Source organism: Castanea sativa, chromosome 4 (genome assembly GCF_040712315.1).
Source record: "Castanea sativa cultivar Marrone di Chiusa Pesio chromosome 4, ASM4071231v1".
Classification (NCBI taxonomy): Eukaryota; Viridiplantae; Streptophyta; class Magnoliopsida; order Fagales; family Fagaceae; genus Castanea; species Castanea sativa.
Genome location: NC_134016.1, coordinates 30,496,828 through 30,558,353, shown reverse-complemented (window position 1 = coordinate 30,558,353; position 61,526 = coordinate 30,496,828). Strand labels below are relative to the sequence as shown.

The following is a 61,526-nucleotide window of genomic DNA, read 5'->3' as shown; positions in this document are numbered from 1 at the left end:
CCTACACCTGTTGGCAATACTCTCGGCACAGCCCGGCGAACTCCTTAGTTAGCTGGTTTTCTGTCGCCACCACCCCTTCCTTGTAAGCAATCTTCTTCGCGGCCTCCATGGAGTCCTTGAGGGTACGAGCCTCGTCCTTCATCCTAGCAAGCTCCTTCTTCAGGTCGGAGTTTTCCTGTTGAGTTTTGGATAAGTCTTCATCCTTTTAACAAAGAAGCTTGCGTTGCCCCTCCACTTGGGTCCTCATTGTCTTCAGGCTGGCCTCGGCACCGTCCTTTTCCCTCTTCAGCTCCGCCAGCTATGTGATTAGCTTCTCATTCTAGGCAAGAGCTTGGCCTAAGGACTTTTCGGTCTCCTGCCTAAGCTCCAGTTCAAGTCCAGCCTTCTTTCGAGAATCTTCCACCCACTTCTCGGCAGCAAAGACTTCCTGGATGGCCTGTGGTGAAATATCAAAATGGGTGCACTATTAGTAACGCAAGTCTCAAGTACATAAGAATGTTTCTTACGATAAGGTGTAATGAAAGGATAAGGTGAGGATAAGACTTAGATACTCATCAGGGCCAAGTCCTTTTTTAGCGAAAGGAACAGATGCGGCTGGTTTATCTTGTCCAGGGCGTTTATGTCCTTGGGCAGAAGAAGGGGACGTTCTAAGGCATTGGCCAGGTGGAGAGCATGGCCTTGCTGGAACGCCCTGATACTAGACTGGCAGGAGATTGGTGTCCCATCTAGTTTAAGCTCGGGAGATCAGTTAACTGGTGCATGGCGTACCTCGGCAAGGTCCCTGTTCTCCCCACTTTCTACTGAAGAGGCACGTCCCTTGCCTTTGCTAGGTTTTTGTTGTTGTTGTTGCTTCAGCTTCTTTTGCCTCTCCACATCTGCCTCCTCGGCCTCACTCTTCCTCTTCTTCTTAGGCTCTGGAACAGAAGGCTTAGGATCGGAGGGAGGAGGGGGTGGGGGTAAGGACGAAGGGACCTACGACCCACCCGTTCCCTTTTTGGAGACTCTAGCGCCCCTTTTATGCATTAAGTGCCGTAAAGCATCCATATCTTCTTCTTCGGAGCTGGAATCAAGTTGTACAATCACCAGACCTTGTATGCCCGAAGTTTCAGTGAGTGCGCATTCCTCGTTCGAGAGGATAACGAGTTGCTCCTCTTGGGGACTCTCGGCTTCCACGAGTTGAAATTGGTCTATCTCCTTGTCCAACGATTGTTGCGAGGACGCTTGCTCTTCTCGAATGGTGGTTGTCTAGGAGTGGGCCGAGAGAGGAATCGTTGCGATAGGGCGAGTGTACAGGATGATGGTGGGATCGTCTGGGAGTTCGTGGTTGGAAAGGAAGCTGGGCCGTGCCACGTCTATCCTTCTGTGTCGTTTGTCTCCTACGATGATCGCGTTGTCGATTTCTTGGAAGTCTACTGATATAGGGTCGTATCCTAGTATCAGGTGGGCAGCTCTCACTTGTAGGTCTTCACTCACGAAGACTTCAGAGCGAAGGACATGGTTCAGGTCGGCAACGTTGCAGAGGCTGAGACGTAGGCGTACATGTTGTTTATCTGTGAAAAGAAACATCCGAGAAGAAGAACATGGTCAGACTAGTGATAAACATTAAGATAAAAAGTAATAATGTGCAATAAAGATTAAAAACGGTAAAGGCAACGGGACTGAATCAGGGGTTAGGAAATCTAATTCCTAAAGAGTCACACCTGGCTCTCCCCATTCGACTGGGCAGTGAGAACCGTCAGACCAGTTCCCTGAGGCGATGAGATAGTCGTCTTTCATGCCTTTGTTGGATTTGGGAAGACAGGAAATCAGCCTAACAATGCTAGACCTTGATTTAATGTAATATCCTATATTTTTAAATTTATGGCACTCATACATATAGACAATATCGTGCCATGTGAGGTTCAGACCCATTTGCTCGTTCAGAGCATCGACACAACCTAAGACTCTAAATATGTTTAGTGTGCATTGGTCTGGGCATAACCTATGGTTGCGAAGGTATTCACTGGTCACGTTTTTCATGGGGAGAGTCATCCCACCTTCTATGAAGGCGATCATGGGAATGAGGACTTCTCCCTCTCTCCTAGCATTACCTACGGCTTCTACTGGGCAGTATCTTAAGCCTATGTCATTAGGAATTTGGTATTTGGCCCTAAAACCCTCCATACCAGCGTCGGTATCAACTAGACACTTAAATCTACCCATTTGGTGGGAACTAAAATGAAAGTTTAAGGAAGGAAAGAGGTTTAAATGGTGGCCGAGGACAGAAGCCGAGAAGGAATGAATAAAGAAGAGTGAAAACTTACGGGAGTTGGCTATGTGATTCTTCACAAACTTCTGGAGAGAAAAGGTAATGATTGACACTTAGATGCGATTGATTTCTGAAAGAATGAATGAAGGTACAGGTTCCCAAGCGTTTTGACGTGCGGGAGGTGGCCTCGAAATTGAAATTCTCCCGCTCAAATTTTCAGAGCCAATCTGGGCCGTTGGATGCGTATCCCATCGTTGAACGTGGGGAACAGGATGTAACTTGCGGTCATAAATGCGTACATTTCAGGTTTCGAAGCGTCAGAGGCATTTTCAGGGAACGAAAGGACCCATACACGCGTGGCGGTTTACAAAGCGTGTGGAAGGTATGCTGGTCGGTTCAAAACTCTATTTCTCTCCTCGGATGGGAGGGAAAAATAAAGTTTTGAGGGGCTATTGTGGGGGGTAAAAGCTATTGAATAAACGTTTGGGATTTAGGCCTGATCGGTTGGTACCAGTCTGTTTTGATCAGGGCCTCTAGGCCCACAAGTCAACTCGCATTGTAGTAGTCCGAGGAGTTGTCCGAGGAGGAGTTTCCCCTCGGGCAGGTCCAGTAATGACCCTGGGACTTGCTAAATGGGTTAGAGGCAGAATTTTGGAAGAACTGATGAGTAAGAGGGTGATCCAAGCACCCTTTAGAAGCAGGGACATGCGAGAAATATCTAAGGAAAAAGTTGCTACCACCACATTAAAGGTCCTGCATCTACCTCCCTAGCCGCATTAATGGGGAAATGACCTCTGAACAGTAGAATTCAGCCTTCCTACTATTATTTGAAGACTTCAAGAAGGTGGTGGATCGGACAAGTATCCAAAGGGAAGATTTGTATGACACGTGGATGAACCAGTAAAGAAGAAGCAGTATATAAGGAGACGAGCGAGGAAAGAGAGGGGGATCTGAACTTTCTGCTGAGAAAAATAGGAACTAAGAATTGTAAACTTTGGCATAGAAGAAGAATATTTATACTAAGCGTCCTCGGCTTACGTCCGAGGAGGTCTCTTTGTCATATTCGTTTATCATTTGCACAGATTGTGGGACTCTAGCCTATTAATCAAACTTCCAACATCCCAAACCTAGATTTCAAATCCATACTCTACAAATTTCATTGTATAAGGCTTATTGGGCCTGAGCCCAACTTTAGTTTTTGGATCCGGGTACAATTGTGCACTTACAGTTGCAACTGGTAAAATCAATGCCAAGGTCACTAATGAGTAAACCAATTGATATAAAATATCATTTTTCATTTCTACCATCTTTTCATCAAGTTGTCCAACTTCTTTAAATGCTAAAAACTCTTTAGTGGACCGCATGTCATGGATGTATGTCTTAAGTTTTTTTTTTTTTTTTTGGGTAGAAGGATGTATTTCTCAAGTTGGTTATCCAAAATAATAAGTTGAATTGATGAAAAATCACATAGATAAAACTAAGCAACCAGAATCAATTTCTCCTTGTTGAATGCTGAAAAAAAGTTATCTGAGTTCAAACATGCAACACAAATTAACAACCCAGAATTTTCAAAATGACTATTAAGTTCTTGATGCTGCATATCTATAATAGTATAAAAAAGCTCCACATGATAATGATGTGAATTTTTTATGTTTTGAGTTTTTCGTCAGGATAGAGTTTGATTTAAATCATCCATATTAGGGACAATAATATTATTTTTCGCACAAAATGCAAAAACCTCTTCAAGCAAAGAGTTTCACCCATCATCTCTCATGACCTATAAACATTATTTTGAAATGTTAACCAACTTCATAGCATTCACAATATTTTGATCTTTTTGTTGTAATGCCTTTGACAATTCATTACTTAATTATGCCAAGCATGTCTTTCATCAAATGTAAATCAAACTCAAATTCAAATATTTGGAGTAAACCAATTAAGATATTTCTCTTTAACCCTACAACTTTTATCATATGGGCAAATGTTAACAAGAACCATGCGGTGCTTGTTAAGGTTAAAATAATGCAAGTCCTACTTAATAAAAAATTTAAGAAATAGTATAAAGCTAATCCTAAAACATATAAAGCTGACAAAATACTGATATAAAGACATAATTTCGACACAAAATACCAAAATTCTGGCATAAAATTTGGTCTTAACAAGCACCTTAGAGCACTAGCATTGAGGGGTGTAAATGTTTGCACCACTAGTTGCTATTTTACAACTCAAGACACCCAAAATCCACTCTATCTAGGTCTATAAACTTTTATTAAAATAAAAAAATTTGCAATTTATGAACAGTAAGGTTGCATATGCAACCTTTTGTAAAGAAAAAAATTATTATTTTTAATCTTGCAGTTGTGTGAGAAAAGAAAAGGAGAGTGGGAGGAAAAAGATAGAAAATTATAGTTTTTATTATTTTATTAGGTAGTTTATATTATTGTATTAGGTTGTATGTAAAAATAAAAACTAAGATATAAGATGAGTTGTAAAATAAGTTAGTAAAATGAATAAAATAGTATTTGAGGACACAAAATAGTTTTTTTTTTTTTTTTTGCATTCCCAAATGTTAATGCTCTTTCTATGTCCGTTAACATAACCCTATGATGTAAATAATAATGTTGTTTACTATAAAAAATTTGATTAATATATGGCATATATTAACCATTTATTTTATGAAATTTTTTATAAAAAATTTAAAAAAATTGTCAAATTAGGTGGTTACTTTTTTATTTTTCTATAAAAAAAATTCTAAAATATTTTAATAACGTATGCCTGAAAAAAAAGAAACTATAATGTCAACAACCAACCACCGTTTCTCAAAAAACGAAAACTCTGAGGTGAAAGATCGCAACCCGCAATAAATGAGTGCAGTTGTAAAGAAAGAACAAGCTAAAATAAAATAATTGTTAAAGTCAAAAGACTTGTATTGTAGTGTTTGTGTCCAATACTTTTGTGCATAGGAGGACAAAAGTATTAGACACGTTGCTATTTTTTTGAAGAATATTAGACACGTTGCTTTATAGAGTACCATTTGATTGAATAATACACCTTTCTCGTTTCTGCAGAATTGTTTCCAAACACATCTGATAGAATTTGGCTGCAGTGAAAGGATCAGGAGTCGCAAAAAAAAATTTAATTTGACACATCAAAAAAATTACTTTATTATTTTAATACACTATTTTACAATTTAGTGAATATCATATCTTTTATTTTTAAATTCTATACATTAAAATAATATTTACAAATATTAAAATAATATTAAAAAAACCAACAATATATAAAAATACAAAATAAAAAAACCCACCACTCCCACTGTCCTACAACCCACCATCAAAGATACCAAAACCATCACATTAAACACCATACAACCACCCAACAAATCACACCACCATTGCCGAATGCACCATTAAATCACACCACCACAACAATCCATAACCCAAAACTGCTACCACAACCATAGCACCACCGCCCACAACCACAAACACAACACATTGGAACCCATCTCAAATCTCACACCCACAACTCGATTAAGAGAAATCCGAAGGTGGGAGGTCAAAAGATGCAAGAAGGTTGTTGGCGTGGCATGAGGGACGATGTTGTGGAGGTCGACTATGGCTCTAGACGTGGCATGGCGAGATCGGCAGCGAGAGCTGTAGAGGACGACTATGGCTTTAGGCGAATATGGCAGGCAGAGAGAAAAAAAATCCAGATGTGAGAGAGAAAAAATCTATGGTTTCACTTTCTTAAATCACTCATTTTAGCCGAGGGAACTTTGAAGTTTGAAGGCATCCAATTAAATAAAATTATATTCAAAAGGTATTTATGTTTGGGACTTTTTTTTTTTTTTTTTAAATTACTTAAATAAAAGCTCAATACAAATCTGAAAAAGAAAAACTCTTTACTATCTTACATTCTTCTTTCAATTAGTTCCAGTGTTGTGTAATGATAAATAATGAGAATGATTATTCACCCAATAAATAAATTAAAAAAATTGAGGGAAGGGAGTATAAAAAAAATAAAAAATAAAAAATAAAAAGACAATTAGAGGAAGATATCACCCAGTAGAGAATGGAATTGACCAAATTTCGACGAAAATCCAAACTTGGAATTGTAAATTGGAGCGAGGAAAAAAAACCCAAAAGATTATTCACAAAATGTGAATCAAAATCCAAGCAAAAAGTTGGGGAAAAAAGACCAGAAAGATAGAAGAAGAAATACATCGGATTTAAGCCAAAATACAATGGTGGTAATAGGCTTTGTATTATTGAGTCTTTTCTTCTTCTTCTATTTTTTCTTTTTTTTTTTTTCTTGAAAAGGGATTATTAGGTCGTTAATTGAGAAGTATGAAGCCAAATATTTGATTCCTTCATATTTTTTTCCACATGTTTAATAGTAGCCACACGGGACTAAAGGAAGTTTATTCATTTTATCTTATTTTGCAGGAGTTTAGAGGTGATGCAAGGCACAATTAATTTATAGGAGAGTACTGGAGCTTAATTTTTAGAAGGAAATTAGCTTGGTTATCGTGACATTTGATAGTTAACATTTTTTTTATGAGAGAGATAAATAGTTATGCTCTTGAAGTCAAATAAGTAGTTTATATGGCTTGGAGATGCAAATATGCAGTAGTTAATGGCACCCAATGAACATGATTGGTTGCAGTTTATCTATTATTGCTGATGTCTATAGGAATTTGGATTGACCTAATCATATATATTTTGTTTTGAAATTTAGCATTGTACACTTCATTTTCTAGATTGTTGATAATTTAAAATCTGGATTCAACCTTTCTTCTATAGTGAGTAAATATGAGTTTGCTTTTACGCGTATAGTGAAAAGATTTATGTGCCTGTAATTAAGGCTTCGTTTGTTTCGATGTAAAATATTTTCACCCAACAAACACAACACTCATCACACACCTAGGTATTTTTGTAATTGAAAAATGTAGTAATCCCTAATTATAATGGATGTAAATCATTAACTTTTACCCAAAAAAATAGAAGAACCTCTGAGTGTAAGCGCGTGCTAAGAGGCTGGTAGAATTTAAGAGCTTGCTTGGTTTAAGAGTGAGTCATATTCCACCACTCATCAGAGCATTCAAAGTGTGAAATAGACAAGTGCAAAAGCATATAACATTATATGAGTAGAGGAGGTAAAAAATATTATATGACATTTATAGATGCCTACTCTAGATATAGAAGAGTCTACCTTTTAAGTAGTAAAGATGAAGCTGAAAACATGTTCATAAAATTGAAGATAGAAGTTGAAAATTATAAAAATAAGAAAATTAAAAGGCTTAGGTATGATAGAGGAGGAGAATGTGGTTCAACTTTGTTTTAAAAATTTTGTGAAGAAATGGTATTATTCATGAAGTCACTGTACCCCATATACTTGAACAAAATGGAATAGTTGAGGGGAAAAATAGAACCCTAAATGATATGATGAATGTCATGCTCAACATGTGTGGGGAGGCTATTCTTTTTGCATGTCATGTATCAAACATGGTCCCACATAAAAAGATTAGAAAAGCTCCATATCAACTGTAGGAAGGACGTGCACCAAACTTAGGGTACTTTAAGGTGTGGGGTTGTTTGGCAAAGGTTGGAATCCTTGAACCACATAAAGACAAGATACGTCCTAAAACCAAGGATAGTTTCTTCATAGAATATGCACAAAATAATCCTACCTATAGGTGCTTAGTTTTAGAGACTAACACCATAGTGGAGACTAAGGATGCTGATTTCTTTGAGCATATTTTTCCTATGAAGAGAATGAGACTCACTAATGAGTCCTCATGAATCATACCCCAAGTGAGATCAAATTCAAACTTAGATGAAAGCCACTCAACACAAGAGTTAAGACATAGTAAAATACCTAAAAATGGAACCAACTTTGGGCTTGCCTTTTGTTAGGATTAGTGCCCTTAAATCCTATTGTATGATGCTATGTATGATATTATATATGACATTGTGTATGACTTAATATTGTGATTAATAAAGTTGTTTTATTATTATCTAAAATAATGGTAACATGAATATTTGGACATTATCATATAATCCATGAGATGCATAGTATATGATTTAGTCACAGAAGATATAAGTCATAAGTTCTTTGTAAACTTAAAATTTATAGTTCGTAGTCGGTGATGAAATTGAGCATTTTATCTGCGAAGACTATAACGTATCAACTAAAATGATTTGTCTTGATCATGGAAGTGGGGACTTCTAGTTGATATGTTGATATGTTTTAAGAGTTAAGACATATTGAACTGGATTGCTATGAGATTTATTATTCTCCTAATGACTGTCAAATGAATAATAAATCTCACGAATTCTATTTGCATGAATTCTTAATCTTGAGAGAATAATGAACCTAATCATAAGATGTAGGTTACTTTGATATATTATGAGTGAAATCTAAAGTTACGATCAAAACCTCAGTATGTTGGGCAGCCACATTTAGTGTTGATGGAACATATATTCTCAAGATGGAATTCATAATCTTTTAACGAAGATATAAAATATTCCCTTGAGATAAGTTTAATGGGTTTGGTTATTCAGAGTATTAGGCCTAACCACTTTAGTAAGGAATTACTAAAAAATATATATATATATATATATATATATATATATATATATATATATATATTTATGAAATTGAATTTCATAAATATATGATGAATAACTTAAAAGATTAAACCGGGTACTCAAGGATTAAGATGTAGTAATCTTCAAAGTGGCAGTCTACATTTATAACTTTGTATTATTACGAATATTTTACGAAGGAGTTGTATGTATAATAAAGTCTTGGGAGAAACATACAGAATTTTTTATGAAAAAATGAAAAAAAGAGAGACATCATTATGAAATGGTGTGTATGTGTGAGTGAAGCCACTCGATTATTCTCCCTTGGAAACTGATTAAGAGACCACACTTCTTAGGCGTAAAGTGGAATTGGAGTGAAGATTAAAAGTGTTCCCAAATACTTTCGATCTTTTATTTTAAATTTCATCACACCAAAGTACGCTATCTTGTTATTAAATTCTGAAATTTGCATAATGCATGTTATCAATCATGAATGAAATAGATCTATGTTTGTTGCTTCTGCTGTGCGTTTTGTATGAGATACAAAACCAGATTTCCCAACAACTTTATCACTGCTTTTCTCATTGAAGACAACCCAAAAACTTATCAAGAGGCCATGAAATCAGTAGATACAACCTTTTGGAAGGATGCAATCCATCGTGAGTTAGAATCAATTATGGCTAACCATACATGGGAATTAGTTGAACTCCCTAGAGGATGCAAGACCATTGGTTGCAAATGGGTGTTTAAAAAGAAATTAAAAGCAGATGGGTCCATAGACAAATTCAAAGCTAGACTAGTGGCAAAAGGGTACACTAAAAAAGAAGGGATAGATTACTTTGACACTTATTCACCTGTGACAAGATTAACTACAATTAGGATTCTGATTGTTATGGCCTCAATACATAAATTTATTGTTCACCAAATGGATGTCAAAACAACATTTTTAAATGGTGATTTAGATGAAGAAATTTACATGGACCAACCAGAGGGTTTTGTGCTTCAAGGATAAGAAAGTAAAGTGTGTAAACTTAGAAAATCATTATATGGTTTGAAACAAGCTCCTAAACAATGGCATGAAAAATTTGATAACACTTTAATTTCTAGTGGATTTGTTGTGAACGAATCTGATATATGTGTGTATAATAAATTCTCTAGTGATAGTGGTGTTATCATATGCCTATATGTGGATGACATGTTAATTTTAGTGTTGACAAAAATTGTTAACCTATGTTTAACAATAATTATTAGATTATGTTTAAAAAATATTGTCAAATTATTTTTATAAGAATTGTTAAATTATGTTTAACAAGAATTGTCAAATTAGTCAAATTCATTGGACATAATTTCACTCATAAGCTTTTTGGCGTATGAGTTTTACTAATGTGAGTAGTGCACATTCAAGATAATGTATCTCTTAATTACAATCCCTTGTTTTAAGGGAAAACCCTTTGATTCCAACCACGTCATCTTTACATATAAGTTCATTTATTTTCATGTTTAAGGGGATATGTGTTTTTATTTATTTGTGGCTGCACCTAATAATTTATTTAGGTTGTCTACGTACCCTTGACGGGGCTCAAGCTAATTCGTAGTTCTTAATTTTAGGTTTTAGATTTAAAATCTTCAAATTGATTTTGCCCAATTTAAATCATGGATATTTAATTCAAATACTTTGTGTTTAATTAAGCATTGACTTAATTTTGCTTTTGGGTGAGATAATTGGTTTTAATTTCAAGAATAAGTCAAGGACCATGTTCTTTGGGAAATTGAATCAAGGATTCTCTCTTTGAGAAGTTGAATGTTCAAGCAATTTTCCCTTTTCTTTCATTTGCTTTCTTGTAGGAATTTTGATGATATTTGGATTGAGGTTCCCAAATTTAATTAAGGGAAAGAAAACTCCTTTGAAGCAATTTTATTTTTTATGAACATGTTTTAGGAATTGAGAATTGGAAAATTTTCTCAAATCAAGTTTTATAGTTATTTTATTTTGTGAATTATTAACTCCAATCTTGATTAAGAAATTAGGAGTCCCCAAAAAATTAATCATGTTAGAATTTAAAATAATTTTAGGAATCAGGGACTTCATTGAAATGTGGTGGAGTCGAGGACTCCATTAGTTTGGTAGAGTCAAGGACTCTATTAAAATATGATAGAGACAAAGAATCCATTAGTTTGGTAGAGTCAAGGACTCCAATAATTGGGTAGAGTCAAAGACTCCATTAAAATATGGTAGAGTCAAGGACTCCATTAAAATTTGGTAGAGTTAAGGACTCCATTAAAATTTGGTAGAGTCAAGGACTCCATTAAAATGGTAGAATCAAGGATTCCATAAAGTTGGTAGAATCAAGGATTCCAAGTAATTGGGTAGAGTCAAGGACTCTAGTAGAGAAAACACTGAACCAAAATTTAAGAGAATTTTTATTTGGTAATTTTCAAATAGGATTTACGAGTTAGAGACTCGTATCTAAAACTTCATGTATGGAGTTAGGAACTCCTCATGAAACCCAACCCTATTTGTTTTACCAAACAAAAATTCAAATTTGAAGAAGAGAGAGAGAGGTGGAGATTTTATCAATCCCTTTCTTTTATAAATCTCCACCTAATGTTGTGTGTTCCTCCTTTGCTTGTTGCTCTCTATCTCTGTCTGTGTCTCTCTTTTTTTTTTTTTTTTTTTTTTCTCTATGTTTTGTTGTGTGCGTGCTTCTCTCCTTTTTTGTGCGTGTTCCTCTCTAATTTATAGAGGAACTAAGAAGCAGTTTTCCCCTATTTTTTCTCTTGACTAATCAGTTCATGGAGTGATTTGTGTCAGTTTTTCTTTTGCAATTCCTAATTCATGTTCAGTCGTGCCCCTCTATTTCAACTTTTCAGGTAGTTGGCAGCTATTCCACTTCTTTTGAGGTGTGGGGTTTTATAGATATTTTGTTTTAATATATATATATATATATATATATATATATATATATATATATATATATATTTTCTTTTGGACCCATGTGATGTCAATTCCCTCATTTTTAGGTGATGTGTTGCAAGTGCAACTAACCATTTCCCTTTCTACGTTCCTTTCCTTGCATCTTTGATTTTTTTTTTTTTTTTTTTGCTGAATAAGAGCATCCACATCAGTGGATGCAAAATCATGTAAAATGAAAAAATAGATCATTTTTACACATTTTTCCTAAAAAATGCTATACATCAGTGCTTCTAAAAACATGTAAAATTGTGAAAATTCATGAACGAGCTACAGTAACCGTGTAAATACACACGACTACTGTAGCTCGTCTATTTATTATTTTAATCCTTTCCCGTTCGCTCCTTTTTTTCTCTTTCTCCTCCGGGCTCAACAATCTCAACAAACTCAGGAACATCCACAGACAAATTAAAAGAGATACACTTGCTCAAAAAAAAAAAAACACACACACACACAGAGATACAAACACACCCACACACAAACAAACCTACACGGACAAACAACAAAGAGACAGATCGGTGCTTGATCGGAGCTGGGTCTTGCCTGATTGGAGATCGGAGCTGGGATCGGTGGTGCTGGGGATCGGAGATCGCGGCTGGGCTCGGTGGTGCATGGATCGGAGATCGGTGCTGTAGATCGAAGATCGGAGCTGGAAAATGGGTAGAGAGATGGGTAGAGAGAGAGAGAGAGAGAGAGAGAGAGAGAGAGAGAGAGAGCGAAAGAGAAATGAAGAGAAGGAGAGAGAGAGAGACATGAATCAGAAATGAAGAGAAGGAGAGAGTAAGAGAGAAATTAATCAGAATTGAAGAGAGGCGCGCGTATAGGTAGTTGGAGAGAAATAATAAAAAAAAAGTGAGGAAATTATTATTTAATTAATAGAGGTGGTAGGATAGATGAACTGATGTGGGTGATTTGTAAAAATGAATGTGTAAAATTTTAAAAGGAGGTTTTTTGTGTAAAATAGACGGAATTTTTACACGAGCTGATGTGGTTGCTCTAAGGCAAACCTCCCATCTTTGATTGTGGTGGTATGTGTGGCCAGAGATATTTTATTTAACCACACGTCTCACCCTTCAACATCTTATCATTTTTTTAAGAGGACGTATATTTTTGTCCCCCATAAACTTTTTCAAAACTTTTATATTCTTTCATAAATGTTGCTTGAACATTTTTTATGTAACCACGTTTTGCTTTTAAATTTCATAATTCAACAATGCCCCCCGAGTGTCATGTGAGAACGATGACGATTCTTGCGTGACACTCGTATATTGATTTTTGTTTTTGTTTGATTTTCTTTGGTGTGGTTTGGAATCTCCTTCTTTTTGAATTTGAAGTCCCAAGTGGCATGTTGATTTGGCTTCGACATCTTTTGCCTTGAATTTTTTTTCTTTGTTTGAACATTGATTTGCACTTTATACTTATGTAAATTTTCTTGTGTGCATAAGATTGATCACTAATTTAGTGGGAAATGGTTTTTTTTTTTTTTTTTTTGTTGAGATGCGACTGAACTTAGTAAATAATACCAAGCTACCTATGTACCTGAAAGGGGATCAAGTCATCACGTAGTTCAAAGGGGTTTTTCAAAAGGGAGAATTGTTTTTTTGAAGATGTGACTGAACTCAGTAAATAATACCAAGTTGCCTACGTACCTGAAAAATGATCAAGTCATCACGTAGTTCAGGAAGGGGAACTTTTTTTGAAGATGTGACTGAACTTAGTAAATGATACTAAGTTGCCTACGTTCCTGAAAGGGGATCAAGTCATCACGTAGTTCAAAGGAGCAGAGTTTTTTTTTTTTTTTTTTGTGCCCTAACTTTTGCCTAGGTTGCCTTATAAAAATGTGTTCAACCTAACGGAATTATACTATATATAACTAGGGTTTTAACCTTATTTTCTAAAAACCCCCTTTAGTAATATTAACTATAAAAGTTGACCCCATAAACAAATTTACTTAAATACCCCTCCTTTTAATTTTTAATTTTTTTTTTTTTGGGTATTACAATTAGAATAGTCAAATATTTGAGGTTTCAATTCTAAGATTTGAAGGGCAGGTAACTGCTGACTGGCGAGATTGGGCTGACAATATGATGGGATAATTTTTTGTTGAATTTAGCGACGCAATTATTGTACCGATCCTGAGTCTAATTTACTAGTTTTTATTTATAATGAAACGTACATTAGCCATTTTCCAGTTCCCACTTTCACAAGAGTTCATAAATTATAATCCCCCAATTCCAAACACCTCTTCAGTCCCATACCTTTCCTCAACTCAATTCCCTAAATGTCTCCATTGACATTAGCTATTTTCCTTCTACTATCCATCTGGACATTCATACACATCCTATCTCGGCCGAAGGACCCCAAAAATGAGCCTAAACTCCCACCGGGCCCTCGTTCCTTACCAATCATCGGTAACCTTCACATGCTTGGTAGTCTCCCACACCGTGCCCTCCATAGCTTAGCCAAAAAATATGGACCCATCATGTCATTACGGCTTGGTCATGTACCAACTATTGTGGTCTCGTCTCCCCAAGCTGCCGAGCTATTTTTAAAGACCCATGACACTATTTTTGCTAGCCGACCTAAACTCCAAGTCTCTGAGTACTTGTCTTATGGTACCAAGGGCATGGCTTTCACCGAGTATGGTTCATATTGGCGCAACATTAGGAAACTATGTACGTTGCAACTTCTTACTGTTTCAAAAGTAGATTCATTTGCACCTGTGAGGAAGGCGGAGGTAGGATCACTGGTGCAGTCACTGAAAAAAGCCGCGGCGGCACACGAGGTCGTGGACCTTAGTGGGAAAGTGTGCGAACTTAACGAGGAAACTACGTGTAGAATGATATTTGGACCAAGTAGTGATGGTAGATTGGACTTGAAAACGCTTATTGAGGAGGTCTTGAGCTTGGCGGGGGCTTTCAATCTAGCTGATTACGTGCCTTACCTTGGGGCACTTGATCTACAGGTATGTAAGTTTCTATCGATTCAACTTTATCCGAGTCTTATTAAATCTTTATGATTAGCTGAAGTGACCACGGTATTTGGAGGAGGATTATGAAGTTTGGCTTGATTTGCTAAATCCAAAATCCGATTCAACTTTGCCCTCTTCCATATATAGCCAAATCCAAAATCCGATTGGTTTATTATTTATTTATTTTGTTGGAAAACTTAAAAGGATGTGTTTAGCAAATAATTTTAGAATTTTTTCTTTATAGAAAAATGCAACTGAGTCTTTTGACCATGATATATATATATATATATATATATATATATATATATATATATATATATATATATAAAAGTGATATAAAACCTTTTCTAAAATAATCAATTAATAGGAATATTTAAAAAAAAAAACTTATTTAGAAATACTTAAATATCTCTCCCCCAGATCCTGCATCTTGAACCCACTCCCTTGATGATAAATTTTTCTATTTAAACTTTATGGTTGTGATAAAAGAAAAATAAGACATGTTTAAATCTAAGATTTCAAATCTCCGTACGTAAAATCTTTGCATAACACGGCGACCTTGAAAATCACATGCCCAATATAATTCCCTTTTATTATTTCTAGTATTATATTGTTTTGTACCTTTCTCAACAATTCTTTTACTCTTTTTTTTTTCCTTCTTGCATTAATTCCTTACGCTTCGATAAGTAATAAACTAATCTTATCTCCTACCGCCCTATTCCAATTCGACAAGACTACAATATTTGCAATTCACAAATTTGGACTTCAATGCCACGCATATTTATGGAGTAAACAATACATTCACGCATGCTTTGTCACAATTGTTCTATTATTATTTTTTTTGATGAAACAATTGTTCTATTTGACATAATGTGCTTAGTAGTTTGTTATTATAATATAAACTCACAATTTTTTCTTTATTATCCAGTTTATCAAGTAGAAAGGTTGTGAAAAACTTAATAGTACTAACATTATTGTGGAGTAAATTATAATTCTTAGAAGGAAAATAAAAAGAAAAAAATAAGAAAAGAAATGATTATTCTAATTTCAAGCTACTAAATCATAAGATGATCATTACGTTTTCTTGCGTATTTTATATTTGAAAAATGATAGATCATAACTATATGTACAATTTTTTGCACAATTTTCTACGTGACAAACGGTGAGTAATGAAGAAAAAATAATTATTTCATGTCAATCTATACTTCTATCACTCACAATTCACTAAATGACATGTTGCGACAAAAATGATGTAGATAGTTGTAGTCTTTGCATTGTTCTTTATATTTCTACTTCTATTATTGTTTTAAAATGTGGTTGTATTCTTTCTAGAACACAACGCTATGAACGTTGCCTATGTAATGGCTAAAAGGATATAATCATCCACGTGATAATTAAAGCCTGGAACCTAATTAATTTTTTTTTTTATAAAAAAATTAGAAGCGTGAAACCTAATTGGTTGGAGACTTTATGGTTGGGTGAGGTGTCACCTAATTAAATTTATGAGTGATAAAGCATGAAACCTAATTAATATGGGTGGGTGAGGTGTCACCTACCTATTGGTGGAGTGGATTTATTGTTGATAAGGTTTGTGGGTTTAATATTACTTTTGTACTTCGTGAGTATGTGGGTTTAATTTTTTTAAACAGTACTTTTTTTTTTCAAAATTGATTTTATTAGATTTTAGGTAAAATTTATATACTGTACATTAGACTTTCCAATTGAATTCACACTTGGTTTCATTAATTAATAAAAAAAGCATATAGTTTTATCTTTACCAAGAAAAATTAAATTCAATACAAAAATAGAGATAGACTCCAAGATGGTTGTTTTATTAGTAGTTGCCATTTAAAAAAAAAAATTATGTGGTATAATATAAACTTGATTATTGGTATGCATTTGATCTTTTTTTTTTTTTTTTTTTGCATTATCATTTTGTACTCTGTCATGATGAAAAATTAAATAATTAATTACTATTATAAATAATTAAGACACTAATAAAAATAATAACTAAGACAAACTATAATATTAATATTAATATTATTATTAATAAGAAGGTGAAACCATAATTATGAAAGAATTACCTAATATATAGTTTGTCTTTTTTGGTAAATTACACCTCAAATTGTAATTTTGATAAATGCATTTTTAATAACTTTTACCAAACGTTATGCTTTTTAAAAAGTCCAATTTCATACTGTATTTAATAAAATCACCATTTTTTCAAAACGCACAATTTCAAAAAGTCACTTTGATGCTTCATGCTTCTAACACAGAAATAAAAAACTCAAGTCCTCTCCCCAATTATTGAATTATTAAAAAAAGATATAACTGAGCATAATGACTAAGATTGCATTTTGCATGAATTACGTGGATCTGGTTTTACCATTTTCATGTTCATGCTCATGCTGGTTTCCCTTTGTAATGAATAATTCTTCATTTTTAAAAAATTTCAATACAAAAATTCAATTAAGGAATTGATGTGACAATTTGGTTACGTCTAGTATTGAGTAACTGATGTAGCACCATTTACATGGATGTATAGTTACCACATCAATTTGATAGGTATATTTTAAGTAAAATTTGCAAAATGGTACTGTTAGCATTGTGATTTTCAAGCTATTTATTTCTATCAGGGATTGACACGACGCATGAAGAAATGTAGCAAGGCTTTGGACATAGTCTTGGAGAATATCATTGAGGAGCATGAAAAAATTCCTAGTAGTGGTCAACAAGTTCGTGAAACAGACTTTATAGACACGCTGCTTTCTTTGATGAACCAACCCATGAATCCTCATGATGAGCAAGTATACGTTATTGATCGAACAAATATCAAGGCTATCATACTAGACATGATTTCGGGTGCATATGACACTTCAGCTGCTGTGATTGAGTGGACCTTTTCTGAACTCTTGAGGTATCCACGAGTGATGAAACATGTACAGGAGGAGCTAGAACGTGTAGTTGGAATGAATCGGATGGTGGAGGAGACTGATTTGGCAAAATTACCATACTTGGATATGGTGGTGAAGGAAAGCTTGAGACTTCATCCTGTTGGACCATTACTAATCCCACATGAATCCATGGAGGACATTGAGGTCAATGGACATTATGTCCCCAAGAAATCACGAATAATAATAAATTTTTGGGCTATTGGACGAGATCCTTGTGTGTGGTCTGATAATAATGTGGAAGAATTTTACCCTGAAAGGTTCATAAATAGTAATATAGACCTCAAAGGACATGACTTCCAGCTTATTCCATTTGGTTCTGGTCGCAGAGGGTGCCCTGGAATGCATCTAGGCCTTACAACTGTTAAATATGTTCTAGCTCAATTACTACATTGCTTTCACTGGGTGCTACCTAGTGGCATGTTGCCTAATGACTTGGACATGAGTGAGAAGTTTGGGCTATCAATGCGACGAGCCAAGCACTTGTCTGCCATGCCAACTTATCGCCTACTTGGTTAAATTTATAAGAGAACTATGATATAATCTTTAAGAAGGTTTTACATATTCAGATTTGTTGTGCACTTGGTTTCGTTGTTCCATATGAATAGCTGAAAAAATTGTGGCACCAAATAAACTCAAGTTACCTTGAACTATATCTTAACTTGCCTAGTTTTGGATTCAAATTTATTTTGTGTTCACAAAAATAGAATATTATAGGTTGGGAACTTTTGCAAAATATTTTATTTTTATAAATAGAGTTGGTAAATTGTTACAATATTTGGTAACGTGTGCTTTCCTAAAAATTGTAGCTTCAAAACATTCCTTCTTTGAAATCATATCTTCAATATTGATGCTGAAATTATGTCTTCAAGAGATGTCTTCAACGTAACACAGTTTCAACATTACGGTTAAAATTGTGTAAAAAAAAGAAAAAAAGAAAAAAGAAAAACACTCGCAAGTTACCATGCTCGTATTAGTTTTAGCGGTTAGCAATGTTACACTTACACCACACAAAGCCCAACATGTTGGAGTGTAATTTCAGTCATAATGACCTCTAGAATTAATTAGGTTCAACCTAATTAGAATTAATTTTTAAAACTATGGAGATGATTATCTATTATTGGAATGATGGAAAAATAGTTTTCTAAATAAAGAAATTCTACACTATCTCTTAGGATCATCCCTTGTTTACTTGTCCACAATCATTTACCATTTAAAACAATGAGAATTAAGCTTTGTGTTGATTTTTAATTAATCATTCAAGTACCAATCAAAATTAACCAAGTTTAGTGCCATGCATGCTTATTGTAGTACCATCCTTGATCAAACCCTTAATTTTAATTCAGGAAAAAACTATTATGCCCTTAAATTCTAGACCTATTATGATTTGATTTTAACTTTACGTAAATTTAATTTGGAAATTTCAAAAAATGCAAAATGACTATTTTATTCTAGAAATTAAATTGCTCAAAAATGAAATTTTAACAGTTGCCAAAGTAGCATCTCTAACTTTATATAATTTATGTAATATGGCTAAAAGAGTTCTCAACAACGCTGATTGACCCAAAATTATTGTGATGGAATACTATAAGAAAACTATCAAAACAAGTATCTTTAAATTACACACGAAATCATACATTTATGTTCTTAATTTGTTCCATAGTTGTTTTACTATCATATTAATAACTTAAAGTAGTCTAATATTTTAATAAAAGTTTGCGGGGATGATATTTATCTAAAAAATATTTAGGGATGACAAAAAAATCAATGCATCCCTACTAGGTCAGTTATTTGTAAGAGGATTCACATATAATCCCTACTAGGAAACAAAATGCATCTTATGTAATGCTTGGGAGAAGACTTTGGAGCATTTGTTTATAGATTGTCCAATAAGAAGAATCATGTGGGGAAATGAACATCTCTTCCATATTTGAGTGGGTACCGCACTACAAAAAAAAAAAAAAAAACAACGTGGTTATTGGACGATTTGGCCTATAGCTGCTCTTTTTTTTTTTTAGCCGTGTTTTCAGCTGTGGCCCGTGAGTATAGGTCTGATTGGTCTATAGCCGCGTTTGTAAAAACGCGGCTATATGACATACTTTAGCCGCGTTTGTAAAAGTGGCTATAGGGAACAGCCATATTTGAAAAACGCGGCTATAACCCTTTTGTTTTTTTTTTGAATTTGGCTATAGCCGCGTTTTATTCTTTTCCCAGGGTCAGATGGCAAATGCCTGTCTACAAACGCTGCTATAAGTTTTACAAGCGCAACTATAGGAAACCTGTCACACACTAAATTTCAGCTTCTTACTTGTTGACTTGTTGCATTCAATTCCGGAATTGAATGCAACAAAAAAAACAAGCTGGAATTTTCTCAATCAATAAAATCATAAGAAGTAAATTTCCAAAGACATCAAAACCCAGAGATCAATAGTTGGAAAGATTTACAATTGATCATATTCAGTTATTCACTACCTACATATTTTAAGACATGGCAAAATGTTCGTCATATCATGGCAAAATGTTCACCATATGATACATAACCTAAGTATGAGATTCATCTATATATGCTGCCCTTGAAGAGGATGGAATAATCAATAGTTGGAAAGATTTACAACTTTTAAAGCAGTATACCATGTCTTAATTTACTACTACTAATATTTTGAGACCATGATATCCTTTTCATCAAATAATCATTTAACTAGTGAATAAAAACAAATTTAAAATGGAAATGGTTGGTATGGTTACTTTGAAATATTTCACAAATTTCATCAATGAAATTTAAATCTTGAACAAGAGACACCAGGAAACCATGGTGAAATGAATGCTCTCCATCATGAAAAACTATTGATAAGTATGATCATTACATTATCCTTTTAATGACATTGATGATTCAAATTATTATCAGTTGTAATCATAGTTGGAATTACTTGTCAAATAGGCAGATTGACTTGATTATAAAGGTTTCTATAACTTACCACACATCCTAACAAAGCTGAATCTTTTCCAATACCCAGAAAGCGAATCCTGATAAAATTGTAATCTTGGACTTGTGCCAAGTTTGTTTTCAAAACTTCAAATACAGTATTTTAATGAGAAAGATGTAAACAACAGCAAGTAGTTGTTGAATACTAAAGAAAATGCACACAAGAATTGAGTTAAGGAAAATTTTTATTTTATGATTCAAGATTCAGCAGAAGGAAACATAACAGAGGAAAGTATGTAGACTTAAACTTTTAATGAGAACTTGAGCATTACCTTCGTTTGGATCGTTTTCCTTTTTATAGATAGAATCCTCCCAATGTTTCTATTGATGTATCTACACCATTAAAACATATTATAGAAAAAAAATTGAATCTAAGGTTAAAGATTAAAAATTCTTGGTTATAATTAAAAACAGAAAACAATAGACAGATAATTATAAGAATAGGGACAACTAACCTTTGTAGTGTCTTATGTTTAGTATTTCTGAGGGAAATACATGAGTAATATGTGGAAGAATCAAATAGACAAGAATTCAAAGCAAAAAAAAGAATGAAGAAAAAAAAAAAGTAGCTTAAAAGATAGAAGATTAAATTATATTATACTACATGATTTACACATGAAGATGAACTACATATGATTTACACATCTTTTTCAAGCACCAACCATTCTCTCACTCAAAACTCTTTACCTGAATTTCTCTGGACTTGATCCTTTTACAGGTACCCACATCAATAAGAGGATACTTGCCATACATTCTTTTCATATAGAAAGGACCCTCTATAGGCCTTCTTATCCCATACTTAGTCAAGTCCCCATAAACCAACTTGCTAAGCAAGACCATCAAGGAGTCCACCAAGCTAGGCTTTAAATACTGCACTATAGTTCTGGCAAAGTCCATCATCTCTCGTGAGAGAATATGAATCTGCATATATAATCCAATTAATATTTGGTATTTGTAACCATCATGCATGGTTATATTATAACAAAGCTGGTTATAGAATAATAAGAGTAAAATTCAAATAGTCTCTCTTGATTGATATGGTAGTCTCTTTTAAAAGAATGAATAATTTATTTAAATAAAAATTATACATACATGCATATGTATATATTTATTTATTTTGCTTAAATGATTAATCAATCTCATACAATTCATTTAAAAAGTAACAACATTAAAACAAATGAATAACTGTCTTAAAAATTACATTTGTATATTCATAACTTTTATATTTAGAAAAACTTTCACTTCAATGTGGCTCAACAAAAGCGTTGCAACAATAAATGCTTAAGATTTTAGATATCACGTGTTTGAGATTTTTTTTTTATTAATAAATTTGGATTTACATTATGGTGATTTCAACCCAAACATGTCTTTTCCCATTATGTAAGTACACAAAAATAGATCGAAGCAGACCAAAATGAAATGAAGCGATCTGAATGGACCGAATTGGACCAAATGGAGAGAATAGAACTGGATGGACCGAATAGGAACGTGGACCGAAGTGGACAGACTTGACAGAGTAGGACCGAAGTAGACCGCATTGGACCAAAGTAAATAGAATGGCCTGGATAGGACTAAAGTGGATCAAAGTGGACTGAATAGGACCAATTTGGACCGAATAGAACCAAAGTGGACCGTGTGGACTGAATAGGACTAAGTTAGACCAAAGAGGACAAAATGGACCGAAGTGGACAGAATTCACAGAGTAGGACCGAAGTAGACCGTATAGGACCAAAGTGAACCGAATCACCTGAATAGGACTAAAGTGGATCAAAGTGGACTGAATAGGACCAATTTGGACCGAATAGAACCAAAGTAGACATAATAGACCGAATAGAAATTGTTTAAGTTTTAGAGAACAAATTATCTTCAAAAAATTTTAGAAAAAAAATTATACCTTACAATACAAAATAATTATTTATTTCCATGCATTGCATGGGTCTGTGACTAGTTTATATTAAAAAGTAAGTCTTTACAATTTTTTTTTTTTTTTTGCTAAAATAAGTAGATATATATTAAAACAAAAAGGACTAAACACAAAATAAAAATTAAACAGCAGAGTCGAGCTCAATGACCCTGAGCACAGAATTAGGGAGACTCAATTGCAAAAAAAAAAAAAAAAAAACCCAAAAATTGAGTGAGAAACCAAAACCCCAACTAGCCAAATTATGGGCTGCCTGATTCCCAATTATTGTGCCTCAACATAAATTGGATGTCCTCAACAATTTCCTTATTCACATGATTTCCTAACAACTGGGTTGGTGGTTCTACCATTAGTTTGATGAGGTCCATACTAGATGTAGCCATGAAAATCTCTTAATTTAGTCCACAACAAGTACCATCCAAACAAGTCTTTTTAGCAACTATACAATTCTTAAATAGATGAGCTTCAGTTTCTAGTTCTAGACCACAAAGGGAACACGTCTTCTTCAATCTTTAATCTTGAGGCCAAATCTATGTTTAGAGGAAGTGCTCCTACTGCAGTTCTCCATAGTTGGACCTTTAGTCTTTTAAGGATTCTACTCTTCCAGTGCTTTTTCTAGAATGGACCTCATCAAGAATTCTACTGCTATGCTCCAAAATTAAATCTTTGAGAGTTGAAATCTAATAAGTAGATATAAAGAAAAGGTACCAGGTTAGCCACCATTAAAGGTTAAAGCTCAATGCCTTCAAACTTGGGCTTAGGTTTAAAACCAACCACAGATGCAATCTCTCTATGGGTCCTTTCAAACCACAATGTCTACATGATTAGACAACTTCATTGTTACAAGATACTTCTTCCTTCTGTTATATATTGTTAATTCTATCTAGATTCATCTTATATTCTTCTTTTAATTTTGTTTAAAAAATTTAAGAAAATATCATTTAATACATAAAATGGTATAGATTTTTTAAACTGTTCTCCTTAATTTAAATAGAGATAAAACTAGTAAAAACTTAGTATTAAGAATTTAAATTTCAAACACTCCAATAAAAGACCAAAAAGTAAGGACACAAACTATGCCACATACTTTATCACAACTTGCATATGTGTCAAGTGGTAATCGAATTTACCTTTCACCAAGTACCAATGGCGGTGCTATGTATAAAAGTGATGTAATCCAATCACAGATTGACAAATATAAGTTGTAGTAAAGTGTGTGGTGAAGTTTGTGTTCACAGAAGAACTCATAAAAGATTAACAATAGGAGACCGGAAGTACAGAATCATTACCTTAAGCCACAAGTTTGTTGACCTCTTGAATCCTGTACAAAAAACAATTGTATCAAAAGGATGCAACTTGCCGTTCTTGAATAATACGTCATTGCCTCCTACATATAGTATTACTGTCGGCAATGCCTACATAACATGTGGATCATTCAAAGACAGGCATTTTCAAAGAAAAACAAACAGGAGCTTAAAAGATACATCAAATTACAGTATATTATACTACATGATTTACACATGAATGTGACTCATTTACAATCTGTCCATGCATGTACACAAACAAGAGAGAGAGGGGGGAAGAGCAGGAGTGTGTGTGCGTGTGTAATGACTAGAAACTCTACAATCCAGGCATATTTTAATAAATCATATGTATCAAAACCTAAGAAGCACAGACACGAACACCAACATAGAAAAGTAAGACATGGTCACAGCAATTCTTGAAAATTAGGACACGATATGATGGGGATACAACAATTAATTAATAAATAAATATATAGAAAGTGATAAACCAATATACCATGTATAGAAACGAGGCTTTTCATGTAATAAACAAAAGCCAAAAGTTTTACAAGAATAACCATTTAAAATAATCTCTCTTTGAAACATTGGCTTTACTAAAATTATCATACTCGCAAAAAAAAAAAGAAAAAACCACAGCTAAACAACATAAGCTAATTCGCCATTGCCTAATTGGCCTAGTGGAAGGGCTGGCACTGAAAGCAGCCCCCAAATCCTCAAGTTTTCTCCCTTTCTTGTCCTCCAAATCTAAAATCCTATGCTTTTTCTACACCATTAACTCCATCTGTTCACAACTTGCTATCCTTTCCCATTTTTCCTAGCTACATCATTTAATGAAATTAGTCATCAAACTAAAGTTAACACAACAGTTTTAAATTGTTTAAAGATAAAGAAAATTTATTCAAGACAGAGGAACCTCTAGTACACAGGACTTGCACCCAAAGCTTACCTAAAATAAGTAATAAATAATTTTTAGGTTGAAATTAAACTTCATAATAGATCTGAGGGAAAAAGAAGATGAGAAAATATCTCCAAAAAAACAAAAAATACACAACTAATGAAGCAGAATCCTCTCCCATCTTAGACCGTTCAAACTTGTCACTAGTGTCCATGACACAATTAATTGAAAGCTCCAAAATGCTTTTTCTACAACCATGTTTGGATAACAGAAAAGATTAACTTGGTGAACATATATACATAAGTAAAGAACATTTACCTATAAAAAAAGGGTGGTATCTTGCACTGCAACATCACATCTTTCAAATGGACATGAATTCCATTATATATAATCCAAAAATCAGAATGCACATTCCAATGGGATATTAAGTTCCACCACCTACCCCTACCCCACATGATGGCACAATGCACATTCCAATGTCCCACCACCTACCCCACTGATAGTCATCTCACTTTACCCATTTTGAATACTCGTCAGATGCAATCTTTGAGCTTTGAAGAACCCTCTTTGTCCACACGTGATAGCACGACTCATATTTGATAGCTCTGGACAAACAAGTAACAACCATACAATTAATTGGCCATAAAAGACATCTCTGATTTCTCTCTTAGCTAAAGTTCAACAATAGATAAGATCAAAAAGCAGCTTCCTGCAAGTTTCCATAGATGAATAGATGTGGAACAGTGGAATAGATAGTGCAGAGAATTCAAATATATGCCAAAAGCCACAACATAATCTTAAACTAGGAGAAAACAACTTAAAGTACAATGTACTATTACAAACACACAAAGCACAGATATGAAATATGGAAATACAAGACAAAAACAGTTAAGTAGTTCATGCAGCTGGGATCTAATTAATCTGCAATACCTATTCACTAAATAATTTGATGATAATACTAGTGGCAACCTGCCAAAATTTGCTGAACTTACCTTTTCATAGCGGAAACCATTAGCCTTGGAGTCATCAGCTGACCAAAGAAAGACACCATGAAGTTGCTTCTACTCTTGAGTTTACAGCATGCAGTAAAGAAGCCATTCTCAGGTTTTAACCCACCACTACTAGCATCAGTACTAAAGCTTACTAAAATCTTACCACCATTATAATTAGAGCTCTGGGTTTTGACGTAGTTAAGAAATTGAGGCACAGTGGTTCCCTTATCAAATGCACAAAACTGGAAGTTGACATAGTCTATTTGCTAGACTGTTGTTCTCTTGTTTCTAAAGCCACGTATAGATTAGGCAAACACCGCACTTTGTCATCCAAATAAAGGGAAAATCTCATTGTAAATTTCATTCTACCTACTATTGTGTGATTTCTAAGACCTAATTTTTAATACCATACCATATACTCTAGAACAGATTTGTTGAGTCTATAAAAATTAGTGGATGTAAATCAAAAGTCACAAGAGCACTTAACCCTTCTTCTTGGTAGTTGTAATTCCACTTTTAGAACCCAAATTGAAGCAGTTAATGAAAAATGTTTCTCAGTGCCTTTTCACTATTAAGTCCACTAATTTGTCATTTTCAGAGTGTCAGCCATAGAATTCAACCTCTGATGGTCACAATTAGACTCCTTGTATATTACATATTTTGTGTGTGTGAGAAAGATAGAGAGTAAATTTTACTTTCTCCATTAAAAGTTTGAATGATTGCACACAGTTAATATCTACGAATGAAGACTTTGGCTTAACAAATCAACCAACCCACCAGCCATGTAAGCAATCAGCCATAAAACATAAAGAGTACAATCAGCCATGTAAGCAAAACCTCTTGGATTCTCAACCCTTCTAATCCATAAGACTAATAGCATCCACCATCCTCAACTTGCTGCTCTTTGCTTTGAACCACTATTTGAAATCCATCGGGTAGTCTTGCATTTATTTAACTCTAATCAGGCAAATCTAACCAGAGTTATATGTTAAAAACAACATGACAATGTAGCTAAGCTGAAAGCTCTTGACTTGGAATGCCAAGACTATTTTTTTTTTTATTGGTAAATTACACAATAAGTAGCACAGACAACCATAATCCCCAACATGTCCATGTCAGACACGGACACTCCTGCATGCATGTCCTTAGTGTGTCTGGAGAAAAATTTTAAAAGTAAAAAACTCCAGCTTTTTCATTTGAATGAAAAAACTCAGATTTTTTTATATGTTTTTATAAATTTTGAGAGTTATTATATATTTTGAAAACTTAAAGTAAACATAATTTATGCCTAAAATGCCTAATGACAAGATGCGTAAAAGCCCAACCCCATGCGGGGGGAAATAGGACCACTTACCATGGGGAAAGATATTTCTCCAGAACCAACAGCATAAAATCGACCAGAGCCCACATCACCTTCTTCATAACCTCGAACACTGTTTGTTCCACCAATGGCAAAGGCTTCATGTGGAGGGAAATTACCCACCACATGATCACCAGACAAACTAGTAATGAAAAATGCAAGCAAATTAGCAAACTAACCAGATCATCATTTGCTTCACTTACAATGAATAACAAAAATAACAGGGAATAAGATAAAGAAGATCCCCCAGCCTTATTTTTAGAGGAAAAAAGCCTTTCAAATTATTCATTAGTCACCGTACCTTAAAAGAAGGCGAGCAGGATCGATTTCTACACCCTTCCTAACAAGAGCATTTACTCTATTGAAAGACAACCACTCGACCAAAACAGGAAGTCCCTGTTCCATGCTGACTGCAAACTACAAGCACAATCCCAGTACAATATCAATATATATAATTTCTACATATGGCCCAGTGGAAATACATTCAACACCTTAACAGTACTTCCCAGTACTCTTGTAGGCCTTTTGTCAAACACCTAACAGATGTAGCCAAGAAATAGAAGTTGATTGATGTACAGCAAAAGATCATTTCCTATGTGTGCATCTTTGTGTGTCTCAAAAAAGAATGGGATGGACAAATGACAAAAACTAAATTTTCCCAAGAAAATTGGAGAAGAAAAAATAAAGACTGAGACTTTGAATTCCAGAATCCCATACCTTCTTAGCCAAATCCAACAACTCCTTGGCAGTTCCAACATCGGTAGCCAAACAAAGATTACTCTCCTTCTGCACCATCACCTCGAAAAATCTCTTCCTCATCGCATTCTTCGTTAGCTTCGCTCTCTCTCCTAACTCCAATCCCTTGACCCTAACTGGCCTCTCCACCGCCTTCACCGCCACATGTCGATTCTCCTCCAAAAACCTCGCCACCGTCTTCTCCATCTCCTCCTCCACCTTCCCTTTCACCCTCAAAACCCTAACCATCTTCGTCAACTTAATCATCGAATGCAATTTAATCCCATTCTCCTCCAAATTCTCCCTCCCCGGTAAAGCTTATAATCAATTCAAGCTGATATGACCATAAACAAAATTTTGGAACAAGAACAAAAAGAAGTTCTAGACCCTTTGCGCTTAATTTCCCAAGTTAAAAAGTCATACATTGATAATAGTTCATTGTGGGAATTTGCAAGTGGGCATTGTATGAGAAGCTGTCTATGAGAGAAACCCTTCCCTCATGCATAAAAGACCAAATAAAAATCCTAACCCTCTAAGGTACTATTTATAGGCAAACATTTTACAAGAGGACGAAATAATTTACAGTAACCAAGTGTGAATTCTGATTTCTTGCTTTACAGGTGTTGGAAGCTGATGGAGGACGCAGTGCTAGCTGGCTTCTGCAGAATTATGCTCTGACAACATGAATCATGGAACTGGAGTAAAGGACTAGTCATCATGCATGGAAACTTGAAAGGAGTGTGACGGCAAAATAGGAAAGGAGGCCAAGACAAGAGTGGGTCCAAAGTGGGTCCCACAATTTTCGTTTTTTTTTTTTTTACATATCTTTTGTACATAATCTCTTCTAATCATCTCTTCCTTGGAACCATTCTTCATCAATGTCTGCATCTGGATCATGATTATGGTAATAGGGATCATCAAAATCAAACGGACTGGGCATTTCCCAATGGTGTTGATAAGGCCATTGCTGTCTGCAAATGTCTGGGTCGGCGGGTACAATTTCTGGAAAGATTCCCTGGTTGAGAGATTCTGCCATTGAAAGTGAATAGTGACAGGATATCCATGATACATCTGTGTGTCTGTGAATAGTACCGTCGGCATTTGTTACCCAATGGACTTCTGGAGGGTGGACAATTCCTTCTGCTTGAACATTATCTTTGGAATTTAGCTTTGCAACTATACATGCTGAAGTGATTTTTTGACCAAACCTGGGGTGATCTGCTTTGTGATACTTGGACCATTGACCATCATGAGCATCATTTTTCAAAAGTTCATGCCAGAATTTGTTAAAATATTTATTATCATGAAGAAAAATGTATGAGTAGAAACGTGGTTCAAAGTGAATGCACAAGTAGTACTCATTGAGTAAGTACCACATGTAAAGGTAATGAACAACATTCCATCGTGTTATCCAAAATGCAAATGGGGTTTTCCATGGTTGCTCAATATCTGGGAAAATGGCAAGGAAATGGCTCTGGTTTTGTGTGAGGTAATTATGGAGGACTTGGATGATTCTTTTGGATCTGGCTTGGAGGGTTAGGGTTTTTATTTGGTCTTTTATGTCTGAGGGAAGGGTTTCTATTATGTCCATGATGTCATTGGAGGATGAAGTAGAAGGGTCAGAGGATGAAGAAGGGCCTGAGGATGAGGATGGGTCGGTTATTGGGTATACACATAAGGGTGGAGGAATTGTTGTGGTATGGAGGACTGGAGGCTTTCTAGATAGGTAGTCAGTGATAAGGTTATCTGTACCTTTGATGTGCTTGACTTGGAAGGACCATTGTGAAAACCAATTTGACCATCTGAGTAACTGGGGATGGGGGGGCATTTTTCTTTTGAACTGGAGCATTTTTGGGAAGGAAGACATATCCATTTCTACAAGAAAATTGTGACCAAGGAGGTGAAACTGGAACTTTTCAATACCATGTTTAACCGCCAGAATTTCTTTGAAAGTGGAATGATAATGGAGTTCTGAAAGCTTGAATGCACCGCTTTTGTATCCACAAATGCTTCTTTTTCCATTAACTTCTTCAAAGAGAGCTGCTGCCCAATACTCATCACTTGCATCTGTCTGTAAAATCCTTTTTCCTGTGCCTGGAATCTGCAAAGGGGGAAGCTTTTCTGCTAATTTTTTCAACTGTTGAACTGCTTCTGTATGAAGTGAATTCCATGCTGGAGGAGATTTTTTCAACAACTTGGACAAACAATCTCTGTATCTGGAAATTTTTGGAATGAAATCTGACATGTAATTAACAATTCCAAGAAACTGTTGAATCTGTTTGGTGCTGGTGAGTGTATCTGGAAATTCACTGAGAGAGACTGCTATGTGAGGCTGCAGAGTATACTTTCCATCTGAAATGTTCACTCCAAGGAAATCAATAGAGGATACTCCTATGACCATTTTCTTTTCTGAAAGCATTATCCCTTGAGCTTTTACTAAATTGTAGAATTCAGTAAGCAATTTTTCATGGGATTCTGCATCTTTTGAGAATAGGAGGATATCATCTACATAGATTAATGCATTTGACAACAGTGGTTGGAAAAGAGTTACCATTGCTTTTTGGAACTGGGATGGAGCATTTTTGAGGCCAAAAGGCATTACCGTCCATTGATAATGGTGGTCTGGAATGCAAAAAGCTGTCTTGTATCTTTCATCTGGATGGATTCCTAATTGCCAAAATCCTGCTTTGAGATCAAACTTTGAAAATACTTTGGCATTGGAAAGATGTTGGAAAAGAGCACTTTTGTTTGGCAGTGGAAACTTGTCATCAGCAAGGAAATGATTAAGATCTTGGTAGTTGATTACCAATCTGAGCTTTCCTCGAACTTGTTCTGCATGCTTGTTAACATAGAAGGCTTCACATGCCCATGGAGAAGTTGTGGGTTCAATGAGGTTTTCTGAAAGAAGGGTAGCTAACTCCTGCTTAGCTAGGGATAAATGTTCTGGGTTCATACCTCTATGGCTAGCTTTTGTAGGGTTAACATCTTCATTCTTTTTGAAGGGAAGGGTTATGAAAAAGGCTGGGTTTTTCCACAGTGGTTTTGGGTTCTTGAGAAGGAATTCTGAGTGGGTGGCTGCACAGCATTCATTGATTATCTGGGCTTTCAAGGAATCAAAGGGGTTTAGTGAAAACAAATGTGGTACCTGGGTCCATGTGAGAAGGTGTTGTTTATGCAAGAGGCCTTTTGAGGACCATCTGAGGTTAGGTATCTGGTGAAGGAGGTCAAATCCTATAAGGAGGTCTCTGCCTGTGAGAGAGGATCCAAGGACTTGGTGTTTAATGGTAAGGGTTGGGAATATTCTAATGTGAATGGGTTTGCTTTTCTGGGTGATCAAGAATGTTTCTCCATTGGTTGCTCTGAACATCTGATGATGGGGTAACCAAAAATCTTCTGGTAAAATTTTAGGATGAAGGATTGTTGCTGCTGCTCCTGTATCAAACAAAGCTATTACTGGGATGGGTTTGGAGTAGGTATCAAGGAGGATGTGAACTTGGGCTATTGGTGTGGGGCCAATTATTGGGGCTATAAGAGGCTGAGATGTGTATATGGTTTGGATTTCTGGGTCTGAATCATCTGTAATACTTGAATCTGATTCTTCTTCTGAGGATGAATAAGCTATGGCTGCCAAGGCTTGGGGAGAATAATCATCATCAAGTGAAAAGAGTGATTCCACATCTGAAAATGGAGTATCATCTGCATGAATCTGGGCTTGCTCCAAAAGCTTTGCTGCTTTTGCTTTCTTTGGACAATTTTTTGCAAAATGACCGGGCTTTCTACATACAAAACAGACTTTTGAATTTTTTCCTTTGAATTGCTTTCTTCTGAGAAACTTCCATTTCTTTTTTCTGAAAAATTTCTTCTTTGGATGAGAATATTTCTTCTTCCAAGAGTACTTCTTGTAATGATCTCTTCTCTTTGTTGGGCAAGAACAATTCTTATCATAACACTTAATCTGCAAATCTTTTCTTTTGCAATTGTCTTTGAGCTTGCTATGGATCTTGTCAATCTCCGAAAGAAACTTTCTTTGATTGCAAAGTTTTTCCAAAGCAATGAGGACATGTTGATAGATTTCTCCAAGGGAGGCTTGCTGCAAGGTGATTTTTTGAAGATTCATCATGCGAAGAGTTTCATCACCAAGTGGTTCTGGAAAAGAATTCAAGAATGTGTGCTTGGAATTGACATCATCCATGCCATTAAAGGCATAATATCTGCTTGACATTCTGTCAAAGTGTTTCTCCAAATCTTTTCTTTCAAAATAACAGCATTTCATCAGTAAGAATTCATCTCTGGCTACTTCAGTGTAATGGGCTAATGAACCAAGAAATTCATTATGGAGGATCGTGAAAAAATCCTCAAGTGTGTTACTCTGGGCTGCTTGTCTTTGCCTGTATTCTCCAAGGTTAATCCACCATTGTCTCAGTCTACCTATGAGTCTTGCTACAAATTTAGCAATAATCTGGGCAACTGTATTGTTTGGGGCTTGAAGTTCTGCTGTACACCATGAATACATGTTGAAAATCTCATCATGCCATTTTGAGGGAGGACTGTTATCAAGGGTGAACAAGTGCTTTGAATCTGTGGTTGATGAGTAGGTTAATTTTGTGTGGTGATCAGGGATGACAGGTGGTGTAGGGAATATTGGTGGTGGTGGTGGAGGTTGTTTAGGACGAAGGACATCATCTTCTTCTTCTACTTTTGGCTCAGTCATGAAGACTTCATCTAGATCAAGATCAGACAAGTCTAAATCTGCGTTATCAATGACTGGGAGGACAAAAGGTTCTGTTGGTTCTTGAAGAGTTAAAGTTCTGAGAAATGATGATATCGGGTTTGGAGGGTCAGTATTTATGGCTAACAAGTTCATATCTGGGGGTCTGGAGGAAGCACCAATGGTTGGATCTGGTGGTTGGTATAATGGTTCTTTGTCTTTTTTGATGGGAGGAGGTTCCTTTTGTAGTTTGGGTTGAGATTCTAGTTAAGGTGGTGGTATTGGGTTTGTTGTACTGGAAAAAATTCCACATGGTTTGAAAGGATTTTGAGCTGGATGTGTCATATTTAATGGTTGGAGGTTTTGGTATGGGGAAACTGGGGAAAATGGCGAGGGTACTGGTATGGACAGATCTTTATACAATGATTGACGAGGTTGGTATAGCATGTAGATTTGCATTGGAAGTGCTTGGGTAGCTGCCTTTTGTGAATTCTCCAAAGACTGGAGTTGCATCAACAATTGCTTTTTTTCTTTTTCTTTTTGCCCGATGAGTGGGAAGGATACAGACAAATCCTTTACTGTAGAAACAATTGTCTCCAATTCTTGTTCAATTGACTTTATCTTCTTCTTCAAATCTTCAATGAGGGAATTTGAGGATGAAAAGGTATTGGATACCACTTCAGACAACTTTTGTTGATTGTCAAGAATCTTCGAAAGAACTTGATTTTGTGCTACAGCATTTTCTGCCTGCCAATTAAGGGCTGCTTCAGCTGATGAGACCCGTTTTTTACTTCCATCTTGATTGGTTCCAACAGGGTTTTTTATCTTCCAAACATGTTTTACATTGACTTGTGAGTGGTCAAAATTTCTAAAGGAGGAAAATGTTGTGGGTATGAGGGTGATGCATGGTCAAACATATAACAGGGTAAGGGCTTTTGTGTGTGGGTTTGACTGGGAGGCTTGGGTTGACATTTTTGTATTTGGGGAAGGACTTTCTGGTAATATGGGATTAAAGGTGGTTTCTGGTTTTGTTGGTTTGGATCTTGACTTTCTTTGCATGGGGAAAGGGATGGAGGTTTTTGTTTTCTGGATCTGGGATAAAGGACATAGTAATCAAATCTTCCTGAGGGTTCTCCAAGGAGGTCGACTTCTGGGTCTCCTGCTTCATATCTTTCTTTAAGAATCTGCTGGGAAGACTTCTTCTTTCTTCTTTTCTTATCTTCTTCAAATTCTTCTTCTCTGCATTCTTCACAATCACAAACATCCCACCATATATGGCCTGTGGGTGATTTTCCTTCATAGACAGGTTTTCCATTTTCTTGAAATGCTTTGATCTGAAGACCATCAAGACCTTCATAAGAAACTGGCTGGAGCATAGCTGTTGGAAAGACTGTCACTTCTTCTTTTTCTGGTGTGGTTGTCATAAATCTGACTTCAACATCACCATTTTGGTTTCTGATGAAGAAAGGAGTGTTGGACTGGATCGGCTGAGATGCCTGATGGAGAGTCTCATATTTTGTAATCCATTTCTCTGGAAAAAGTTTTTTCATCTGTTCTTTATCCAACTGTCTTGGAACAAATGTACACATGGGTGTCATGCCTGGATCAACTTGGATCAAAAAAGCATCATTGGACTGGGCTATCTCTGGTATGGCTACATCAAAAGCATGATTCTGGAGTCTGTAGGCAAGCTGATAATGAACTGTGGCTGCAAAAGTATCTGGTACTTGAGAAGCTCCTGTAATCTGAACTTGAACTTTAAGAGCATCATAAAGGTGTGGGTCTCTGAGGGACATGTTGAAATTGGGGAAAAGGGTGACAACGATTGTTCCTGCATTGAGTGTGGTTTGGACTGTACCTATGACTGCATTATGATATTCCATAAATCTAGAATCAAGGAGAGCAATTCTAGAAGCTATAGGGAGTCCTTTTCTGCCATGAAAAGTGAGTGCAAGTCTTACTGCACCAAAATGGAGGTGAGTATAACCTTGTCTTTGCCATGGGATGACAAACTCTCTAGGAAGAGCAAGAGTGATGAAATTTTCTTTCTCACTGGCTGGAATATTAAACTGATCAAACTTTGAAGCTTGGACATACTCTTTAACACTAGAGGGTTGAGAAGGACCGAGAAATTTTTTTATGGATTTTTTGAAAGTTTTTTGAGGTTTATCAAACACAGTATAGGGATTTACAATAGGGAAATTTGTAATAGGTATTTTACTATCTTCAGGGACATGGGATATTTCATATAAATAGTCTAATCTATTTGCAGTAGATTTTCTAAGGGAAAGATCACAAGAAGTGGTAATGGTATCAGTGATTGCTGAGGATGTGACTGCTGAGGATGTTGAACTGGAACTGGCCATGACTGTTTCTAGAATGAAGAACAATTTTCCTAAGATCTAACAGGACAAAAACGCCATTCCTACGCTCACGTCCACTAGACTACTCAGGAAAAATAATTCTTTGACACTTTTAGTACAACTCCTTAGTTTTCTACTTGATTATCAAATCCCGTTTTCTGATGTGATTATCACAGAGGATCCACAATAAGTGGCAACTGTTAATCACAGAGCATACTAATCAGGACAATAATTCAAGTGTACTAATCAAAGGAGAGAGAAACTGATGCTGAGGCTTTACCAGTTTTTTGAAATTGCATGTGTGTATGATGAGTGAATATGCATGGAGAGTGCAAGTGCAAGGCTCTGATACCAATTATATGGAGATGTGGACGAAGAAGTAAGTGAAAGGGGATGAAACCAAATGTAAAAGGCTAAAAGACGAAAGGAAACTAAAATACAAAGAACAACAAAACTACAAAACTTATTTATTTCATGAACTTAGGAAGCTACGGGAGGAGAAATGGGAATGATGGAATGTGGATAAGGACGAGACAACTACAAGACGAACATAGGAGGGTGTAAGAAGATCATGGAAGCTTATTAATGGTATATATTGCTAAAATACTATAGAAAATAACTGCAGAATATGGGATAGAACACAGAACAAGATACAACAAACTGATAGATATTATTATATTGAACAAGGTTTTTACAGGACTGGAAGACATAAACTGTAAAATATTACACAAGCTGGCTAACTCTCAAACTCTCATTCACTCTCTAAAACTTTCTTAAAACTCCCTACTATATTCTCTCTTTTTCAAACTCTACCGAACTATGAATACAAACGGCCTATTTATAGGCAAACATTTTACAAGAGGACGAAATAATTTACAGTGACCAAGTGTGAATTCTGATTTCTTGCTTTACAGGTGTTGGAAGCTGATGGAGGACGCAGTGCTAGCTGGCTTCTGCAGAATTATGCTCTGACAACATGAATCATGGAACTGGAGTAAAGGACTAGTCATCATGCATGGAAACTTGAAAGGAGTGTGACGGCAAAATAGGAAAGGAGGCCAAGACAAGAGTGGGTCCAAAGTGGGTCCCACATTTTTTTTTACATATCAAAGTGAATGCACAAGTAGTACTCATTGAGTAAGTACCACATGTAAAGGTAATGAACAACATTCCATCGTGTTATCCAAAATGCAAATGGGGTTTTCCATGGTTGCTCAATATCTGGGAAAATGGCAAGGAAATGGCTCTGGTTTTGTGTGAGGTAATTATGGAGGACTTGGATGATTCTTTTGGATCTGGCTTGGAGGGTTAGGGTTTTTATTTGGTCTTTTATGTCTGAGGGAAGGGTTTCTATTATGTCCATGATGTCAAAAGATGCAGAATCCCATGAAAAATTGCTTACTGAATTCTACAATTTAGTAAAAGCTCAAGGGATAATGCTTTCAGAAAAGAAAATGGTCATAGGAGTATCCTCTATTGATTTCCTTGGAGTGAACATTTCAGATGGAAAGTATACTCTGCAGCCTCACATAGCAGTCTCTCTCAGTGAATTTCCAGATACACTCACCAGCACCAAACAGATTCAACAGTTTCTTGGAATTGTTAATTACATGTCAGATTTCATTCCAAAAATTTCCAGATACAGAGATTGTTTGTCCAAGTTGTTGAAAAAATCTCCTCCAGCATGGAATTCACTTCATACAGAAGCAGTTCAACAGTTGAAAAAATTAGCAAAAAAGCTTCCCCCTTTGCAGATTCCAGGCACAGGAAAAAGGATTTTACAGACAGATGCAAGTGATGAGTATTGGGCAGCAGCTCTCTTTGAAGAAGTTAATGGAAAAAGAAGCATTTGTGGATACAAAAGCGGTGCATTCAAGCCTTCAGAACTCCATTATCATTCCACTTTCAAAGAAATTATGGCTGTTACACATGGTATTGAAAAGTTCCAGTTTCACCTCCTTGGTCACAATTTTCTTGTAGAAATGGATATGTCTTCCTTCCCAAAAATGCTCCAGTTCAAAAGAAAAATGCTCCCCCATCCCCAGTTACTCAGATGGTCAAATTGGTTTTCACAATGGTCCTTCCAAGTCAAGCACATCAAAGGTACAGATAACCTTATCACTGACTACCTATCTAGAAAGCCTCTAGTCCTCCATACCACAATAATTCCTCCACCCTTATGTGTATACCCAATAACCGACCCATCCTCATCCTCAGGCCCTTCTTCATCCTCTGACCCTTCTACTTCATCCTCCAATGACATCATGGACATAATAGAAACCCTTCCCTCAGACATAAAAGACCAAATAAAAACCCTAACCCTCCAAGCCAGATCCAAAAGAATCATCCAAGTCCTCCATAATTACCTCACACAAAACCAGAGCCATTTCCTTGCCATTTTCCCAGATATTGAGCAACCATGGAAAACCCCATTTGCATTTTGGATAACACGATGGAATGTTGTTCATTACCTTTACATGTGGTACTTACTCAATGAGTACTACTTGTGCATTCACTTTGAACCACGTTTCTACTCATACATTTTTCTTCATGATAATAAATATTTTAACAAATTCTGGCATGAACTTTTGAAAAATGATGCTCATGATGGTCAATGGTCCAAGTATCACAAAGCAGAACACCCCAGGTTTGGTCAAAAAATCACTTCAGCATGTATAGTTGCAAAGCTAAATTCCAAAGATAATGTTCAACCAGAAGGAATTGTCCACCCTCCAGAAGTCCATTGGGTAACAAATGCCGACGGTACTATTCACAGACACACAGATGTATCATGGATATCCTGTCACTATTCACTTTCAATGGCAGAATCTCTCAACCAGGGAATCTTTCCAGAAATTGTACCCGCCGACCCAGACATTTGCAGACAGCAATGGCCTTATCAACACCATTGGGAAATGCCCAGTCCGTTTGATTTTGATGATCCCTATTACCATAATCATGATCCAGATGCAGACATTGATGAAGAATGGTTCCAAGGAAGAGAATGGATGTTTCGCGCGATACGTGTGTTTGTTATTAGTTATTTTATAATACTCATATGTGTTATAATATTTGAAAAATTAATTTCAATTATGTATTATACGTCACTAAAATAATGAATGAAAAAAATTGTAACACAATATTTCCATAAGTAACCATAATTTATTAGACTCTAAAAATGTCACTATATGCCATTTTTTGTTTGATCATGTGTACATGTATATTTAGTTCTTACATTTGATCGTTTCTAATATAAAATTTTTTATTATTTCATTTTCTTTTTTTAGGAGTATTTATTTTGTTTAAAGAAAACACGTGAACTTTTGAAGGCTAAACATCTAAGATTTAAGGTTTTATAATTTCTAATTCTTAAAACTAAATATACATGCCAAGAGATTAAAAATAAAACAATAATTGAATAGGGAAATATAAACTTATACTATTTTGTATCTTACTTTTAATTTTACTTACATCAAAGTACCTTAATCACTTACAAAAATTAAACACTTTCCAAAAATATAAATAAAAACAAAAGACATATACCTTTTGGAAACCCTATATGTTGTGAAAAGGACATCATGAAACAACAAAGCCCAAAGGATTTCATAGAAGAAAATGGCAGAAAACTTAGATTTTTACCTCATCTATTGAATTAACGAAACTTAGAGGGATGGTCTTTCAAATGGGTCTACCAAAATAGCCACTAGAACTCTTGGTGGTGGATTTTGATTGGAAAAGAACCTTCCATGAGTCGGCTAAGATAGAAATTTAAGAGGCAGAAGTTAATAAACTTCACATGAGGATGGGAGAGAGGATTTACGGCCATGGGAAATGGGAACACTAGAGGAAAGAGGGAAAGGTGATGGGAGGCGACACTTTTAGAAAAATAGAGGAGGAAGCCAACGTGGGTTACATATAAGGCTAGGGCTAGGCTTGGGTCTTATTACAAAAATGCCCCCACTCAAATAATTTCCAAAACAACCTTTTTATTTGTTTATTTATTTATTCACTTATTTTGTAAAGGCTGGGGTGTTAAATTCTTCCCCCCTTAAAAGAATTTCGCCCCCGAAATCATATGCATTTAATGAACATTTTTAGACCACATCCACTTGTCAGGGATATTAATTTTAGAGATTAACTCAAAAATGAAATCATGTAAAACTTGTCTCACTTAAATTAATATCCATGAGAAACAAAAGGTCAAGTTGAAAGTTTACAAAAGCTCACCGTTTTCCAAAGAGATAAAGTTCATGGCATTGGATGTAAATCAAAGTGACACAACCTCCCTTTTGACTTATGTTTTAAACCAAAACGTGAAAGGGAATAGATTCAACTTGTGGTGTAAAGGAAATCATTACAGGCTTTAATGTGATATGTGAGCAATCAATTTAGAAATCCTTGAGAATTAATTTTGATAGAAACTAGTTTCAAACACATTGACAAATTAAACCACAGGCCAAGAGAGTGGGGTTAAGAGTTCAAAACCAAATTAACCACGTGATATCTTCTATTTCAAAGAGTCCAAATTTGAAACAAAGACTAAAGTTTTAACATCAATCATGGAGATGAAAGCATGTCTATACCGAACAAAAGGTTTGTAAAAGACTTTAAAATGACTTTTAGAATCCGTAAAAAATATACAATTTCTCATTATCAAGCTTTGATGGTGTTGTTAATGAGTTTACTTACGTTTGAGTACCTTAATCACTTACAAAGATTAATCACTTTCCAAAAATATAAATAAAAACAAAAAACACATACCTTTTAGAAATCCCTTATGTTATGAAAGCATTGTATCAAGCTTTGATAGTGTTGTTAAGGAGTTTAAAGCATATGAACCTGAAACCAAAGGCAATTTCATATTCTTTTTGGCACTAATTTCTGACTCTTTGTCTCTCTATCTCTCCAGTCCTATTTTTCTTTTGGCCTTTTGATATTTTGTGAAACTGGAATATATAAAAGAACACGAAAACTAACATTGAATGGAGAAAACCTTTCATTTCTTAAATTAATGAAATTAAAAGTAGAAGAGTTCAAGAAGTTGGAAAAGGGAGTAGAACCAAATCTTTTAATTTTCTACATTTATGGCCTAAACTAATCATTGATAAGAAGATGAGAGGTGAAAGGCTAAACGAAAAAGTACTCATACAAAGCATCACATAGCAGAACCTCATACACTTCTGCATGAGGTCTCTGCTTATATATATATATATATATATATATATATATATATATATATATATATATATATATATATATATTGATTGATTGATTGATTTGTGTGTATAAGTTGTTCTCTTGCAGAACTGCTCTTACACTTCTGATTGGTCCATTGAGCATCTGGGTTGCAGCCTTGCAAGAGGTAGATATATTCTTACTTCATTCTCAGATGGTTTATAACTTATGCATTTAGAGGAAGTTAATTTTGTTGCACACACAATGTGAACAGATGTACTATATTTTGTAATTGTTTGGGATTGATCGCCATCTAGTCCCAAACAATGAATGCTAAAGTGAGGAAAAAAAGAAAAAGAAAAAAGAAACGACCAGTATTTACATAAAAGCTTTTTTTTTAATAAAAATTTAATTTAATTTATTTTTGATAAGACATAAAAAGCTGTTTGTTTGTTTGTATTTTTTTGTTTTTGACAGTAACGTAAAAAACTATTTGTTAAAGGAGAGTAAAAGAGGACATTCACATATTGTAGTTTGGCAATTGGTCGGGAATTGGGTTAAGTTATAAATGAGTCGGGTATATAATTACCCATTTATCCATTTATAACCCATTAATAAAAAATTTAATACCCATTATCTATCCAACCTATTTAATCTACAACCCGCCCATTTAACCCATTATAAGATTCATTTTTAGCAATTCAACAAGAAATTCCCTCACCCATACTATGCAAATCATTTGAGTTTTTTTTTTTTTTCCTCAGCAAAACTAATTCACCTTTCACTCAAAACATAAGAACATTGAAACTAAAACTAACCTGTAGTGTTCTCTTAACTTTTCTTGGCAACCAAACAGAAGATAGGTAAAAGAATATTAATTAAAAATCATAAGAATTGAGGAATCATTCACAAGTCTTTATCTAGCTTGATCTAAAATATGCAAAAACTGCAAATCACATAAATTGGTAAGGAGGTTTAAAATATTCTCAGTATTGTTAATGCCCTTTCATAACATTAATTTTTTTCAAGATTCTTATATTTTAAAAATCATTATGAAGTTTCATCTATTTAAATTTTATATAAGATGTTAGGTTCTAAGACTTTAAGAATTAATGTATTAGAACTTCAATATGTATTATGTTGGCAAATCATGATCAAAACATAGAGTCTAGATTTAGGCTTGCTCAAAGCGTGTTTTTCTGTAAAATTGGAATCGAGTGATTGCAGGATTTATTGGTCAAAATCTGCAAGGCTCAATCGATCGAAAATTAGACTTGATCGATTGAATCTCGTGCAGATTTAATTTTCTGTAGAAATTCCAATTCAGCCCAAGCCCATATGACGTGTAGGGTTAAGTGTTTTACTTCACATATAAAAGGAAAAACCCTAGCTATGTTTTAGAAGTCTTTAAAGGGTTGTGTGTTGAATCTTCTGTGAGATCTAGAAGTGTTTACTTTCATACACACACATTGAGCTATCAAGATCAAGATTCACATCAAGAACTTGATGGTTGTTTCAGTTGCTGCATAAAGAACTTTAAAGAAGATCTTAAACCTTTGAATGAAGTCTCAAAGTCATAAGTAGGAGAACTTGTGGTTGCTGCAGATCAAAGAAAGAAGTAGTCCGTGGACTCGAAGCTGTCACGTGGTCGTGGTAGTAAGTTTTCTACACGAGGTAGCAATAGGATGTTAGTGGTTTAAGTTCTATTGTAAGAACTTCAATTATTTCATAGTGGATCTTTTTTTACCTTGAGGATAGCTCGGTTGAATCCTCCCCAGATTTTTTACCGGTTAGGTTTTCCTGGGTTATCATATCATTGTGATCTTTATTTTTTTGCATTATTTACATGATATGATATTATTGTGTTAACCTAGATCTGAATAATTTATCTAAGTAATCACTTGACTAAATAACTTGGTTAAACATCTTGTGTTAACTTGGTTAAACATCTTGTGTTAGCTCTAGTGTTTAGATCTCTTGATCTAAGAGTTGATCCTTGACCCCTGTTGTCATGGAACACGGTCACTCTCTTATGATCCCTCCACACTTTGATGAGAATAACTATGCTTGTTGGAAAGTAAGGATGAAAGCCTTCCTGAAATCTATTGATGAGAGAGTATGAAATTCCGTTGAATACGAATGGAAGAAACCGATTACTCCTATTAGTGTGGTCAACATCTTATAATCAATTCAAGCTGAGATGACTAGATTGAGATGACCATAAACAAAATTTTGAAACAAGAACAAAAAGAAGTACTAGCCCTTTGTGCTTAATTTCCCAAGTTAAAAAGTTATACATTGATAATAGTTCACTGTGGGAATTTGCAAGTGGGCATTGTATGAGAAGCTGTCTATGAGATCCACCCTTCCCTTCAAATACCAATGTTAATTTTGATGTTGTTCGTCAAATAGGATAAAGCATGTATAGCAACTGTTGGAAGAAACCACAAGAAATAAGTTGTTTTTGCATGGGTGCATATGAATGAAGACCAATACCCTTTTGTATAAGCTCGTGTTGTACCTAGCCATATCAAAAGTAGCAAAAATGGGATATGATTTTATGTTATGTGAAGGAGCTGCTTTGAAGGTAGTTGTGTAGTAATTTGTCTTTCAATTTCCTTTTGATTTAGGGTCCGTTTGGATACAGCTGAAAACTGAAAACACTGTAGCAAAATAATTTTTAAATGTGTGAATAGTACCGCGGGTCCCATTTAAAAAAAAAACTGAAAAGTGCGTGTACTGTTCATGAACAGTGCATGAACAGTACCAGCACAGTGATGAATAGTGCTGCTTGTCGCTGGTTGAAACTTGTGCACGGAAGAAAAAAAAAAAAAAGGCTGGAAACGCTGAACGCTAGATGTGTTCAACTATCCAAACCAAGCCTTAGTTTAAGATCAAGCCAACAGCCTTCGATGTCAAATCAAACGCATCCAATCACACATCTAACTTGGAGACATCAAGGCATTATTCAAGATCAAACTTCATAGCCTCTTGGATAGTAAAACACTGTGGAAATGAATCAAATAAGTTTATTCTATTCTTATATTGTAAAAAAAAAGTATCCACTTTCTTCAAAAAAAATGAATACATGCTATTCATTTGTTATATTATTTTGTGACCGTGTAATTTATCTTTTAAAAAACTAGTGGATGTCTCGCGTGATACGCGTGTTCGTTATTAATTATTTTATAGTACTCATATGTGTTATAATGTTTGAAAATTTTAATTTCAATTATGTATTATATGTCACTAAAATAATGAATGAAAAAAATTGTAACACAATATATGCATAAGTAACCATAATTGATCAGGTGTACGTGTATATTTAGTTCTTACATTTGACCGTTTCCAATATAAATTTTTTATGATTTCCTTTTCTTTTTTTAGAAGTATTTATTTTTTTTTAAGAAAACACGTGAACCTTTGAAGGCTAAACATCTAAGATTTAAGGTTTATAATTTCTAATTCTTAAAACTAAATATACATGCCAAGAGATTAAAAATAAAACAATAATTGAATAGGGAAATATAAACTTATACTATTTCGTATCTTACTTTTAATTTTACTTACATCTGAGTACCTTAATCACTTACAAAAATTAAACACTTTCCAAAAATATAAATAAAAACAAAAGACATATACCTTTTAGAAACCTCATATGTTGTGAAATGATTGTATCAAGCTTTAATAGTATTGTTAATGAGTTTACTTACGTCTAAGTACCTTAATTACTTACAAAGATTAAACACTTTCCAAAAATATAAATAAAAACAAAAAACACATACCTTTTAGAAACCCCTTATGTTATGAAAGTATTGTATCAAGGTTTGATAGTGTTGTTAAGGAGTTTAGAGCATATGCACCTAAAACCAAAGGTAATTTCATACTCTTTTTTACACTAATTTCTAACTCTTTGTCTTTCTATCTCTCCAGTCCTACTTTTCTTTTGGCCTTTTGATATTTTGTGAAACTGGAATATATAAAAGAACATGAAAACTAACATTGAATGGAGAAAATCTTTCATTTCTTAAATTAATGAAATTAAAAGTAGAAGAGTTCAAGAAGTTGGAAAAGGGAGTAGAATCAAATCTTTTAATTTTCTACATTTATGGCCTAAACTAATCATTGATAAGAAGATGGGAGGTGAAAGGCTAAACGAAAAAGTACTCATACAAAGCACCACATAGCAAAAACTCATACACTTCTGCATGAGGTCTCTGCTTTTATATATACTAACGTTTAATCCGCGCAATGCGCAGGATCATTTTATGAGTTAGAAAAAAATCAACTTAACATATTATACTTAATGTGATGGTAAAATATGGAAGGGGGTGGATAGTTAATTGTTCAGATAATGATGCTAATATGCAGGTGTTCATCTAAAAGACAGACATAACCTGGCATCAACACATGATTTGGAAAAAATGTTAATTGAAATCTCATAAATTATAACTAATTGGTTAAGGTTTTTTTTTAAAGGTTGTGGGTTCGAGAGAATATGGTTATTGAACACAAAGATTTGCATGATCAATAAAGATTTTCCTCTTCATCTTGTATTAAAAGTTGTCCTAACAACATTTATTTGAAACTTAATCTCTTCCCTTGGCATCTCTATCACATAGGATTAAAAATTAGAATTGGTCCAATATTTTCCAAAAGCTTCACTCTCAGTCATCACAACCCAAACTTTGGTGGTATTTATAGAGGAGCCTGGCAAATTACATTGAAATAAAACAGACATGCCTTTTCACAATTACTTGGAGCCAAACAAATTAACCTTTAATGCAATATAATCGCAATCATTTAAGGCCCTAGTGCCAAAATAAGCACTTGGCCCCAGTAAAGTAGGCACCAATATTTGAGATGCTCATGTTGTTCATGAGGACTTGTTACTCTTAAGAATATATTCGCCTTAATTATTTTCTTTGTTTTACTCTTAGAATATATAGGCCTTGATGAATTTTCTTTATTTTAGAAAGCCAGAATTATTAGTAGGAAATATGAAAAATGGTAAAAATTTCCTGAGTTGAGTTTTAATTCAGTAAAAATGTCACTATTTCAGTGAAGCACCGTTCTAAATCCTGTCCCCTCAACCAAGGTGCTCAATTAGTCACAAAAAGTGAGTGCCTTGTTAGAGTTGCCTCACCTCAAGGGTCTTAAAGGAGCCTTTTAATGCATTCTCACTCGAGTGTCAAAGCAAGTGCCAGCCTCACCTGTGACTCCTAGACTTTTTTCCTTATTTATGTAGTAACCTTTTTGAACACTACAATAGATTCATATGCAGATCTTGGAACTCAGAGCTTAGGCTTCAACATGGTCAGAAAATAAAATTTAAACCAATTCCAGGCTTTAATTGTATTTGATGAGCGCAGTGATCTATAAACTTCTCTGTTTGTCCTGTAAATTCAAGGCACCTTACCAATTTCTAAGCAACATATTTTTACAACAAAGAAATTGAGAACTTGAAGCACAGAGATGTCTGTGTGTCTGCTAAAAATAATCATTACATTCCAAAATGGTCCCTTTAGAAGTAGTAACCCGTTACTATTGAGAAGGGAAAATAATCAAAATCAAAACCTGTCTGCAATGTACCATCTATAATTAATTGCAGTAGCAAAACAATTAATTTACTGTCCTTGCTGTTGACTAAAGATTAACAATCAAGCAAGTTGGTCTAAACATATGCGACAGTTTCTCTAATCCTAGACTCTGTGATGCAACAAATATTTTCCACTAATCTCTCTCCGCTAACATGTAAAAGCTCCAAAAGTGCCAAATAAATGTATGTTGAGACTACCAACCAAATTTGCCACTCCTACGAAAATTAGAAAGTAAAATAAATACTTAAATAAATGCGTCACACTTTTAATTTTTTATGCCATGCTAAACTCATTGCAATTTTTTTGCATAGGTGCAGCATAAAATCTTGTACCTTGAATAATTACGAAATCCAGTACTAAAATCTCCATATCATATCATGTCCCTTATTATTATTATTATTATTATTATTATTTGCATTCTATTAGAAGTAGAGAGAGACTCAACATATCTTGTCATAAGCAGAAGAATTGCAAAATAAAAAATACAAAAAAATTTTACCTTTAACCTTACAAATAAAAAAATAAAAAAAAATTGATTAATCAAATGTATTATACTATCTACAAAGGAAAAAAGATGACTCATTTCACATCTCTTGTAAATTCCAAACGCTTATTAAGCCTGCATGGTTTCAATATAGAAATCCAAATGTTCAAAGGTTCTACACATTCATTTTGTCACATTTTTAACCCGTGGTACTAACAAAAACAGAAAATACCAGACATGGAAATTCATAAATTTAAGAGATCACAAAAATAATACATATAGAACTTGATAGACTTGATAGAGTGTGTTATCCTTCGGATTAATACATATAGGTTGAAACAAAGACACATTTTTAAACCCAACCAACATTTCTTGTGATTTGTGACAACTGTGTAACTACCACCTGCCATTTGTCAATATTTATCTATAAGTTGATTTGGCTGAAAATACAAAACCATAATATTAGTTAGAATGCCACAAAGATGTAATATTAGCCCAACAAAGATGTAATGGTTTATAGGATATTAGCACTATGATTTAAGTCATTGGTGTTTCAGATACAATCTGATAGTAAAAACATAAAGTAAACTTAGAACAAACAATTATCAATAGAAATCTACCAAGAAAGCCACTAAATATGTATTTCTTTTTTAGTGAGTAACTAAAATATAATATAGGTTCTGCTAATGATAAAATTCCTTGTAATCCTTAAAATATCATTTGCTTGAGTAATATCAAGACACATAAAATACTTCTAGGACTTATAAATGTGATTCAAACTCAGGATGAAACAAATCTAACTCAAACATGTAAATCAAAACTAATACAACTAAAATAACCAAAGAAAAGTCATATCTCATCCCCAAATTCAGGAAAAAAAATGTCGTATTAAAAAATTTGCTACTCTAATTTTAATTGTGAAGATGAATTTCTTCCAAGCAGAAGTATATTTTCTTTATTTCTTGTCTTCTTTGATTCTTAAATTTATGATATATTTTCAAATCTTTTCCTTTCACTTGTGACTCATTTAACTTGAAATTTCATGGAATCAAATAACTAAATATACAGATAAATCGTTGATTTACATCCTCTTTCTAAGAATAACTCCATTGCCTAACCTTTTCATTAATCTTCTTAGTCAAAGTTAATATAAAGAACATTAAAAATAATAAAAAATATTATTTCTATATAGTATTTTAACAGAATTCAAAACAGGGTTAGGAAAAAAAAAATGTCATCTTCAAAAATTTGCTACTCTAATTTTAATTGTGAAGATGAAATTCTTCCAAGCAGAAGTATATTTTCTTTATTTCTTGTCTTCTTTGATTCTTAAATTTATGATATATTTTCAAATCTTTTCCTTTCACTTGTGACTCATTTAACTTGAAATTTCATGGAATCAGATAACTAAATATACAGATAAATCGCTAATTTACATCCTCTTTCTAAGAGTAACTCCATTGCCTAACCTTTTCATTAATCTTCTTAGTCAAAGTTAATATAAAGAACATTAAAAATAATAAAAAAATATTATTTCTATATAGTATTTTTATAGAATTCAAAACAAGGTTTATATTATATAGTTATTGATGCTCAAGAAGCTTACATGATAGTAACGATTACATTTTCCTCATTAGCTTGAATATGAATATTAAGATCAAAAACTCTGGTAAATAATTCCTTAATATGCAGTAACACAGAGTTTAACAAAATCTTCACTCTAAACTTCAGATTTGGCTAATAAAATCAATTTGTAAAGAAAAAAGCTTGGTAAAACATGCAAATCAGAGCCAATTCAAACACAAATACACTAAATGGACAAAATCTAATACGAAGTATGAGATTAGTAGAGGGAAATCAAACCATCCTAACCTATCAGTTTGTTCCAGCAACTCTTCTTGGAAATTACCCAAGTGTTGTAATTGACAAAGATTTGAACAAATCTGTAATTTCAATATAATTACAGGGTCAGAATTAAGCTTCAATGTTGGTATTCAAATCACACCATTCAATCCATTATATAATTTAGTCTTCAATATATGTTGGTTAAACCTCACCCACATAAATCAATTTCCTTCTATACATGTGTACGCACCAACATGTAATTGTTGAAATAGTCAACCACCATAAACCAAAGTATGTCTCTCATCTTCACATTCGCTAGAACCTTTTCTATCATCCATACTTAACTAAAGAGAAAAATTACATTAAATGTCAATTCATAAATTAAAAAAATACATATAGTATGAAAATCTATTGAAACATGGTTTAGTCAAACTTTAAACTACATATGTATTTGTTTTGTAGGAAAAAAAGTTAGAGACCACAAACCCTATATATAAAACTCGGTTTGAACTTAAAATTAGTAGTTATAGAATCATGACTAATAGAAACTCAAATTTCGCAAAACTAAGACTATATATAATCTTAGAGGCAGACTGAATTGTAAAACTATACAAACACAAATAAGCCAAATTTGCTACAAAGCATAGTCTAAAAAAGAAAAAGAAAAAAGAGAACTCTAACAATCTATTTGGCTGCTGGGAAAAGGTGGAAAAAAATTAATGAAATCATAACAATTTTATAGGTCAATTTTCTTTGAGAAAAAAACAGCACTAATGTGTTAATTGTGTTTTAGAATGAAAGAAAAGTTATTTTCTTCATATTAAAAATTTTGCAATAATTTTTTCTGCATAAGTATTAGATTTATTCATGTATGCCGTGGTTTATACATGTGATATATTGTTTTTTATTGAATTAGAACTTGATTCATAAAAGGCCATGATTATCTTATCTTTGTCACGGTGCTGCATGTACATATCATTGACTTGGATAAACATATAAAAGTTGATGCGCTCATAGCATAAGAGCATCTATATCAGTAATCTTTATCAATGCCGAAAAACAGAGAAATCCTTAAAATTTACATGGTAACCTTTCCCAAAGGAACAACATGCCCATATTAATATATATACCCATGAATTATTAAAAACATGAACTGATATATCTTCAAAAGCAATAGTTAATAGCTTATGTAATCAGAACATGAATCCATATACATATATATATATATATATATATATATATATATAAATCGATTCCAAAAACGTTAATCAAAACAAATCCAAACTACTAATCAACCAAAACTAAGTCATATCCTGCAAGTTATTTGCCTGCTAGGGATTTCAATCAACTTTCCTATTTAATTGTTTCTATTCCCAGAACAAACAAAAGTAAATTATAAATTTTATTGCAGAAAAGAACGGGAATAAAAAGAATTAAAAATACGGGAAATACCTTGACTTGAAAAAGAAAGAAAAACAAATGGCAAATATGATAAATTAGGTTTACAAATTAGGTATGAAATATTAAATTATATGAAATAAAATTCTTGGTAAATTAACTTAATAACTAAATAGAATAGACTAAAAATAACATAAGAAAGGCAAATTTTTTTAATAATAAACAGATTTTTCAAATTAACAAGACAAAACTCACAAACATAATAACAAATGATGCTAAAATACATTCATAACTGATTGTGCATGATGTGTGGAGAGAAAAACTTCATCTTTCTCTGAATTTGAAGGTGAAATCCAAAATCAAAACAACCCAAATATGCAAATTCGATTCCCATCCAAAATTCCCAAAACAAAACTATTCCTAACCAAAAAAACCTAAATCATAACCGACTGAACCATAATACCCACATGTAAATCATAATTAATGCCTAAATTTCAAAAATAAAAAATAGAACATAACTGTCTCTACCTTTCAATAGCAACCATCATATAAGGATTGAAAATAAAAGAAAGAAGGAAGAAAAGAAAAAAAAAATATTAATTAAAATTCAGAGAATGAAATTGAAACGCTTGATGTTTTAAAGTCACAACCTTTCTAGTTTTTTTATTTTGTTAAGATTAGAAACGAAAGTACAAAATTAAGATCAATATGTTTAGTGATTTCTATAATCCAAAATAGGAAAAAAAACAAAAAATAAAAGAAAATATTGGAAAATTGAGAAAACAAACATTTTGATGGAGAACCCAAAAACCCGAAACAAAAAGGAATCAAAACCAAAATCAAATCTAAACCTATCTGACAAAAAAACTCAATATAAAGTAATATTTCATATCAAAATCTAAAAAAATTGAGAAAAATGTACCGGAGCCGGTTCGACGATCTAATGGTGGTAGATAGATAGCCTAACGGTGTTGATGCCCATAGATTTTTCTCTCTCTATGCATGTGCTTGCAGTTGCGGTGCTCTAATCTGGTGATTGACAGCTTATGAACACAGTTTCCTCTCTGTATCCTGCGCAATGTTATGAATACTGTTTCGGATCCCGTTTTGGTTTGTCTAGTGAAATGGAATATTTCGGCACCGGCCTATTTCGGCGTACCGTTTCAAAGTGTTTTGGGTTGCCTAAAAAATATATATATATATATATATATATATATATTCTTATACAACAAAAAATTAGCAATTCAAAGAAGTAAATAACTAAATATCAAATAATAAAAATTATTTAATCTTAAGTCTTAATATCAAAAAAATGTATTACATATTTTTATTTTCATTTAGTTAAATAATAATACAAGTTAATAAATATTAAAAGAATGCTTAATTAACTGATCAGAATCATCATATTAGTTTTCTTTTTCTTATTCTTCTCTCTTTTTTCTTAGTTACTTTTTTTTTCCCCTGAATAACCCACTAGTACTACATTCATCGTTGAGATTGTGTGAAGCACAAACTACCTCCTACGTGTGCCATACATATCCGAATAACATAATTAAAAAAATAGATAAAAGCACTTGAAGTAACAGATGGTTGAATAAAAAAGTAATAAAATTATTTAAATATCTTCCCCATTTATTACCCTACCTACCCCACAGCCCATTTTGCATATTTCTGCGTCTCTCTCATAACTCTTTCTAGTTCAAAATCTTGTCTCTCTTAAAACTTTGAAGAATAATGGAGAACTGACCAGCACTCCTTCTGTTCGTTGCTTCTGTCTTGATGCCGAATGCAGATAAGCACGTATTAAACTTATTTTCCCCTTTTGTTTTCTCTCTATCTCACACAAAGCACTCTCTCACATCACACCTATACCTCAAAACCTCTCTCTTTCTCTCTCTATATTCAGAACCACAACTTCAACTCATGCCGGCCGAAACTCGTATTTCGACCGAAATTGACCAAAACAGCCAGGAACACCCGAAACTCACCGGAATAGGCTGAAATTTGATCCGAGGTAGAACAGGGGGACTACTGTTCCGGTTTATATGCCGGAACAAAATTTTTCGGCCATTTTAGCCGAAATGGAACGGAATTAATAACAATGATCCTGCATTTTGTTTTTGGGAGTACTATATTTTAGCCGGTTACTTTTCCTTTTATACTGAGATGCTATCAAATGGTGTGTTAACCTAACGAAACAATGTAATTTATCATTTTTTTAATCGCAAGCGTGGCAAAGTTTTGAAAGGCCAAACGTGGTAACGTGGGGCTGTTTTACTTAAAAGTGTGTACATGGCAGTATTTTAAGGGGTCTTTTTTTTTATTTGTCAATACCTCCTTAAATGTGGGAACTAACTTTCGCATCGCTTTTACTATTATATATATATATATATATATTGATTGATTGACTTGTGTGTATATATTGTTCTCTTGCAGAACTGCTCTTACACTTCTAATTGGTCCATTGAGCATCTGGGTTGTAGCCTTGCAAGAGGTATATATATATATATATATATATATATTGATTGATTGATTGACTTGTGTGTATATGTTGTTCTCTTGCAGAACTGCTCTTACACTTCTAATTGGTCCATTGAGCATCTGGGTTGTAGCCTTGCAAGAGGTAGATATATTCTTACTTCATTCTCAGATGGTTGATGGTTTATAACTTATACATTTAGAGAAGTTAATTTTATTGCACACACAATGTGAACAGATGTACTATATTTTGTAATTTTTTGGGATTGATCACCATCTAATCCCGAACAATGAATGCTAAAGTGAGGAAAAAAAGAAAAAGAAAAAAGAAACGACCTGTATTTACGTGAAAGCTTTTTTTTTTTAATTATAAAAATTTAATTTAATTTATTTTTTATAAGACATAAAAAGCTGTTTGTTTGTTTGTATTTTTTGTTTTTGACAATAACGTAAAAAACTATTTGTTAAAGGAGAGTAAAAGAGGACATTCACATACTGTAGTTTGGCAATTAGTCGGGATTTGGGTTAAGTTATAAATGAGTCGGGTATATAATTACCCACTTATCCATTTATGACCCATTAATAAAAAGTTTAATACCCATTATCTATCCAACCTATTTAATCTACAACCTACCCATTTAACCCATTATAAAATTCATGTATATAATTACCCACTTATCCATTTATGACTCATTTAAAAAAAATTTAATACCCATTATCTATCCAACCTATTTAATCTACAACCCGCCTATTTAACTCATTATAAAATTCATTTTTAGCAATTCAACAAGAAATTCCCTCACTCATTAAAAATGCTCTCACCCATACTATGCAAATCATTTTAGTTTTTTTTTTTTTTTCCTCAGCAAAACTAATTCACCTTTCCCTCAAAACATAAGAACACTGAAACTAAAACTAACCTGTAGATTTCCTATTCTCCTAACTTTTCTTGGCAACCGAACAGAAGATAGGTAAAAGAATATTAATTAAAAATCATAAGAATTGAGGAATCATTCACAAGTCTTTATCTAGCTTGATCTAAAATATGCAAAAACTGCAAATCACATAAATCGGTAAGGAGGTTTAAAATAAGACAAAATTTAGCTACAAAACCAGTTGTAGCCTTAGGCTACAAACTGCTCTAATAAAATGACATGTGTAAAAAAAGCATGTGCATTGCACATGATTACTTAAGTAAATTTAATTCAACTAACCCTAGTTAGCTACACCACTTATTAAAAAAATAAAAAAATAAAAACTAAAAACCCTAAAAAATATACGTATAATCTCTCTCTCTCTCTCTCAACTGCAACCCAGAAGGCCATAACCCAGCTCCAACCGATCACCCATAGCCTCCCATCTCCACCGCCGGCTAGCCAGCCCAAATCCTCCCATCTCCACCGCCGGCCAACCACCTCAATCTTCCTCTATCTCCACCGCCGGCCAACCACCTCAATCCTCCTCTGTCTCCACCGCCGGTGCAACTCAGTCTCCGCCACTTCACCGGTTAGATTCCTTCTGTTTATTCATAGATAACTAAATTTACTTTTTTAATTCTATTAATTTTTTTCTGAATGAATCGTGTTTTATTATTAATGTGAGTTTTGGATTTTCTGGTTTTTTTTATTTATTATTAATGTGCGTTTTTTAGTTTGATCGTTCATAGATAACCTTGATTCCTTCAAGAACTAAAGAGGATTTTCTTGTTGTTGTTTATAAGTTACCAAATCTAGTTTAATTTACTTATTAAAAAAATGAATTTATGTGTATTTCTTCTCTAATATGTAATACTGTTGTTATTTGCTGTCTTGTAGTATGGTTTTGTTGTAGTTTTTATGATACTAAATTTAGTTGAGTTGTTGAAATTGTATTCATTTTTCTTTAGTATTGAATTTATCTTTGATTCATCTAAAAAAATTGTTGTTCTTGTTCATATTGACTTGATTTTCAAAAGTATAAGCAACTGAGAGTAAACTTTATAAGCTTCTAGATTTATACATTCTAAAACTCTAGTGTTTGTAAGTAATTCACGGAGAGTATTCTTTAATGGGTCCTGAATATTGGAATTTTTTTTTAATATTGTTTATAAATTTTTTTCCTTTTTTCTGATTTGATTTTGAATATGTATCTTGTCTACAGATGATGGATACTAGTCAAATTATTTTATTGGAAGATGAATTGAATGATTGCATAGCTGATCAACAAGAGGAGGCTCAAATAGAACCTACTCATGGAAGCCCAAAAAATTCAAATACTCCAAGTAGACATAGCAAGGAAATTGTAGAAGTACTAGAAATTGTATTGGAAGATGAATTCATTGGTTATATAGCTGATCAACAAGAGGAGACTAAAGTAGAACTTACTCTTGGAAGCCCAAACAAATCAAATACTCCAGCAATTGGCATGAAATTTGATTGTGATGAGAGTGCATATGAATTTTACAAAGAATATGCTCACCAAATTGGCTTTAGTGTATGGAAACATTATGTAAAGCGAGGAAATGCGGGGAAAATTGTAAGGAGAACATTTAGTTGCTCAAAAGAGGGTGAACAAGCTGTTGACAAACGTCGCGAAAATGCATCTTATCGTCGTCCAATTTCACGAACAGGTTGTTTAGCACAGATGACCTGTCATCTTCAAAAGGATGGTATGTTACATGTTGTTTCTTTTCATGGTCAACATAATCATGAGTTTGCTCCTTCGCCAATGAAACATATGTTAAGATCGAAGAGAAAAATTTCATCTGCTCAAAAAGCCATTGCAAATGATGCAGAGAGGTCTGGAATATCAATTAAACAAACCATTGAATTATTGAGCATGCAAGTTGGGGGTCGTGAAAATCTTGGATTTATGGATGTTGATTATAAGAATCATGTACATAATGAGAGGAGGATGGCTTTGAGGAAAGGAGATGGACTTGCTATGATGGAGTACTTTCATAAGATGCAATTGGCAGATCCATCTTATTTTTATTCAATACAAGTTGATGATGATGGTCAAATCATGAACATTTTTTGGGCTGATGCTAGATCAATAGTTGATTACGGGCACTTTGAAGATGTTATTTGTTTTGACACACCTTATCGAACAAATAGATATGATCGTCCCTTTGCTCCATTCGTTGGGGTTAATCATCACAAACAATCAATTATCTTTGGTGCAGCTTTACTTTATGATGAGACTATAGAGTCATTTAAGTGGTTGTTTGAAATTTTTTTAAATGCAATGTCAAGAAAGCAGCCAAGAACTATACTTACAGATCAATCTGCTGCAATGGCTAAAGCAATAATAGAGTTATTTCCTAAATCTAATCATCGTTTGAGTATGGCATATTTATTAGAATGCTGCTAAGAATCTACACCTTTATTTCATTCATCTAAGCATTTTGCAAATGATTTTAGTGATTGTTTGTATGAGTATGAAGATGAAGATGAATGGCTTGTTTCACGGGATTATATGCTTAAGGAATATGGTTCTGATAATAAATGGTTGTGTAGCATATTTGATGTGAAAGAAAAATGGGCTATGGTATATGGTCGACATATGTTCACTGCTGATATGAAAAGCACCCAACGTAGTGAGTCAATAAACAGTGTGTTGAAGAAATACTTGAAACCAAAACATGATTTTGTGCGCTTTTCAGGACATTACTCTAGAGTTTTAGTTGATAAGAGACATCAAGAACTACAGGCAGATTTCAAAATGAGGCAAACAAAACCGATTTTACAATCTAATGTAGAGATGTTGAGACATGTTGTAGAGCTGTACACCCCAGAAAATTTTCAAATGTTTCAAGATGAATATATGAAGATTGCTGACTGTACTATTTACAAGGCTAATAAATCTGATACTATCACAGAATACAAGGTCAAATATAGTCAAAGAATTCAAGAGCACCTAGTTAAATATGAAGCCTCAACTACAACGGTGGAATGCAGTTGCAAGAAGTTCAGCTTTGTAGGAATTTTTTGTGCCCATGCTTTGAAAGTTCTTGAACATAAAAATGTTAAAAGACTTCCCGTCCAATATGTATTGAAAAGATGGACGCAAGATGCAAGGGCTGGTTCTATCAAGGACTATCATGGCATTGATATTAAAGGTAATGCTCAAGAGTCGATAGGAAAACGCTACTCTCATTTGAGTCACAATGCTCGTGAAATTTCCACACTTGCAGCAGAGAATGAGATAATGTATAAACATACCAAAGAATGTTTTGAAAAATTAATGAGGGATTTGCATGAGATTAGAAAAAAATGTCATTCGAATAATATGGAGAGTTGCATAGAAGTCCGTGGTGATGTTACTGCAGATGTTTTACAAGGTGATAGCATACATAGGATTAAAACCAAACCTACTGTTGGGCGTCCAAAGAGAAGATTGAGATTTGCATTAGAGAAGAAAAATGGTAAATCTCGAAGCAAAACAATACGTGCTAAAAAACATGCCAGTGGCCTCCAAAAAAAGATTGTGAGGCGAGACAAGTTGAATCACTTGGAAGCCTAAATAAAGTAAGATTTGTTACATTCCACTGTAATATATCAATCTTGTAGGCACATAAATTTGTTATAGTCTGTGACAATTATTCTTTGCAATTGTTTTCAGGTTTCAACAAGTACTTCTGATGTTATCCAAGAAGAGCACCATTTTGGCAAAAGCACTAAATAGGTTGGAGTTAGGGTGAAACTTTATTGGATGGAGATTGAAGACTATGCAGTTTTATTTGTTAGAGATTGAAGACTATTTTTTATTGTTAGACTATTGGCAAACTGTTAACTTTTTAGTATTTTTTATTGTGATGTCATTGGCATATTGAGGACTATTTTTATTGGTTAGACCATTGGCAGATTGATTCAATGCTAATAAACCATCAACTATATATATATATATATATATATATATATATATATATATATAAATGCTTCCAATGACCAAAGATATGTCACTATAGATGGTTGGGAATCAACTGAATTATTTTCTTTCAAGACATTTCTGCTTGAGTATGTGTGTTGGCCTATTTGATGCTGTCATTACAATGTCATAGGAATACTAGCTGCTTCCAGGTGAGGTGATGCATAAGTGGTGCACATGAAATTATCTAAAGATTTACTAATACTACTGTTTAAATTTTTTTTATTTGTTTGCATCATGATCAATTTGATTACACTTTCAAAAGTATAGTAGTAGAGGTAAACAAGATAAAGTGTTGAAAATGAGACATAATTGCTACATCCTCCGTACTAAAGATTGTCCATTGGATGCAACGTAGAGATCATGATGTAAGGTCAATTAGATAAATGTTAAGAATAAACACAATTAGATAAATGTTAAACATTCATACCTAAGCTTGATACTACCGATTTCGTTTTAGTATTTTTGTTAATTCTTTGAAAATACTTTGTAATGAATCTAATGATAACTTTTAATAGAATGTGCAAATTGTTAATTATGAATTCCTTGATTTTAATTTTTTTATTTTTAAGAAAAGGTAATTTGATGATTTATATACTTTCGCTTTACATTTGAGCATAATTTTTGTTAATTTTAACATAATGAATTTACTTAATGTTTAAAATTTCAAATAAGTTATGAAAATTGAGTTGTTTTAAAAATATAAAGAAGATTACAACCAATTCATTAGAACATAATAGAATTTTTCATTGACATTTATACTTGAATTAAAAACAAGTTTTAAGGCCAAAAGTTCAATTCAAAAAGTACATATTTTACCCACAATAGAAAAACTGTAAAACAAATAAATTCAATCTTAAAATCAAAGCACATAGTAATTCATCTTATCTCCAAAAGCAACATGGGTGACTCTCCATGACTTACTTAGAGCATCCACAGCAGTGGAGCTAAAAATTTAACAATTTAGCTTCACTAAAAGTTACTTTATCTATTTTACCTACACACATGCTACAGCAGTGGATCTATTTTAGCTTTCAACACAATAAAATAATATAAATATCACAATAAAATAATATATCTACCACAATAAAATAATACATCTCACTACAATAAAAACACCACAATAAAAAAGTAATGTGAACACAAAATAAAAAATTAATTTTTTTTTTAGCTCTCATGAACAGTGCACATCTATCTATAGATGTACACTGTAGCAATGAGCTAAAAAAAAATAGATATAGCTCCACTGCTGCATGCTTCTTTTTGGTGTTTTGGTGGAGCTAAAATAGCTATATAGCTATTTAGCTCCACTGCTGCAAGTGCTCTTACAAACACTAGAGTTTTAGAATGTATAAATCTAGAAGCCTATGAAGTTTACACTAGAGATTTACACAAGTAGTCTATTATAGCCCTATATGCAGTGAGATTGGGTTTTAAATTTTATACACCATCTCAACTTTCCAAGCTAATGCCTCTGCCACATAATTGTCAAAGAAATTCAAATTACTGCACTAGCAGATAAGAAATAACCATTTTAATAATAAATTGTACCACTCAGGTAAAGGACTAAATACTTGGCTCAAGTGCTTTCATCAAGTTCTTACAACAAAACTTAATACACGTTGTGACCCAACAAGCATACAATCCATTGCCAATTGCAAAGGCAATAAAACAGACTCCAATGCCTTCAGTGGCAGGTTTTTGGAAGCAAATAAGGAGAATTCCAGCAGATAGGGACATTACAAAAGAGCTCCATAGTATGAAATGAACCATAAATAGAGGCCATTTCCTGACTGCCTTTTGCCATGCCAATGCAAGAGTAATGCTCAAAAATTATGCAGCTTCAACTTGTGGCAGATAAGACTGCAACACCCTTTTCTCTTTCGTTTTAATAGATTTTGACGCTTGTATTAGGCCTTGAATTCCCTTGAATATAAGAAAACAAACTAACCCAACAGCAGCAACCATGTGCAGAAGGAACAGAAACAGAGATATTATGTCTGTATAAGCTCTTGAATTCAGTGTTGTCAGTGATTGTTGCTGTGCAAAAAGAGAGAAACAAAAAAAAAAAAAAATCACATTCTTGACTTGTAAATTAAGCATAGATTTTAACTCATTCTTTAGCTATACATGAAACTTGACATGGGAGGTAGTAAGGAGCCAGAAAAATTCAAATTTGCCACCTGTGAACAGCAATATATATAAGCTATTATTTTTTAATCTTATGAAAACTGACTTCTAAATGTACCCATAAGAAAATAGACAAGTTCTTTTGAGATGACAGAATAGAAAAAGGTTCAAAAAAATTTCTCCTTTTGCAGACTATGAAACAATACTTGTAAATAGAATATAGGATCTCTCCAACACCTTTTAGATTTGTTTCAATTCAAAAACAAAATAAAAAGGTAGAAAATAAAGTTTTAAAAATTTTGATTGTAGCGGCAATTGGCCGATTCTCTTCACGCAGTTTGACCACTAGATATTCATAAAAGTCAGCAAAAATAGGAATTTCAAATCCCTAAAGCTCTGACAACAATTTCAAAGCTGAAAGCAACTTAGTCTTGTTTCTATGTCCTTCCACAACAACTCGACAAGTAAAACTATCCAGGCAAACCCCATTTCCTATCACTCATACAACAATGACTTTAACAGTCTGAGACTTAAATCATTCTTGACCCAATTGAAGAAAGTGAGAGCTGATGAGGAATCAGATTGAAACCTCAAATGAACTTAAAAGAACTAGCTAGCAAATCCTCCAGTTCTTGAAGGAATTGAAAAAGTAAATTTAGTTATCTATGAACAATCAAACTAAAAAACGCACATTAATAATAATAAAAAAACCAGAAAATCCAGAACTCACATAAATAATAAAACACGATTCATTCAGAAAAAAATTAATAGAATTAAAAAAGTAAATTTAGTTATCTATGAATAAACAAAAGGAATCTAACCGGTGAAGCGGCGGAGACTGAGTGCGCCGGCGGTGGAGACAGAGGAGGATTGAGGTGGTTGGCAGGCAGTGGAGACAGAGGAAGATTGAGGTGGTTGGCCGGCGGTGGAGACAGGAGGATTTGGGCTGGCCGGCTGGCGGTGGAGATGGGTGATCGGTTGGAGCTGGGTTATGGCCTTTTGGGTTACAGTAGAGAGAGAGAGAGAGAGAGAGAGAGAGAGAGAGAGAGAGATTATCCGTATATTTTTTAGGGTTTTTAGTTTTTATTTTTTTAACAGGTGGTGTAGTTAATTAGGGTTAGTGGAGTTAAGTTTACTTAAGTAATCATGTGCAATGTATATGCTTTTTTTTTTACACATGTCATCTTATTAGAGCAGTTTGTAGCCTAAGACTACAACTGGTTTTGTAGCTAAACTTTGTCCTTACTTTAAATGAATTGAAAAACAATCTTCTAACTTTCCTTATTTAGCTTAGTGTGAGATAGAATTGTTTTCTAACAATCTCTAAAAATAAGTTATAATTTTTCTGTTGATCAAAGATAGTTTTCCTTTGATTTATTTTTTTAATACTACCAAATATTGGAAAAATATCTTTATAGAAAGTTTTCCATCAAAACAATCAGATTTGTAACCCATATTTGTTAAAAAGAAGGCTAAATATGTAATTTTGCTGTATTTTTATGTCTCTCTCTTCCTAAAACACAAAAAATATAAAAATATAATATTAAATAAGATAAAAAAGAATCTAGCGGAACACTTACATTATAAGATTTCAAATCACAGTTAGAAAACTTAAATTTTGATCAAACTTCAGGTGGGTAAAATGTCAAATTTCAAATTAAAAGTAGACAACTTAAATTCCGGTCAAACTAGACGGATAATTTGTATTTTCCCTTTATATTATTCTTATGTAAACTCAGCCACACTATTCTTATATATAATAATATATTACATATTAATATATATATATAAAAAAATATATATATATATATATATTTATAAAACTGAAGTTGACATTTTCAGAGCTTGCCACATCATTATCGTTTTTTAAAAATAAAATTATTTTTGTTTAGTTCAAATTTAACAAGGAGTGAAACTTTATCTCTCTAACAACTCCAATTTAAACTCAAACTCATCATTCTCATTTTTTAAACAAAATTATTTTTATTTAGTTCAAATTTAACAAGTAGTGAAATTCTATCTCTCTAACAAGTCCAACTTAAACTCAAACTCAAACGTTGATAATTTATCTTCAAATTTACGAAATTAATCATGAACACTATAAAAACAGTGCAAACCCCTATATATATATATATTTAAGTTGTGTAGAAGTATGAGCTCTTCTTCTATTACTTTTTTTTTTCTGCTCTACTTTATTAATTTTTTATTTTATTTTATAGTTTTTCATGTATTTTTTAAGTAGTTTTCCTACATGAACTACCAAACTTTCTTTAGCCGTTTTTTACAAAATAAAAAAACTTGCAATAATTGAAATTTAAGGTTGCTGCTACTGCATATATCTTTACTTTATCTCACGATATGAAAGTATATTAATTTTTTGGGCAGAAAACTTATATACGATATATTAGTCGGACGTATGACTTTCATTATTTCAACGTGGGTTCTTACTTAATAGTTTTTTATTTTATTTTATCATGGGCCACATGTTGATAAGGTTCGTTTATAGTTTAGACCCTTTA

At 33.7% G+C, this 61,526-nt stretch overlaps 2 protein-coding genes, 1 long non-coding RNA gene and 1 pseudogene across 7 annotated transcripts; 2 read left to right on the top strand and 2 right to left on the bottom strand.

Moving 5' to 3' along the window:
• Positions 1-13,983: 13,983 nt before the first annotated feature.
• Positions 13,984-18,415, top strand: LOC142633135 (cytochrome P450 CYP736A12-like). Its single transcript, XM_075807402.1, has 2 exons — positions 13,984-14,771; positions 17,414-18,415. Exons 1-2 carry the CDS (start codon positions 14,088-14,090, stop codon positions 18,245-18,247), a joined length of 1,518 nt encoding a protein of 505 aa, XP_075663517.1. The 5' UTR covers positions 13,984-14,087; the 3' UTR covers positions 18,248-18,415.
• A 1,812-nt stretch (positions 18,416-20,227) lies between these two features.
• Positions 20,228-28,364, bottom strand: LOC142631107 (outer envelope protein 39, chloroplastic-like). Of its 5 annotated transcripts, none has more exons than XR_012843512.1 (6): positions 27,901-28,364; positions 27,485-27,600; positions 27,178-27,325; positions 25,150-25,436; positions 23,922-23,953; positions 20,228-21,632 (listed from the first exon to the last, which is right to left on the bottom strand). XR_012843512.1 is itself a non-coding variant. In XM_075805187.1 (5 exons), the coding sequence occupies exons 1-5, from the start codon at positions 28,183-28,185 to the stop codon at positions 21,608-21,610; spliced, it is 606 nt and encodes a 201-aa protein (XP_075661302.1). In that variant the 5' UTR covers positions 28,186-28,364; the 3' UTR covers positions 20,228-21,607. The 5 variants fall into 5 exon arrangements, 3 of the variants coding, with proteins under 3 accessions (XP_075661302.1, XP_075661301.1, XP_075661303.1); XR_012843513.1 differs by lacking the exon at positions 20,228-21,632 and adding an exon at positions 22,192-23,282; XM_075805187.1 differs by lacking the exon at positions 25,150-25,436.
• Positions 28,365-37,808: 9,444 nt separating this feature from the next.
• Positions 37,809-56,378, top strand: LOC142632702 (protein FAR1-RELATED SEQUENCE 5-like; annotated as a pseudogene).
• Positions 56,379-58,394: 2,016 nt separating this feature from the next.
• LOC142630942 (uncharacterized) lies at positions 58,395-60,094 on the bottom strand. The gene is made up of 2 exons (XR_012843470.1): positions 59,829-60,094; positions 58,395-58,917 (listed from the first exon to the last, which is right to left on the bottom strand). It is a non-coding gene; the product is annotated as an uncharacterized LOC142630942 (long non-coding RNA).
• Positions 60,095-61,526: the final 1,432 nt, after the last annotated feature.

Coding starts and splice junctions, on each gene's coding strand:
- LOC142633135 (XM_075807402.1), top strand. CDS start 14,088: ATGTCTCCATTGACATTAGCTATTTTCCTTCTACTATCCATCTGGACA. Junction 14,772..17,413: donor TTGGGGCACTTGATCTACAG/GTATGTAAGTTT, acceptor TATTTCTATCAG/GGATTGACACGACGCATGAA.
- LOC142631107 (XM_075805186.1), bottom strand. CDS start 28,185: ATGATTAAGTTGACGAAGATGGTTAGGGTTTTGAGGGTGAAAGGGAAG. Junction 23,954..27,177: donor GAGAAATATCTTTCCCCATG/GTAAGTGGTCCT, acceptor TTTTTTGTACAG/GATTCAAGAGGTCAACAAAC. Junction 23,283..23,921: donor CAACAAACTTGTGGCTTAAG/GTAATGATTCTG, acceptor TTAATTTTGGAG/CATAGCAGTAGAATTCTTGA.